We start from the raw sequence: 66,758 nt of genomic DNA on the forward strand, positions 1-66,758 counted from the left end.
ATTTATACGCGTACATGGTGGTGTACGCGGTGGAGCTTCAGGGCGGAAGAATATGCGCGCGTTTATAGCGGCCGAGGATCGGTGATCAGGAATGGCCGAGAATCAGAGCGTACGCTACGCGCGTTCGTAGCGGCCGAGGATCGGCGATCGGGAATGGAAGAATCTATGGAGTGTAATGGAATAGTCTATATGATTGATCGGGCGCAGCCCGCCACATCTTATAACTGAAGATTTTATTATTGCATAGTAGCATAGATTACTGTCTATCATAGCTTTCATATTATATATGTTATCAATCACAGTAGATATAAGAATTACATTCATTGTTATCTTCTCTTTAAATTATTGTCATCTGATCTCTTCAAGCTTTTGTTTGTAAATTTGAACAGAAGCTAATCTTTTCCCTGTTTCATCAAAGCATTCTTATAGTTATTTTCTGAATCTTTCTCTAATGTAATGTGATTAGTGTGAACAGGTGCTGATCTTTCTCTCAAGTATGAAGATATATAGATTAATCAGTAGTTGAAAGCAATGTGTTCTAATCAGTTACAGTTGATACACACTTCATATTGACATTGATCAATGACTTCTTCAGAAGTGATCTCTGAAACTCAGAAGCCTGTTCAAACAGTAGAAACTCTTGCTTATGTATAGATATTTAAATCTATTCAGTTCATAACATCTGTATCATTGTTATTCTTTAGTACAGATGTATAAGTGACTGAGATGTAATATCTTCTATCACTGTTCTGTATACTCTTGAGCTTGATAAGATAGTCATTCAATATCTGAAGCTGTGTTTAAAAGTCTTTATAAGTCTAGTCTTTATCTACACTTATAAAAGTCTGTAAGAGTTTGAAAGTTAATATCTTCTTAAGTAGACTGGCTTCTGAGATTATGAATTTCATGTTTGATCTCATTTGATCTGATCTCATACATTTCTTAGTGTGAATTCTGCTGAGACTAATCATTAAATAAATATACAAAGTGATTATATATCACATCTTAAAATGAAATCATGAGTTGAAAAAAATGAGAAAGTGATCTCATTTAATCTCATTTAGTTCCATTCTTGATATAAAGTTACTATTTTTAGATATTTTAAGGTTTTTTTTAGACTATTTTTAATTTTTTAAAAAGTAACACTTTTTGATAATACTCAAATAAGATTTAAAGTCATTTAAAGCAATAAAAATAATTTAAATTAAGAAGTAGAAATCATGATCTTATTTGAAAAATATAATAAGAGTAAACAGTAAGTCTCACTGAGACAGTATGAGACTACTATCTAATATTAAAACCATGTAATGAAATCTGTTGAATTGACAATAAGACTATCAAAAATTCTGATTCTGGTCTCAGACATGGTCACATAATCAGTCTATTCTTGAGTATGTTAATCTTCATTTAATTCTCTTAAGATTAATCACCTGCTTCTAGAATCTTGATGTTGAAGTCAGAGATAAATATTATAAGAGAAGTATTTCTCTGTCAGATACTCTGTAATTAATCTAATACTTTCTATTGTATAACAGTGTCTTAGAATAGAATATTAAGATATCTTATAATATTGTTAAGTATTTACAATACTGATTTACATGCTTTTATTCATGAATAAAACTTCTGTTTCATACAATCTTTCAATTATTTATTAATATATTAATCTTGATTAATTAATAAACTGATGAAATCTTCATCTACACTCAGTTTTATAAGCATTTTCATTCTTCATAATGAGTAGAGAGTGAGATCAGAAGTATTAAAATATATAGAAGTATCTAAGTATTCTTTCAATGCTTTTGTATTTAATTCTGTAGATGTTGAAATTATATGAGTTAATTATTAAATCTCTTTATATTGAAGTTGTTAAGTTATATGTATATCAGCTATTTATTATTATTATAATTTCAATATTGCTCAGAGTCACTGTAATATTATATTTATACTTACATTTAAGAGTTTTATATTATTATTAGACATGATTATATTGATTATCAGATATGTAATATCTGTAAAAGTATAATTATATTCTTATATATCTGAGTGTCAGAACTCTCAGATCTTTCACTAATATTCTTTTATAAGATTTTATTCTCTTTATAAGATCTTATTACAGAGTCAGAATAACTGATAAGTAAGCTTCTATTTAAGAACTCAGTATTCACTTAACTGTGTTTTCTCTTTCTTACAAATTATTACACATTCAGATATCTCTTGATAAATAATCATTTCTGATAAGAAAATAATACATGAATAATTATTTTCTAATAAGAAGATGATAAATATTTTTATAGTGTAAGAGATCTACACTGAACAGATCAGTATTATATTAATAAATCTTATTTAACAAAGATAAAAATATTAGAGAAGAAAAGAAAGAGAAAGTGTGAGAATTAATAATCAAGATAAATATTTATATGCATATGTAGTGATGTACACAGTGAAGCTTTGAGATGGAAGAATATACATGTGTTTGTAGTGACTGAGAATCAGCAATTGAGAATGACTGAGAATCAGAGTGTACGCGTTCGTGGCGGCTGAGAATTGGTGATTAAGAATGGCCGAGAATCGGAGCATACGCGTTCAAGGATGAAGTGGTTGAAATCTGTGAAGTGTAACGGAATAGTCTATATAATTGATCAGGCGCAGCCCGCCACAAATATCACAGATTTAAAACATTGTTAATACAATTTATATCTTCTCTAAATAATAATAATGATTTTATAATATTTAATAAATAAACAAATCAGTCACATCACTGAATATGATACAGAATATTAAAATATGATAAAGTTTAATATATAAGATAACTGTTTAAGCTCTTTAATTGTATCAGATAATTGATTATTAAGTATAATACTCTGATTGAGAAAAGATTCAGATATTGAAACTTTCTGATATAAAGTGAACTTAGTTGAAATATATAATTGATTTACTGTTTTAGTTTTATAAGATAATAAAGACAGTCTTAATCACTTGTATATTAATGCTGCAGTCAGTCTGATAAGTGTATAACAGTTTATTTACTTATCTTAAGAAGTGATTAAATCACTTAAAAAGAAATTCAGTCTGAGATAATATTATAGTACAGACTATTATTACTGTAAGAAATAAACTGATATATTACTACAGTAAAACTGAATAATCTTTTACAGAGTACTATACTATAGCAGCTCTACTAGATCTCTCTTATTAAGTTAATATTTATACTTCTCAAGATTAAATAGAGAAGAAATAAGACTTATATATTAAATTAATCTAAGACTACTGTAATATCAACTATCAGAGATTTGAATAAGTAGATATTTAAGATGTAAAAACAGTGAAATACAATTCTCTAATAAGTAATAATCTTTGATAATACTTCATATTATATAGAACTATAATACTAACTTTGAAACAGAACTTATATACATTGATTACAACTGAAAATCAGATAAAACTATATACTTATAAAACTGAATTTAACTGCTATTTTCAAGATAATCTGATAAATTTATATATTAAATCAATTCTAGAGTTATAAAAAATTGTTAAGAGTATATATTTAACTATTACACTGATAATATATAATATTCTGATATTTTCATTGACAGAGATAAGAATGAAGTGAAAGTTTAACTTAAGTTAAGATATTTATCACTATTACTGAAGACAATTATAAGAAGAAATAATCAAGAAACTTATAATTATAAAGTATGAAATTATCAGATAGTTTAATATCTCTGATTACAGTATATCAGAGAAATATAGTTTTTATAAAAAAGTAAAGAATAAACTTATATAAGAATGTATTCAGTTATTTCATAAGTATTATTAATAATTATTATCAAATTCTAATTATATAAGCAATCACTGAATAAATTAAATAAGACTGATTTTAATCTTCAATCTCAGTCTTATTCTGATTTTGAAAGAATAATTATCTTTCACAGTTTATTCTGAGAAATTACTTTTATTTCACTATTCTTGAATTAAATCTGATCATTTTTCATGTCATTTCTCTCAGAAATAATTCATTTTCAGATTTTTTTAAGACTTGATTCTAGTGAAACTCATGCTAAGAAATGTATGAAATCAGATTAAATGAGATTAAATATGAAATTTATAATCTCAGTAATCAGTCTAGTCTCTGATAACTGAATAGATGTTTTAATAGTAAGATTAAGATATTAAATGACTAGATATAATTATAATTGAAAAATTAGTAAATTATTTTCATATTTAAAATTATAGTAGCAGTTTTTAATATAATACTTCATACTTAGAATATATATATTTTTAGATAAAAATTACATTAATTAACAGAAAATTGAAAAATTAATTCTTTAAAATAATAGAGAAATAATCTATAAGTGATATTATATAGTAATTCTATCTTAAATATTATAATTAAAGTAAATTATTTATATGTTACTAATAAATAGAAATTATTTTTTCTCAGATACTTTGTAAAGAGTTTGCTGAGAATGTTCTATTTAAATTTAGTGTAAGCTCTGTGACAGTTGATTGACTCAGATGTTGGCAGGACTTGACAGAAAGTAGCAGTAGTTCAGATTGAGTTAGCTTGGAGTGGAGTGGCTGAGTTTACTGAGATAAAACGGAGTACGGAGTACTCCGTACAGGTGGTTACATGGGGTGTGTGCATTTTTTCAACCAATCATATCACAGAATGGGCCTGCAAGATCGCAACCTTCTATTCTAATCAGGTTTTGAGAGCACCTAACATATTGCTTCGCTTCGCTCCGCAAACAAACAAGAAAGCCCCTTAAAAAGCCCCCCCACAAAAACAAAAAAAAATAAAAAAATAAACAAAAAAAAAAAAAAAAAAAAAAAAAAAAAAAAAAAAAAAAAAAAAAAAGCTAACAAAATTGTAACTTGTATACTTCGAACTTATTGAATGAAGAGGCCCTGGCAGACTTCGCTGACTTAATCTCCGCGTCATTATTAAAAACGAAGATCTTCTAACAGATCAAACTTCCCCGTCGAACTATAAAGAGAGTTACATGTATATAATATAAAACTGGAAAGGGAGAGCCGAGAATCGTAAAAGTTCCCGAACCGAAAACAAACACAAAGTGGGTCGCTTTAAAAAAAACATATAAAAAAACAAAAACAAATAGATTAAGAGATGAAAAACAAACTACCGAAATCAATAGGTGAAGAGCCTGTGAATGTGAAGAGTAGTGGTTCAGAATTGAGAGGAGAGGAAAAAAGAGAAAGTTAATAGGAGCATGCTGAGGAGAAGATTCAAGGTCGAGAAAAACTTAAAGCAATTGGAGTGACTCGGTGAGTATACATTTGATGAAAATAAGAAAGAAGTAACTATAGTTAGATAAATAAAGATGGGAAGGAAAAATAAAAAAAAAATACAAAAAAATAAAAGGGGAAAAAAAAAAGAAAAATCGTGAAAAGACATGAAACTCGCCCCAGACAGCCCGCTCGAAGGAATCGTTGAACATCATAATAGAAAAGAAGGATAATGTAAGAAAGGGTGAGAGAGAGAGGAAGCGTAATGAACAGGGTGGAATCGATTTATAAAAGAATAAAGTAAGGAAAAACAACGAAGGAAAATCTGGGAAGAAAACAAGAAAAACAACTAATTTAAGACTCTTGAAAATCAAGACTCCTCAAAGTCCACCTTCAGAACCGGATACAGATTCCCCCCATTTTCCGCCTTCTCCCTACTGGGCTCTGTGCTCCCTTGCCGTTGCCGCTCCTGTCGCCGTTCAGCCCTATGTCTTCCCATATCCCTATCTGAGTCGATAGACGCAGATGGCGAAGACGATGCCCTCCCTCCAAGCTCAATCCCTTCCATCCTCTCACTAACATCATGACTGTCCCTATTATTGTCGATCTCATTCGTAGTGACATTACTAGAACCAGTAGGATCATCCTCATACTCACCACGACTAAGTCGTTCATATATATACAGCCGTAGTTTCTCTAGGAGACGCACGTTGGCTACCCACTGCTCTACCGAGTGGCCCTGCGTTTCACTGCCGGTCGTAGCGTTTGCAACCGTAGCGGCGGCAGCTACAGTTCGGGAAGCTTCGTCGGCGTCCGGAGACGTGCTAGACGTGCTTTCGCGCTTTTGGCTACCACGTTCGGAGCTAGAGTCGTGATCTGACGGTGTCCCAGTTTTCGTTGTTGGTTGAAGTGCTGGGTCGATGACATTTGTAGAAAATTTAGCAGGTGCGGTATTAGAAGATGGGGAGAGGTACATTTGGGAAGACTCAGATACACAGTGCGGTTGGGATCGTTGGAGCATGCCACCTGTATATCGGCGACGGTCATCGTTTTCAAATACGCTGCTGAGAGTCGACGGCGGGCTGCACTTGAAATACTTGGATAAGCCGTGGTGGAGTTTTCCTGGGCTGTCGTGGCTGGAAGTGTTGGATACATTCGCGGCGCTTGATTGAGGATGGTGGGAAGGGGGAACAGTATGATGCGTCGAGGAAACGGAAATAGGAGAACGGCCAGAAGTATAGGACTGGGCACTGGACGGAGGGGTAAGAGCGGGTGTGCTACTATGTGAGGAACGGGTGGCAGTCGAGGATATCATCATAGGAGTAGATGTTGCAGCCGTCGCGTGGCTAGATGGGATATGTGTGGCAGATGGGGGTGAGCCGGTATTCCGGTAGCTCATCCCGCCGTGGATGTAATGGGCACCTGGCTGTGCGACTCCAGCAGCGGCAACGTGATCATCACTCTCGTAAACGGTCGACTGCATCTGTTCCAGGAACTGGTCAATGTTCATCAAGTCAGCCTTGGTGCGAAGGTTCCCCATTGGAGGCAAATGGTACGACTGGGCTGGCATTGGGCCGGGCTGGTAGCCGCCACCATGGCCGCCGACATTAACCATGGCTGGCATCGGCTGGTACTCAGGAACAGCACCGCCGTTAACCAGTGGAAGGGGCAGGCCATGCAAGTTTAATAGCCGCTGCCCAACCGCGGCGTAGGAGCTGGGGTCGAACTGACGGCGTTTCAAGTCACCGAAGAACTCATTCAAAGCATCGTATCCTCGTTTCTTCGATTCATAGGAGGCCTGATGCGACGCATCGCTGCCAACAGCATAGTAAACGTTTCCATACGACTGATTGGAAGGGTGTTGTGGGTGGGGATTTGGATAATATTGTGCAGCTCCGTGCGGATACGCTTGTCCGGGGACAGGTCCTAATGACCCCTCGAAATAATGGGCTGTCGCCAAAGTCATATTAGCACGATAAAGCAAAAGATACGGTTGCAAATTTAAATACGGTGAAAAGGTAGAGGAAGCTAACTTACATTTTCCGTCTGCGCCAACACCGACACCAAACATTCCATTTGGTGGTCTTGCTCCAGGGCCGGGTTCTGGGGATCTTACTAGGACAGAATCGTCCGCGTGGGTCTTTACATGTTTTTTCAAATCCTGTGGACGCTTGAAAGCCTTGCCGCAGAAATCACACTTGTGAGGTTTCAGGGGAACATGAACTCGAATGTGCGAGGTAATATGGTCGCGTTTGACGGTAGTCGTCCGGCAATTAGCCCATCCACAGGTTAGATTCAAGTTATTGGTACTCTTGCGGCCAACATGACGTTCACAGACGTGTTCCTAAGTTTTATGCGATACGTTAGCATAGTAGAAGGGTTCTCTTACCCACAACACAACACCTAAGGCAAGCAAATGTCATGTTATCAAAATCCATAAGCGCAGGCTGGCGCCAGAATAATCCAAGCAACTTGGATATCACGTGGATTACTGTGCCGAGACACCAAGAGACAGCACTCACATAGAGGGCTTCAGCTGTGGGAAGCCTGTCTTGGCAACCATGCCATTGGCATACTAAGTTCTCAGCAGCACCTTGCGTTGGGCCACTACTCAAATTCTGTGAAAGTGATACTGGGGTAACAACGGAAGCCGCCGCTGCGGCGGCAGCAGCTTGCTGCACCGCCGAGGGCGAGTTTAGCGGGGGATGGGAGGCCTGGGCAGGCGAGTGCTGAGCCTGTCCTGGAGGCGGCTGTTGTTGCTGAGGCGGACCTTGCTGCTGCTGCTGCGGGGGTTGTTGTTGTTGCTGATGCTGCTGACGCTGTGGTGGTTGTTGAGGTTGCTGTTGAGGGGACGGCTGTGGTTGTTGTGGCTGCTGCTGCTGCTGCTGCTGTTGTTGTTGGGCCATCGGGGCGGAAGAGTCTTGGTTTTCACGGGAGGACATGACTGCCAAGAAATTTTTCTTGTCAAAGCAAGTCTTGGGAGCGGAAAATGGGAACAACAAAACGCGAACTGATGCCCAGGACTGAAATATCAAAACGCAAAAGGCGTTGAGAGAAATTATCAAATACAAGGCGGATGAAGAAGAGGGATGAAGCAGAGGGATGTTACAAAGGAAGAAGTGGTGGGTTGATGTTTGTCGCGCAAGGGCGCGAGTAAAATAATAATAAAAAGAAAGGCTTTGCAACAGAAAATCGGACTCGAGGCGGGGGCAACAAAGTAATAAATGGGCTCGACGAAGTTTAAAAACAGAGGTAGTAGCCTACACGTGCGAAATGATATTGACAACAGAGTTATTCTTCTCCTCGTTGAAGCTATTTTCCCCTCTCGTGCCACTCAGAATGGAGTTCCGCCGTCACTCTGTATGACCAAAGAAAGAAAATACGACTGAATATCGACGGCTTGGTATATCGACGCTGCGAGAGGGAGCAAGTATCACAAGCTCGATCCCAAAAGAGCTCAGTCACCTTGTCTTAATAATGCTGTCGCAGTAAAAGGTGGCCTGTTCAGCGAAACTTAGGCAGCCGTTATTCAGTTCTACAGCAAAAAAGAAGGGAGGACAAAGAGTCTAAGAATTGGGGAGTTGGGCCTTGGGAATGGGAGGGTAATAATAAGAATAAGAGGAAAGAGGAAGGAAATCAAATGAGAAGGGAGTGAAACAGAAAAAGCCGCAGACACCAAGAAATGGTGGGCGGACAGGGACGTCCCGGCCAAGAAGAGAGGAAAGAGGAGGGGGGTTAAGGGAAGGCTTGGACAGGGCAAGACTTGGCACCTAGACAAGGGTGTATTACGTTCGTATTACGGGATGTTCAACAGCCCGCCAAAATACAAGTGCCACAGCCACACAAACCTTGTTTTTCTTGGGCTCTCATACACTGTGTTACGTCGCATTTTCATGTATTATTATTCGGATGCCAGGCAGGATGATGGTCGGAATCGCTTGGCTCCTAACATGCGCCTGCGGTTCTGTATTGAGCGCCAGGTTGCGAGCTGCATGAATCACTCCAGAATAACCAGCCCTATTGTTACCCTCGCGAACCTCCAAATTAGGAATTACGCAGCAAATAACACGTGCTAGCCATTCAAGTGACACAGATTGATCAAAAATTACATCGCAAAACAAGCCAAAAAGGTGGGGAAGCGAGGAAAGGGCGTGTAAGGTAAAATCAATAATACGAAGCATAAATTAATACGCCATCTGCCCCAGGGTTAAGCGGACGCCAAGAAAGCCAAGCGAGCCAAGGATACCCCGACAGCCAAGTCTAGCCAAGCCAACGCCCCAGCGGCAATTCTTCGTCCTCAAGAATCCCCGCCTCTCTTGGCTTCTTGGCATTTTGGCATTTGACATTTTGGCTCCTTCCCCCCGGCCCCCCAAAGCAGCCGCTGTTAAAAATACCACTCCCTTCTTTCCGACTACTACCGTCCCTCTGACAATATCCCAGGAGAATTTTAATTGTCACATCGGGTCGAATCCCACAACCGCAACTACGCCGCACGGTGCATCGCAAAGCTTAACCAGAAAAGCCGCCAAAAACTTAATTAGCATTGTGTGGAACTAATTATAATCTCGAACACATGGCGCATCCATGCCACAGTTACCAGTAACCATGCGGCGGTTCCGGTCATTTCCATCACCCAGACTCACATTACCACTGGGTGTTGACCAACAGCTTGGTTGGGCTAAACGCCAGCATCGCAAATGCACGGACAACGGAGCGAGGCTTGCTCTACACAGTAAGCGCGGCCAACAGGGGCGAGGATTATGTCCGCTGAGGCCTTCGCTCTTTCCCATCGTCAGGAAAAATACTCTGTAGAATAATAATAATAATAATAATAAATAGAGGTTCACTTCCTTGAGATTTCACCTTCTCCCGTGCGAGGTGGAAAGCAGGACATACTGTTCAATTGAAGCAAACTCCATAACTACCTAACTCGGCCTAGTAATTGATAATGCATCTTGGTTAGCTCCTCGGAATGTGCTTACAGACAAAGTCTGGGGATACCTGAAATACAATGCCGCCGCTCAGTCTCGAAGACCTGAAAACAGTTGTTTCTGCGCTGGCGCAGAAGCTTGATTCATTAAATATCGACTATGCCATCATGGGGTTGCTGCCACCTGTCTGTTGACTGCAGACCCGAGTTGAAGGAATGAACTTGTCATTCTGTTAACCACCCTATGACCACCTCTGACTGTTCTTACAACTCAGCTCCTCACATGCTTCCCGAACCAACTCGGGCACACCATTCCTGCATACAAACTGCACCGACCAGAAGGTACGTCGTCCAGTTGGAGAAGCTCGAAGTATTTGACTCCCAAATCTGGCCTTAACGTCCCAGTACAGCATTCGGGTCGCTACATGGAAGACGTCCAGTATCAGCGGTCGAGGGGTCAAACTCTTTAGCCCATCCTGCGTGAAAAGATTCTGTCCTAGTATGAGCACTAAGGTGGTGCTATAGAAGCAACCGATATTCGTGATCTCATGAATATGATCCCCTTGGCTGTGCCGGGGAGACCAGAGCTCGACTTGAATCAGAGCCAAGAGTTGCGAAATGAAAAGAGGCCAGCTTTGGCTCAGGCTCTAAAGGCTTTGAAAGATCAAATGCAGCACTATTTTCCAAAACTAGAACGCTTTTCTGCCATTCTCTTAAACCCAGTTATTGACCGAGCGATAGAGTTTCACGAAGGTAGAAGTTTCCAAAACCCTCCTTCAGCCAGTTGTCAAGTTCATATGGAGCTTGCCATCTGTGGTGGTCTTCTGGGACGCTACGGTGTGCTACGGATGTTACTGCAACCTGTTACCTGGGAACGCCAATGGGGTATGTGGTTATGACCGGACTCTGGGGGTGTTAGGTAGCCTTACTACTCCGTATACGTCTCGCAATTGATATGAATCGCTTTGCTGAAATATTTTCTGGCAAGAATAAAAATGTAGTTATAGCCGAATGAAAATCACCATGAAACAACATTTCCTCGCATAATATCCATTGGCAGCTCTTTGCCGGAGCCGAGGCGCTTTGAAATGCGCCGTTCAATGGGGCCAAAATTGGCCTCATGGATCCAAAGTTGGTACTGTACCATTCCACTACCTACTTATCCGAACAATGATCGAGATCATCATTCTCGAACCTCTACATATCCTCATCAGGGATACGCAGCACCTCAGTGTCTCGCCCCACACAGAAAAACCAGCATCCCTCTCTTCATCAATCGCGGCCCTAACAAAGCTTTCAGCCAGTGTCTGCACCAACAGGTAGTGTAAATTGTTGTAGACATCAAATTGCTCTGTTATCACTGTATATCAGTATATCATGTGTTGTTTGAAGGGCAGGAAATGTCTTTCTTCTAGAGCATGGTGTGCAAATGAATTTGGAAATAGATACACCTGCAAGCCTTTTTCCACTGGATCACCATTGTGGATCATCAAATACTGCACAAGACTGATCCAAGCATTTGTAGTTGGTGTTTATTCCCTTCAACATCTGTTGTGGGTCTGGATGCTCCTCTATAATGTCAGGAGGAGGGGGTGCGATTTGAAACACTTCGAGCGAATCCCGCGTTCACAAACTTTTCAATGACAGCTGTGTAGTCGTCGTCTTGCACCACAACCATGGGGGCCCACAGGGACAGGAAGATGGTCAGCAGGCATAAAGACGGGTTCATGGCTTTACTGTTAAATGCTTACCCCGATGCCTACAGGGACGCCCAGACACCACATTGCGAGCGTTCCCCAAGGAGTCATGTTGAAGTATCGAACAAAACCTCACTGAAACCCTGTCGGGCTCAGTCTGTCTCGGGCGCCTATACATACTGCGTAGCTGTAGTGGGAAATCCAAGTGTGTCTGGTCTGTCTCAAGCCGGTGCGACGTTTCCACCATAACAACACAAAAAAGACATGATGACCAAGGAAGACTCTTGCGATCGTCTTTCTCGCTCTTGGGATGGCGCTACGGAATTAAAAGCGCGGTTGTCGGTTGGTGGGTGTCGACAGCGCAAGATCGCAACCGCCGACGGATGGTTTACTGCGTACGCTGCTGCTTTGTTGTTGGCATCACGTGGACTGGTCGGAACCGCATTTGAGGCAGAGCATAAGGAGGCAGATGAGACAACCACCTGCGATGCCCACGCTTCATCACTCAGAATTACCAGGACCATTAGGACGATTAATTCCCTGAGGTGGCCATAGTGTTGTTCTTGCTTTAATTCTGTGATATCTCTTCTTGCCCTTTCAGTGCCGCAATTAGCCCTCGAGGTTCCCGCGCTTACGTCGTCGACGATCGCATCCCCGCTGTTTCAGCTCCGGCTTTGCTTCTCTGGGGAAATGTATGTGTTCACGTTGAGCTCTCATGGTTGTTAATATTTTGCCTATATACCATTACCATACTGCGGATATTTTGCTAATTTTTGTGTAGCCGTTTTGCATCTTGATAGCTTGCCCCTCTGGAACATCACGATCAGTTTTTCCCCACCATTCGATACATTTTCCCAACTTCCTCATTTTTTCGTTAAGAGAAATTGTATTGGCCTGTGCTGCCGACATTCTTCATTCATTTTAAGCGATCGAGACTAGGAAAGTCACTCGTTAACCATTTCAACGCCCGGCCTGCGCGGATCCGCGCAACATTCGACAACCTGTCGGCGCTTCCCCTCGCCTTCCCTAGAGAAACCCCCTAAAAATTGGCTTCATCTTCGCTCATATAACACACCGCAACTCTCGGACCGTTTAATGCATGAGATACCAACAAAGTTTCCTACTGTTGCCAATCATGACTCCGTCGCGTCGAACCTTTTAGGTACATAATCAATTAAGTCAGAGAAGGCATTGTGGGCCGCATCATGGATGGTCAACGGCAACAGTACATACCAGCGCCGCCGCCTCACATCTCACAGTCTAGTGCAGCGACGCATATGATGCCATTCCCTCCACCCCCCCCTCGCATGCCCCACTCAGGACACGGTCTTGTCCCTCCACCTCCTCCCGGTCCCCCACCAGGTACAACCTATACAGTACAGCCGGGATGGCAACAAGGATGGGCGAGGCATCAAGCAATGGCTCAACAATTTCCCCCGCCCCCTCCCCCTTTACTTTCTTCCAACCAATCTCAAAACCCCTATTTAGCGTACAGTGCTACACGTTCTCGCCATCAGCCGGCCCCTTTATCCATTCCTTCTCGATCAATAGGTAGTGAGACACACCCTCTCACATCCGCGACGTATATTCCAGGGGGCGAATCGTTTGGCCCTGGAGTTGGGATTCCTCCGCTCTTCACCCACGATCCACAAGAGGCGTATGGGCGTCCAGAGCAATACGGATATCCTATTGAGACGGAAAGCGCAAGGCACGTTTCTAATCCAACATATCATGATGGAACTCTACAGAGTACTGCAGGGAATCGGTCACATCAATTAAACCTTCCGTTGCGCGACCACCAGGATCCCCTTTCTCCAGGGCCACCAACCGCCACTTTACATAACCCGCAACGCGACAATTCTGGCCAGACAAAAAATGAATATTCAGTCGGCGGCATGACGGTCCAGGAAGCCGATGAAAGATGGCCTCTCGATCGTGTACTACTGTGGCTTGCACAAAATGGATTTTCCAACGATTGGCAGGAGACCTTTCGGGCGTTAGACCTGTACGGCGCTAGTTTCGTGGAACTGGGCAATCGTTCAGATGGTAGAAGCCACCTAAGTAAGATGCACAAAGTGGTATATCCTCAGCTTGCCAAGGAATGCATAAAGAGCGGCACTGGGTGGGATAAGACAAGGGAACGAGAGGAGGGAAAGAGGATGCGGAATTTAATTAAGAAAATTGCTGATCAAGGAAGTTCGGAATCTGCGAGCCTGGGTACTAGATACTATGACAGTCAAATGCTACCCAGTGCATCCACGGACGATGGGTTAGAAAATTCGCCTAATTTAGGACGGGATTCATTCCCAAGCTACAGTTCTGGAACCGCTGAAAGCAGCCCAGGTCAGCAATATGCAGCTAGAGCAACACCCAATTCGGCTCAAAAACAGTACTCTGGCCAACGTCCTGAATTACCGATTCAGGACTCTCGTTCGGACTTTTCTCGAAGCGTTTTTGGAATGCTGGATGGGCGGCGAGGGCATAGCCCCTCTGCGTCAAGCGACAATGGCATACCGCTGACTTCAGAAGATAATCCTCAGAGCGGAAGTCCTGCACAACATTTTGTCACGATGGCGCACCAAGAATATGTCCCATTCTCCGGAGAAGCCAATGGAAGATGTGATAAGCGCCATAGTTCTGACTCCATGATGAGCCGAGGTTTCTCATCCCAAGGCTTCCTTGGTGGCCAAGGAGCTTGTAGACAAAATGATCCCAAGAAAAATGGGCAAGGACCATCACCACAAGAACAAGGAACACGCCAAGGACTGGGTGAATCATTGCCTAAGGAACACGGCAAAGGATTTTTTCATAAATTGAAATGGAAGAAGGGCACCGATTCGATGCATCCATCTCCAGAGGAAATATATGCAGATTCGCCTACGAGTCCAGTGGGCACACGTAACCCACCGCCAACTTCTGTGTTTATGAAACCAGGGTTCAATGGCAGCGATATGTCCTTGAGTGAACGACCGTGTTCTTCCGTTTCTGATTATGATAAGGTCCAATCACGGCCTCGAAAAGCCACAAACAACATGCCCCAGAGACGATTCGCCTTGGCTACTCCTGATGGATGGAATTACTGATTGATAGATCTAACGGATGTGGATGCTGCGGACACACTACGAGCTACCATTTGTAATAGCCTAGGGATCAAAGACCCTGGAAGTGCTTTGATCTATCTTACGGAACCTGGTCAAATCACCCACGAGGAGCCGCTTAGTGATACGATGTTGGTCGTGAATCGCAGGACAAAATCAGATGCCCAAGGCACTTTGAAATTTTTCGTTCACCTCGCTAATCTATCTGCGGCGTCTGCACCGGTGACCCAGCCAACTGGTTTGGGTCTTTCTTTGGCTGAGCGCATCCGTTTATCTCGGAATATGGCGGACGATGAGGCTCGGCACTATATGGGAGCTACATCGCCCTCTCATAGATCCCAGCCGGGGATGAAGCTTAATACTACCAAATCCTTCCCTTATGACCAGTTCCAATCTCAATCTCGACCTTCATTTGGTGATAAAGGCCAGGCTAGCGAGATAGATATGGAAGGTAGAGAAGCATCAATATTATCAGCGCATGAAGAATACCGACGAGAAGCCGAACGAAAGCAGAAAATTTATCTACAATCAAGACAAGAAAATCAGCAGTATAAAGATTCGCCTAAGGTGTCTATAAGGCGTGATGGTGTAATAGATTTTGATTCCCCTCGACTTTCTCCATATGAAGATAAAAAAACAGATAACCTAGTTCCATTACGAAAACCCCCATCGGCACCGTCGGAGTCGAGCACGCTTTCTAAGGTCAATTCTTTGAGCAGAAAACCTGGCGACCGCCCTATCAGAGGTCATGATAGCACTGATCGTGCGAAGCGCAGCTCTGCTGAACAGATATCTGAAGAACGTGGAGAAAAACCGTGGACATCAACTGCCAGTACAGCCTCACCTGGATTAAGTGATGGGCTTGGAGCAGCCTTGGCCGGAATTGGAAAAGTCTCTAGTGCTATTGGGAAACCTTTCGCCAGCCAAGCTGCCGCCTCTGGCCGCTCCCCACTCTCTGCATCTGAGCCTGTTTCCGGAAAGGGTCGTTCAATGCAGTCTGTCGATTTCAACAGTGGTGATGGGCGCCGAACCACTCCTTCATCTTCCCCCAAAGTACCCTTTTTCAGCCGTGGAAAGGGCAATACCACTTTTACAGTGCCTCAGTATGATGCGGAAGGGCGTACGAAACATCCTGAAGACATGAAGAAGCCTCTACCTGCCACAGGCCTTGATGGTTCTTCTTCCGTTAGTCCGGCGAAAGTCAACACTCATTCGGCAGAGAAGAGGAAGTCAATTGGTCCGGATTTCGATTTCCAGGAAACCGAAGTGTCTTTCGCGAAAGCCCAAGCGCCTGAAGATGATTCGGATGAGGATTCGGATGAGGGTCTATTTGCGATACCATTAGCTAGTGCGAAGGGCGGGGCGCAGTCAAAGACAGTTAAAGCACCGACGAACAACCGCGGAGGTAGCCAAGGTCGGTCTACAAAACCTGCTCTCACTGTCAATACCGGTTCGCGAGGAACCAAAGGGATGTCTGTAAGCTTCAAATCTCCGAGTCCTGGAGAAACATCCAATACGCCGTCCACTCGAAGCACAGTCAACGAACAAGGTGTGGAGAATGAAGGGTTCAACCCTGAGAATGGCTCGTCAGATTCACCAGAGGCCTCTTGGTTCAACCGTCGCGAATCATTTGTCCGAGATGACATCTGGGCAAGTAGGCCTCCTGTGGAGGGTATGATAGAACATTTAGATGACTACTTCCCCGATGTCGATCTTGATGAACCGTATGTGGAAGGCAGCGTGATGTCACCGCCGATGTCGCCGACTCGCCCTGGACCTACCATCGGCTCAGAGCCTGACAATCAGGCGTTGCGAAGCACAGCTACGCACAGCACCCTCGATTCTATAATGGCTCAGGATAGCACAGACACCCTGGGTTCAGATGAGTCCACCTTGAAGGCAAAGAGCACAATTAATAGCGTTGCACAACGGAATATTACTCGATCCCAAGGTGGTGGACTAACCCGCATGAAATCGATTCGTGAAGTTGCAAAGGGTGCCCACCAAATTCATAGAAACCAAAGCATAACTGCTTCCAATGCTAAATCAGGCGCACTTCTTCGACGCAAGAGTACCAAGATGTTTGGTGCGAAGATTCTGCAGGTCAAACCTGGAAGTCGACTGAGCGAGCATCCAGTTCCGCTCCCACCCCACTCGGGATCTCAAAATAAGCTGCCTCAGAGACAAGCCACTTTCCGTATCATTCGAGGTCAACTTATCGGCAAAGGAACGTATGGTAGGGTCTATCTTGGTATCAATGCAGATAACGGAGAGATCTTGGCAGTAAAACAAGTTGAAGTGAGCCAAAAAGCTGCCGGTTATGACAAAGATAAAATGAAAGAGATGGTTTCTGCACTCAATCAAGAAATAGATACTATGCAGCATCTCGAACACCCTAATATTGTTCAGTATCTTGGATGCGAGCGCGGCGAGTTGTCGATTTCCATCTATCTCGAATATATCCCGGGTGGATCTATCGGGAGTTGTCTTCGCAAGCACGGCAAGTTCGAAGAAAGTGTCGTCAAGTCTCTCACGCGCCAGGTCTTGAGCGGGCTGGCATACCTTCATGACCAAGGCATTCTTCATCGAGACCTTAAAGCCGACAATATCCTTCTCGACCTCGACGGCACCTGCAAAATTTCCGACTTCGGCATATCAAAGAAAACAGACAATATTTATGGGAATGACGTTACTAATTCGATGCAAGGCTCGGTATTCTGGATGGCGCCAGAAGTTGTACAATCACAAGGTCAAGGCTATAGTGCAAAGGTGGACATTTGGTCGCTTGGCTGTGTCGTCCTGGAGATGTTCGCGGGCCGGCGGCCTTGGAGTAAAGAAGAGGCGATCGGAGCTATTTTCAAGCTTGGAAGTTTGAACCAGGCCCCTCCAATCCCTGACGATGTGTCTATGGAAATCACACCGGAAGCACTTGCTTTCATGTATGATTGCTTCACTATGTAAGTCTCCTTTTGTCTTTTGCCTCCTTTCTCTTGTAAAGATTGTTTTTTTTTTTTTTTTTTTTTTTTTTTTTTTTTCCCTTTCGCCGGACGCCTCTCATTTCAGCGAGTACGGACACTGATGATGGCCACTTCACTTTATTAAATTTTTTTAGTGACACTTTCGAACGCCCGACTGCGGAAACTTTGCTCTTCCAACATCCTTTCTGCAAGGCTGACCCGCATTACAACTTCCTGGATACCGAGCTGCATGCGAAGATTCGACATGTTCTCTAGACAACTAACCGTTCACATATTTTACACACAAACACAAACATATATATATACCTATATATATTCAGTAAGCTATGTTTCGGTTATTCTCGTAATTATTATTCACTCTCTGCAGGCTGTTCTGACAATGTGATATTTACTTCTGCTCATCTTCGCCTCCATTTGTTCGTTGAGTTTTTGTTATGTCCTCTATGTTCTTTTCTACTACTATATTTTTGACTTTACTTTTTGGCTTTGAATTGAAGGACATGGATGATGGTGTGTTCGGTTAATTCTTGGGGAAGGGTTATATATGGTATCTGACGCCTGGAGCTCTTGGATACTGGTGTTATTTTTGGCTGAAAACAACGAACTGTTCTTGTGGCTAGTCTATGGTAGCGTTTCGCGATAGGGAGATTATTCGGAACCACAATATATATTATCAGACGTACTAATCTTAAGTAACATATTTACTTTACGGAAGGTTAGGCTTTCATCTACTAAATATATATAATCCCACAAGAAGTGAAAGCTAATACTGAATGATATGCAAATAGTTAGACCACTAGGTATATTAAACCCATTTTCCAATGGTAAGCAGGAAGCGGGCATGTAGAATTTCTTATCATCGATATACCACAGAGTGGCGACAATAATGAGTTATCATAAACTTCCATTCCTGCTGGCCCTTTGTCGTTCGCTGGGCGACACATCATCACTGCCCCGCCTCACATCACCATCCTCCACACTCAGCGCCGCGGCTGCGACCTCTGAGGAGTCGAGCCCAGCAACACCAACGCGGAAAACAGCCTCACTCCACCCCGCAAATGTATCCACATCCCACACACCGTCTTCCTGAGCCATTCGACCCTTCTCCATGGATGAAAGTTTACTGTGATGGACTCCCTGTTTCCCTCCTTCAAGCGTCAATGTATAGCCATCGAAGAAGTCCTCGTAGGCCTGAATGACAGAGTCTTGCACTGCGCCAACAAGCGTTTCTTTCGTCCTCGTGTCATCAAGATATTCACCGAGAATTTGTCGCAGGTTTGGAACTTCTTTCTCGATCGCTTTGCACGTAAGACGTAGGGCGTTACTATACGGTTCGCTTCGGTTTGTAGATTTCGCCAAAGAGGCCAGAGGTTGGGTCATTTTCGACTTGAAGGAATTAGTGAAGTCGTTAATTACTGTGCGCAATCTGCCGTCTAGTTCCACTTTTGCGTCGAGCATGTTTTCTACGACACGGGGAAGTAGGCCGCCGCCAAGTAGCCGCATGAGGTTTCGTGGGTTGAAGAGTCCGCCACGTTCCCGGAGTTCCCAGAACGTGTTCGTCACGCTGGAGAAGTCGATAGAGATGTCGGGGCTGACGAATTCGATGTCAAAGGCGACAATTTGTTGTTTGAGTAGGAGGAGATGTTTAATAAGGAATAACTGGGCGTCTGTAGGAGAAGTTTTTGTAGAAATTTGAGTGCTTGCTGCATGGAGGGAGAGGGTGGTTTGGTGAACGATTTGATGTGCTAGGTCGTCAAAAACGGTTGACTGGGATAAATAACTTGGTCAGGATGCAAGGTACAGCGTAGGGGAAACGGTTTATTTGAATTGTTCAACGTACGTTCACTAGTCGATAGATGCGACTAAGCAGCCAGACCGCCGTCCGCAAAGTTGGGTACCATCCTTCAAATACGGCTCCCGAATCAAAGTCCCATCGCGGATACTTTTCTTGGGGTGAATCGGTATCCTCGTCGACGACCATTGGCATCTTCGGGAGTGGGGTGGTCGGTTCAATAGACGATGATCTCCTGTGTGATACTGCGTGAGACTTGTTATTCTCTGACCCCGGTAATAGAACGTTTCGATTGCGAGCAGGGTAATCAAGATCTTCGGCGCGTGGTTTATATTTCTCAATCTCATCTCGCAATATTGCCTGCGCACGAAAGACGAGTCGGGTTTGCGCGTCCTCCAGCGCAGGTTGAATTAAGACGGAAAAGTCAAGTTGAGTCGGGTCAGCGAACTCTCCCTCATCCTCGGGATCGGACAAATAACGCGTTTGCAGGAGTGAGCAGAGCTGGCACAATTTGATAAGTTTGGTTTCACGAATAATCCTCGGTCTCAAATGATCGTAGAGGGGCTCGCAGACAGCCTCCAGGAAATCGTAAAGGCCTTGCTGACCATGAAACCATTGTCCCCATAGCTCAAACTCATCGAGACAAATGCCACGAATATAGCTGATGCTGGCCCGAGCAAATGCGACTAGGTCCTTTGAGCTGCTGGGGGCCTGGGAAATATCGTTCAACCTCTTCCGTAATACAGGTATAACAAGCTTGCCCCTCGTAGCTGAAAAGCTAGTATGGAGCTCGTTAAGTAAACTTTGGTATTCAGCTTCAGCTCCTTGTTCAGGGTCAACTGGCGGGACTGCTCGCTTTTGTATTTCTAATCCGATTGCCTTTAAGTCCGCCGCACCGACACGAAATTTTGCATAAAGAAGAGCCGACATAGTTGTGTCGTTGAGCTGTCGGTCGGCGATTCTTTTTGCAACCCCTGAAGATATCTCCCGTAGGGTGGACACGAAATGACCACGAATTAACGTGAGGGCACGGGTTAAAAGAAGACGGTAGCGAGACCTATAGGTATCTGATTCTTTTTGTTCGGGCTTCTAGGATTAGTACCATCGTAAAACGAAGAAGAAATTGGACAGACACCCACATGAGTCTGCATATAATCCAAGCACTCATCCAGCCTCTTCAACATGTCTGAGAAATCCTTTGTTCGCACGGAATTTCCTGCTCCCGGCGCATTGAGTCTCCGCGAAATGGGGTCCAAAAAGTCATAGTACTGTATATTCTCATGGATATCTTCCACCAATTTCGAACTGCGCATCTGTGCCGACAATAGGCCCTCGCATTGCTGCTGGAAGGCGGCCGTTTGGGCCTCCACGGACTGGAAGCATTCAGAGAGACTGGATAGGATATCCAGCGTAGAGGTAGTATCGGTTAAAAGAGAATCGAGATGCGATTTGGCAGTTTGCAGTTCATCAAGACATGATCTGTCCAAGAGAATAATTATTAACTCTGTCGTCATCACAAAACAGGAAAATAGGGAAGGCTGGTTTTCTATACTGATATTCTTCGTAGCTGGCCTCCAGCAGGTCATTCTCAATGGAGCTATACCAGCGGGCGAATTCAGCATCATTCTCAACCTCTTTCACGGAGGCCCCCAGCACATCGCCCGCTCCCATGGCAGCGGGTGAAGCTGGGGCGCCAGGATGCCGGTGTTGATTGTCAGGTTGAAACGTCATAGTGAAGCATAATTATTTGATTGCCGGCCGGGCTAGCACATTGCTGCTCCACTGCCGTAGTTTAGACAGCTTCTACAAGTTAAGAAGCCTGTAGGATCGTGGAGGAATGCGGAGTATATTAGCTGCCTGGTGAACTGAACACCAAGCTGCCAAGTTCCCATGAACTTGGTTTCCTCAATATGATGGTTCGTGATTCTGCCGGCGCGGGCCGCCAGCACTAAGTCAAATTAGGTAAGCTATGTCCCGCGTCGCAATCCCCGGACTCCACGATTTGCATCCGGTTATCGCAAAGCCCATAAAACCCCGGTCATCACTCGATGGATGGGGAAGCATCCGGAAAACACGCATAATGTCGTTTACTCGAGGGAGTAAGCGACTTGCCTCGCAGCGCTTTTCGGCCCTGTCTAAAAGATCGCCTCTTTTTGCCCCACGATTACGCCCTTACTCTACCGCCGGGCCTCTGCAGTCCCAGAAAGAGCCTCGGGTGCCACCACGTATTCGTTCTTACATTGCCGTGGCAGGGTTGACGGCTGTTATATCCTTTGGATATTACTACATCAGGGATAGACCGGGAAGTCTTGGAGAAAAATCGCGGTATCTACAACCAGAACTCATTGTGCAGGAGGCCAAGACCAGGCAGAATCTATCAGCGGAGGAAAACCGGGAGTCACTAAGCCCCCAGCATGTCCAGGTGAAGAGGAGTTGGGAGCGGCCAGGGCTGTATGCATGGGGTTCGAATACAGGGTTAGTCGCAAACCCGGACTCTAATGAATTCGTCGTGAAGACCCCAAGAAGAATACCATACTTCGATGGTATGGTTCTTCGTGATGTTAAGCTTGATCAGAATTTTGGTGCCGCCATTACGGAAAACGGAGATTTGATCCAATGGGGCAAAGGCTATTCGAAAACAGATTACAAACCAACGAAGACACTCAAGGGCAAAAATCTCGTGTCACTTTGTATTTCGTCAAACAGGATCATTGCGCTATCCTCCGGCGGAAACGTTTATTCACTCCCCGTATCAAAATCCGATCAAGAGAATGGGTTGAAACCTTCCGAAAACTCCTGGATTCCATTCTGGCGAACGCGCGCTGAATTGAGTTATCGCCCTCTGCAACCCCAGCTTGGGTTGGGCGAAAAGGTTACCGCGATCTGTGGCGGCCTCGAACATGTACTTTTATTAACGACTTCTGGACGTATATTTTCTGCTGCTATCGGCACGGAACATTTTCCTTCCCGCGGTCAACTCGGAATTCCTGGCCTGACGTGGAACAATCGGCCTAAGGGACCATATGACTTGTGTCATGAAGTTAGCGAGTTGCGCGGGGTCCGGATTACAAATATCGCAGCTGGAGATTACCATTCTCTGGCGCTTGATAAAGCTGGACAAGTCTTCGTGTTCGGCGACAATGCTTCGGGTCAGCTAGGGCTACAAACCAATGTCGCCTCTTCTTCCATTGATACCCCAACAATGCTTCCTCTCGGCAATCTCTACCCCGCCGATGGCTATGAAGTTAAAGCATCAAGTATTGCTGCCGGAGGCACAAACAGCTTTTTCACCGTCAGCGCCAAAAGGATACTTAGCCCGATGGAAGTTCGGACCACCGTTAGGGACCTTGGCCGAGTCACAACGGATGTCTGGAGCTGCGGGAAAGGGTTGTTTGGTGCCCTTGGGACTGGGAAGTGGACTCATGCCCAAGACAAACCTACAAAAATAAAGACTCTTAGTGGCTTGTTTGAGTACAGCGATACCGCGCAAAAGGTTGTCCCCATAGGGATAAGCCGTATTTCTGTCGGAGCAACCCATGCCGCTGCTGTACTGGGAAACTTAACCAATGTTTCTGCTTCGAAGGACGGCCCCCAAACAGACACCAATTGGGGCTCAGACGTTTTCTGGTGGGGTGGGAATGAATTCTATCAATTAGGCACGGGGAAGAGAAATAATGTTGCGTCCCCCACGCACATCCGCCCTCCTGCCGATGTTGTTCCCCGCGAACATCAGCGAGAGGACAGTAGACTCCAAATTACGCCTCGCCGCACTGTTCAATTGGATGGGAGAACAGTGAGCCTGGAGCAGCGAGTCGAGTGCGGGAGATATGTCACTGCAGTGTATTCTGGTGTTTGATCAACTTTAATTGCTGTTGTGCTATGAAGCGAAATTTATCCTGTAATATATTGTCTGTACAGACCCCGATATGAGATATGAGAGGTAGGTTAGCTAATTTAACTCTATTCAATCACTATGTTTTTGCGATAGTACATGTATTTACTCCGAGTTGATATTCTGAAGCCCTTTCATCACATAGGTCTGATCTTGTTGAGCTTACCCTTTTCCCGCTTGATTTGATCTCATGTTTGCATTGTTAGTGTAGGCTGCTGGGGCAAAAGAGCTCGATCACCACCAGCGCACTGCTGGTAGAAGGGCCGACCAACCGCGGGACCCCCAACAGTTAGTACAGGTTATGAGACCGTTAAGCGTGAGCCCCGCTGTGGTCAACATGCATGGGTTCGATCCCAGAATGGACTTAAAAATTCCTAACAAATACCCTGGACATTTTAACAGTGCCAAGAGACATCCCAGGAGTGTGCCCTAGAAGTCCCGTGAGCCCTAGGACTGACTGAGTCCATTATTAAAAAGGAGCCATTGTGGGGAGACCACTGAAGGGAGCCACTGAGGGGAAGTACTGTACTCTGTGGTAGCTGGTCCGAGGGGGGGTGTTGGGGGTCCCGCGGTTGGTCGGCCCTTCTACCAGCAGTGCGCTGGTGGTGATCGAGCTCTTTTGCCCCAGTAGCCTACAGTTAGTTCCTATGATAACGTAAGCTACTAAGGGGCGCTTGGACGAACCACCACTAGGGAAAAAATTACTCGTGGGTGAAATCCTGGAAAGGTACGCGGGATTTTTTTCTGTTTATCCGCACAGTTACTCTTGTTCTTTTTTTTTTTTATCTTTGTATTTGGTTAATTCGAATCCTACAAGAGCGTGGGCTTTACCATGCCTCGAGAAAGGCAAAAACGAGGCCGGAGAGCGGAGGCCAAACGAAAGCGCGATGATGAAGTAGGAGACCGCACAGCGCCAAAACGACAGAAAGCCTCGGAAGGCGACAATGACTTTAATCCTTTGCATAGCCAAGCAAAAATTGGAGATGACTATATTCCACTTGAGGAGGAGCCGGCGAGCTCCATGGACACGCCATTCTACGGCCTTCTCGACCCGGACGAACAGGAATACTTCTCCCACGCAAGTGGGCTCCTCGAACTTAACCAGTTTGAGACCGAGGAAGAAAAGAGCATTTTCATAGAAAGAGTTTATGAGGAGGCCGACGGGAAGGAATTAAAAATTGCCTGCAGCCAGTCATGTTCGAGGTTAATGGAAAAATTAATATCGGCCTCTACTGTTAGTCAGATAAAATCCTTGTTTAACAAATTTGTCGGCCAATTCCTCAATCTCGTCCAACATCGATTCGCGAGCCACTGTTGCGAGAGCTTGTTCCTTCGAGCTGCACCATATGTGACGCTGGAAATGAAGAAAAAATCTGCCGAGAAGAACGACAATGAGGGCGAAGATTCAAGCGCGAATTTACGACTCGAGGATTTATTCCTGGCTGTACTTTCTGAGCTGGAGGGAAACTGGGGCTATTTGTTAACCGAAAGGTTCGCATCGCATACAATAAGGGTACTTCTGTTGATACTAGCTGGCGAGCAACTAGACAACCCGTCTAAAGCAACCGTCATCGCGAGTCGCAAAAAGGAGAACTTGGATAAACCCAAAGTGACACAACGCGATAAGTCGGCGTCAGATAGGCGAGCTGTTCCGCCCTCATTCAACGCTGCCTTGGAGAAAATGATGAATGATTTGGTTACTGGACTTGATAATACCTATCTACGAGCACTGGCGACCCATCCTGTTGGAAATCCCGTTCTACAGGTCCTCCTCTCAGTCGAGCTCACCCATTTGGGGAAATCAAAAGCTAGGGATCCAGACTCGGTTTTTCGAAGACTTGTCCCGGATGAGAACCTGGAAGAGGGCAGTGAGAGTGCGGCATTCATAAAGGGCCTCTTTTATGACCCCGTTGGTTCGCGGTTATTGGAAACAATGGTACAATTAGCTCCGGGAAAGTTTTTCAAGACATTCTACAAGGCCCTTGTGCAGGAACGCATTGGATCGCTATCAAGGAACGAAATCGCAGGACATGTAGTAGCTCGGATTTTGGAAAGACTGAGCAAAGAAGATCTGAAGAGCTCCATGGACTTGATTTTGCCGGAAGTTCTGTCCTTGGTGAAACGCTCAAGGTTTACCGTTATTAAAACGTTGATTGAGCGAGGGGTCATCCGTGGTGTAGACCTAAGGCCGCTAGCAGATTCTCTTTTGTTGGCCTTTGGCACAGACCCTATCGCAAGGATTAATAACGTCCTAAAACTCCATCACCTCAACGAAGAAAACGACGATACAAAGCGGTCCTCTAAAAACTCGACTCCAGAACAGTTACATGGTTCTCTTCTTGCCCAGACCATGCTTAAGGCTCCCGGGCCCCTCAGCGAACTAATACAATCAAGTCTTCTCGCAGTTACGCTGGAGACTTTAATAGCAATTGCTAAGGACCCAGTTGCATCCCACGTCCTTCAGGACGCATTAACGCTCCCAACTTCTACTATTCAGTTCCGCCGTCAAATAACCTCGAGATTTTCAGGAAAGATGGCTGAACTCGCTCTGGATTCGAGCGGATCGCATGTTGTCGATGCTGTCTGGTCGGCGACGGAGAATTTAATTTTTATCAAACAGCGATTCGCCGAAGAGCTCCTGGCAAACGAACGACCCCTTCGTGACTCATTTGTCGGACGAGCTGTATGGAAGAATTGGTCAATGGATTTATACAAAAGGAGGAGAGGCCACTGGATTGCAGTAGCTAAAGGCCTAGAGAGCGTAAATCCGAGTAACTCCGAGAACCGACAGCCTCCGAAATCAAACCTTGATTTAGCGAGAGCTCGATTTGCTGAAAAGTCAAACACCAGCACACCGAAAAAGATAACTGCAACGTTCTAAAAAACCCGAGAAAAATGTTACTCCGGACTGCAGTCACGTGTCCAATATTCTAGATAAGTATGACATCACTTTGAGCCAATGGGTTCAACTTGAGTTCTGCCTAGAAGATATAGAAAATGAAAATCTCATTCGCTAACCATGGTAACCAGTTACAAATCATCTACGCAGTAGTTGCCCGGTTATACGCAGAAGGGCCTGTTCTGGTGCATTGCATGGTGCAGTACATGTATGTACAATACATGTATGTACAGTACAGAGTACATGTAGAGAGGATTAAAGTTTTGATTAGTGCTAAGAATTTAAGCTGTAATACTGTTGTTATCTTTTCATTCTCAAGCCCCTGGAATTTTACACTAGCTTTAGTTAAGCTGTAGCTGGTTATTCAGGTGCCAGAGACATTAATCTCTCTTAAAACTCTGATTAAAAGAGGGGATGAAAATACTTTATAGTAATAAAGTTACACCTTAAATTCTCTGTACACAGTCAGTGACAGTCACATATTTCAGTCAAAAATACACATATTCAGTAAAATATACATTAATTCAATAATTGTAAATAAAAATACAGATAATATAAAAATAATTAGATAATTAAAATTTGATTTTTCTAGTATTTTTAATATTAATTAAAGTGAAAAGTGAAACTTTTTAATTAAGTAAAATAAAAAATAACTTTATTATACTTTTAATATAAAACTTTATTAATAAGAATAAACTGTTTAAAGTTTATTTAATATACAGTGTAATATTTCTTTTATATACAGTTAATTTAATTTATATACTTATTCAGAAAATATATTTATTTTAATTAATTAATAAATAAATTAAAGAATATTTTTTATTTGATTTATTTTTTATAAGTACTGACTGTAACTACTGTTAAAACTTCATTTAAAGAAAAAAAGTAATATTTACTTATTTTATAAAATATATTAAATAGATTTAATAGTTAGTTTATTCTTTTTTAAATGAAGTTTTTAACTGTTTAAAAAGAATAAATAAAATAGAGCTACTTTTTATTTTATTTAATTTAAAGAGTGTTACTTTTCACTCTTAATTAATACTAAAAAAAATATGAGAAAAATCAAATCTTGATTATTCATTTATTTATAGTATTTTTTGCTGAATAAATCTGGGATCATAAAAATAATAAGTATCACAAGGTACGCTGCGTAAGTGTCAGCTATCTATTAAGCGCAATCTTTTTGAAGAATGTGTTCAATATCTAAGTTCATGAATGTAGTGATAGCTTATTTCTAATTGCAAATTTGAACATGCTTACAAGACAGGTTCGGAAAAACTTACACAAGAGGATATGAATCAACTCATGGCATGATTGAATAAATGATTTTTTTCTAACCATGTTCAACTCCCCGGTTCAACTTTAGTGCGGCAAAATTATCATGCCGGACTCGTTGTCCATCGATTTTTCATAGTCAAACCTTGTTATTGTTTTGCCGGCTATTTATTGTCCCAACTACCCCACAAGATGGAGGCTAGAATTGATAGATACGCCGTTTTGCAAAACTCACCTACAATATGTCTTCGAATAACCCTCCAGCGACTCCAGGGAATCAATGCCTAGAGCAAAGTGAGGAAGTACGAAATGTAAGTGAAGCAAGCCGCCTTATCATCAATAATAGACAAACCCGATCCTCCTCTCTGAGCCGAATCATATTCGGCGTTAAGTCATATTGTAAAGCAGTTAACTGATCGCTGTTAAATGCTTCTAATGTAGTTACTAAGTGCTGTCCAAGAGCGCCTCATAGCCTTTATCCGATCTGCAGATCAAGATGACTTTAGCTCTGCAAAAGTTGAGGACGCCCCAACACACAGGTCGGCATTGGTTCAGCCCATGAAACCAGACGAGCTGCAAGCCGCTCTGAATCTCGAAATTCCTTCTTCCGGCCAAGGTCAGGACGGCCTCCTTCGAATACTCGACCAGCTGCTACAGTACTCGGTAAACACATGGCACCAAGGGTTTATGGACAAACTGTATGCATCCACCAATGCTCCGGGTCTCGCAGCCGAATTGATTATCGCTTCGCTGAATACAAATGTTCATGTATATCCAGTGTCCCCTGCACTTACAGTTATTGAAAAGTATACTGCAAAGCAACTGGCAGCACTTTTTGGTTTGAATGGGCCTCGGGCCGGAGGCATATCGGCTCAGGGAGGCTCAGCTTCCAATACCACCTCCATAGTCATCGCTCGAAATGTCCTTTTCCCAGAGACCAAGAAGAACGGCAATTACGGATACAGATTTGTTTTATTTTCTAGTGCACACGGGCATTATTCTGTAGAAAAGGCAGCGCAGATGCTCGGGTTTGGAAGTAATGCTGTTTGGAACGTGCCAGTCGACCGAAAAGGCCAAATGATCCCCCAATCTCTAGAGGATCTGATTGTCAAAGCAAAGAGCGAGGGCATGACACCGTTCTACGTTAATGCCACTGCTGGGACGACAGTTCTCGGATCATTTGATCCCTTGGAGCAAATTGCGACCATTTGTCGGAACCACAACCTTTGGTTTCATGTTGACGCTTCCTGGGGAGGCTCATTTGCATTCTCTAGAAAGCAAAGAGCAAAACTTGCCGGCGCACATCTGGCAGACAGCATCACGGTTAACCCGCACAAAATGCTAGGTGTACCAGTGACTTGCTCATTCCTAGTGGGTGCAGATATGACCAAATTCCACCGTGCAAATACTCTACCAGCGGGTTATCTGTTCCATAACGATTATTCAGCCGCCGACGTGAATGGCAATGCAACTATACCCAAACTGGAGTGCGAGCCTCCCGAAGTCTGGGATCTGGCTGATTTGACATTGCAGTGTGGCCGCCGAGCCGACTCACTAAAGCTCTTTTTGAGTTGGACTTACTATGGCTCGGAGGGGTATGAACGTCAAATTGATTCCGCCTGTAATCTGGCCGCTTACCTTGCAGCTGCCGTGTCTGATTGCCCAAACTTGCTCCTCATCAGCGAGAACCCACCCCCCTGTCTCCAGGTTTGTTTCTACTATGCTCCTAACAAACAACCCGTCTTCCGCCGTGGCCAGGAAATTGAGGGTAAACAAATTGACGAGGAAGAACGAAGCAAGCGAAACAGCAAAATAACCGAAGAAGTAGTGCAAAAGCTAGTCCGTCGCGGGTTTATGGTTGACTTCGCGCCACCAGCTGGAGACCATCCGCTAGCTGGCGATGGGAAATTCCTCAGGTGTGTGCTAAATTTACAGACAAAGAAAGAAACAGTTCATGCCTTGTTGGATGCTGTTTTGGCCGTTGGGTCAGAGGTTGTTGGACAATGTGAGCGTGAGAATGCAATCAATGTCCCGGAAACCTTTGCAGGAGCGAAGCCATTCCGTATGGGAAATCAAGGAGAGCGTGGACATGGGCCGGTCGTTCATCATTGAAACCCCATTCACGCGGATATTTCCCCCCTATTCTACTCTGACATGGAAAATTGTGTGTTATGGATGGTGGATACAGAATAGACGTTTGTTGATTGGATGAAGGAGGCGCCGTCATGACTCGACTATCCTTTCATCTTGGAATTACACCTGGATTATGATGTACATACATGTACCATACATACCTATAGAGAAAAAAAAAGATAAAATCTATCTTATTTTATTGATATGATATCTGCCTCTGTGGGCTGAGCATGGAGCCTTGAGCTATTACAAGTCCTTTATATCAACATTGAATGACATCTCGTGCTAGGATGCTGCTATCAAATTCAATTTCGGGTATCGAGTACAGAAGTGTGAGCTAATACATTGGGTAGGAATTAATGTTTAGATCGAAGGAGCGAAGTAAATTTGGAGATGCACGAAAGCCGCTCATGAGATATGTTTCCCTTAAACAGGATATGGAGGCAACTTCAGGGGTGATCATCTCAACATCGTACTTCTACTCTCCGCTCCAACACTGCCCTCGCCTCCGCCTCCGTCAAAGTTTCAATGTTCAATTCGGCCAACAATGATCTCGCACTTTCGTTACTCGCAAAAATTCTCTTTTCAGCCTCCCACAGTGATAGATTAGGTGTTTTATCCCCAGCACCAGTAGAGGCACCGTGATCTTTCTGTGTAGGCTTAATTTTTAAATTGAGAAGTAGCAAACCGTCTTCGAGTTTCCGCATCACGTTTCTGGACCCCATTCCGTCCTCTGTCGCAACATCAACGACTTTGCAGATATTATCGACATCAGCAGCAAATTGGGATGCACCAGTTGTCGAAAAGGTATTTCTCATTAATACGTTGTCCCATATATATGACTGTATGGAGAGAAGGAGTTGGCGAGTGATTCGCTGTAGTGGAGCCATCGCTAGTAGCCGATGGAGGAACGAGATCTCGGTAGGGAGCTCTCTAAGTATTGTGGCCAATTCGATAGATGGATGTGAGAACTGGCCGCTGGGATTCGTTGGAGGTGAAAGTGAAGACCAAGTCGATATCCGAGTGTATCCTCGAAGCGCTGACTGGGCACTTGATATCAAAACCGAGATTATGATTGACTCTGATCTCGTTTTTAGCCCGCGATAAGCGGATGCCGTTTCGTCAAAAAGAGCCCCTTCAGTTGGGTTTCCCCCGTCTTCATTGTGGTTCGCCACAGCGGACGAAGTCCGGGCAGCAACATCAGAAACACTCATTGGTCCTGCCACGGGTCTTCCTGTACGACTGTTTTGCTTGATGCGCTCTTGAAGTTCGGACCAGAGTTCCAAGAAAAATACATCGTCGCTCCAATCCTGCATTTTCCGTTCCAGATATTCTGCGCTCCCATACACTCTACAAAGCCGCTCCAGACCAGCCACGCCTTCAAGGTTAGCATCCGCACCCGTGGAGCCTTGGACCGTGCGGCCAATTGTAGATGTCATCGCAAGATATGCCTCTAGTCCTGATCGTAGCCTCTCATGAAACTGATCAAAAATAGTGATTTGAATGTCAATGAGAAAGCGCAGCTTCTGGCTGAAAGACGATAAAGGACGGTACCGCTCCGTTATTGTTTCAAGAAGATCATTGACCCGAATCGCAGCTTTGGTCGGCTTTGTGGCCGATGGCTCAACGCAGTAATAATCTATTTCTCCGCTGTCTGCACTTTCGATGATATCCTGATAGCGTGACAATGCAAAATCTTTCTCCACTTTCAGCCAGTGGTTGAACCAGCCTTGTTTAACAAGAGCCTCCCAAGTTAATCCTTTCCAGGTCTCTGACGAATATCTGTCCTGGGAATAATCCCACACGTCTCGGATTTCGGTATCAAAACTCATTAATTCATGAATAAAATGGCTTAGAAGCTGGGGATGATCAGCAATTCTGGGAAGAATAGAGCTCATCTTTTGGCGTAACATCGGGAAAAGAGAGGTAATGAAGGATGACACTGCATCAGAATATGACCAACGGAGATTGTAGTCAACAAGTTCAGCTCGTCTGTCGAGTATCGGCTGTAGATATATTGCAAAAAAGTCGCTATGTGTGTTGATGAGGTCGATAACGTGGGACAAAAAGTATTCAGGCTGCCAAAGTTAGAGGATTCCCCACATAGGATAAATATTGCGTAATGAAGGGCGGATACCTTGTCTAATCTATTTGTCGACCTATCACCACTGAAGTGGTATTTAAACCGGAGCTCAAGCGGACGGGCCATCACCACGAGAGGGAGAAGAACAGGAGGTTCCCATCGACGGGCAGACTCAGGGCTAGTAACTAATGCGCTATTCTCTAGTTCCCTAAATCAAAGGTTAGAGTAAATATGTTCCATAGCGCAATAATGGGATTCCTTACGGCGCTTGTAGCTCCAGTAATAATTCAACCGCATCCGACCACTCATTGATCAGGTCATCCGAAGTATTGAGCTCGTTACCCGGCCATTTCATTTTCGTGAGGACAGTTTCCAGGTTGTCATCTAGTACTTTGGTCATTTGATCTCGTAGGTTTTTCGCTATTTGCGAAGTGTAGGCGACTATGTGAGGCGCTGCTCCTTCCGCTGCAGGCTGGGCCAACTTGAGGCCAGACGAGATGTTTCGTAATCGTGTATAAGGTCGCAGTGCTAGGCGAGGCGATGTTGCAAGTAAATTAAGAGTTTCCTTGCTGCGCTGCCTAAGTAAAAATGGCCAATAAAGATCGCAAAGATCCCGTTCACTAACCTGAGCCCGTCTACTTCACACAATGTGCCCATATACCCCTTCGCAATTTCTAACCTGCGAAGACGTTCCATACTCATTTCGAATGATTTAGCCGCTTGCTCACTAGTATCTGACTTGGTTACCATCATGAGTCGTTTATCCAAATCCTGCTGTTGCTGCTTGAAGGCAGTCGCCTGTTTGCGCACACTTTCGCTATGCTCCTTTGACGCTGCGGTGGCATGGGCAAGGATATTTTTCGCTTCACGAAGCTGCGACGTGTTAATACTTGTTGAATGAAAAAGCCATAAGGTTAAGAGGTCTATACTTGTTTTCTTTGAAGTTCCTGCTGGGTCTGTAAATTCTGAAGGATGGTATCTAAGTTGCGTAAGTCCTGTCCGGTTTGGATCATATCATTCAAATAATCCTCAACCCGGACTGACTCCAGAAAATTATGCCGTATCAGTTCTTCCGCCATGGCTGCAATCCGAATTAATAGCGAGATGTTAGGTAAATTGAAGTTGAACGGTTGTATCTGGAGAGCCAAAACAACCAAGCTCCAAGTGGCCGCAAGCAAGTTAAGACGCTCGGACCAAGCGAAGAATCCCACGTGCTTTCCCGTAGGTCCCCTGAACCTACAACATCCCCGATTCAAATATATCTCACTCTCAGCCTATGGAGACCAGTCATGCCTAGTCCCGCTAAGAAGCGCAAGACAAATGATGCTGGACCTGTGCCTCAACGAGTTCGGGGAATCAAATCATTCTTTCGACCTCAAAATTCCCCACCGACGACAGCGACCAATGCCGAAGCGCCCTCGTTGACTGACGAAGAACTCGCGCGTAAATTGCAAGCAGAATGGAATGAAGAAGCTAGTTCAGGCCTCCAGAACCCTAGTGTAGCTAGAGATTCTCTGGGTTCAGTTTCAAAGGAGGCCAAACTTGAAGATCGAGATCCTAAATTTGGCCTAGAACCACAACCGCAACCTCTGTCGCCCACCGATTTTACTATAGATAAGGCGAAAAGTGTACTGTCGCTACAAACCTCGTCTAATGATGAGGATATTATTTCCCAATCTATACCCTTTGACCAAAGCCCACTTACCTTTGATCCATCTGACTACCTTGATCAATTACGGACACACTGGGAGGTTGACGGGGGACAAGCGCCATATGCCATTCTGACCAGAACATTCGTCCTTGTCAATAACACCCAAAGCCGGAATCAGATCATTGACAGCTTGGTCAACTTCTTGAGAGTGATCATAGAAGCCGACCCTGACAGCCTTGCTCCCGCCGTATGGCTTGCAACAAATGCGATTGCGCCTCCCTACGTTCCTTTGGAGTTGGGGTTAGGCGGGTCTGCTATATCCAAGGCGCTTAAAAACGCATATGGATTAAACAACCAAGGATTGAAAATTCTATATGACAAGCATGGCGATGCTGGGGATGTCGCCTTCGAGGCTAAGAAGAGGCAAAAATTTACTTTGAGGAAGCCAAAACCATTATCGATAAGAGGGGTCTACGAATCGCTCTTGAAAATCTCCAAAAGCAAGGGCCCAGGAAGCCAGGAGACCAAGCAACGAATAATTGAGAAACTTCTCCAGGATACAAGAGGCGCAGAGGAAAGCAGATTTCTCGTGCGAACGCTTGTGCAACATCTTCGCATTGGAGCAGTAAGAACAACAATGCTTATTGCTCTTGCCAGAGCATTCCTGTACTCGAGACCTGCCACGAGCAGTTTCACTGTTCATCACCGAAGGGATCTCGCAAAACTCAAAAAGGAGGAACTCACAGGTATCTACAGTAGGGCAGAGGAAACTGTGAAAGCTTGTTTTGCTCGACACCCAAACTACGACGATTTAGTACCATGCCTTCTGGAGATTGGAATATCAGATGAACTTATTGTAAGATGTGGGCTCACTCTCCATATTCCACTATGCCCAATGTTGGGAAGCATAACGAGGGATCTTACCCAAATGCTCACCAAGCTCCAAGGGAGAGCATTCACTTGTGAGTACAAGTATGACGGCCAGCGGGCTCAGGTCCACTGCGATTCCTCAGGCACGGTGTCTATCTTTTCCCGCCATCTCGAGCTAATGACGGACAAATATCCTGACTTGGTTGCTCTAATCCCCAAAATCCGGGGTGAAGGTGTGTCGAGTTTTATTTTGGAAGGAGAAATCGTCGCGGTAAACCAGGAAACTGGAGAAATATTGGCGTTTCAAACTCTTACCAACCGTGCTAAAAAGAATGTGGGCATCGATAGTATTAAAATCAGCGTATGCTTGTTTGCGTTTGATCTCATGTTTTTGAATGGTGAACCGTTGCTGGAGAGACCACTTCGGGAGAGGCGAGAGCTACTACGAGGGCTATTCATCGAGGTTCCACATCATTTTACATGGGTGAAAAATATCGACGTGACTTCGTCTGATTCGGAAGCTGTGCTGAGCTTTTTCAAGGATGCCACTGATGCCAAATGCGAAGGTCTCATGGTTAAGCTGCTTGATGACGATGTTGTTAAACCCGACTTGTCCAAAGAAGAGTCAACTGCGGCACCGGCTTCCACTAGCAAGCTACCACCAACTCTTACCACTGTTGAGCCGAGTGGGAACGCCAAAAGCAGGGGTCGACGCTCACTTCTCTCTACTTATGAACCTGATAAACGACTTGAGTCGTGGCTCAAAGTGAAAAAAGACTACAGTGCAGCATCTGATACTCTGGACTTAATTCCCATAGCTGCTTGGCATGGGCAAGGTCGGAAAGCCAAATGGTGGTCTCCGATCCTTCTTGCAGTTCGAAACCCAGAAACTGGCTTGCTGGAGGCTGTTACAAAGTGCATATCTGGATTTACAGATAAGTTCTATCAAGCTAACAAGGAGAAATATGCCGAGGGGAGCGATAATATAATTACGAGACCAGCCTACGTGGAATATAGGAATGAGCCGGAAGTATGGTTTGAACCACAAGAGGTCTGGGAAGTGGCATTCGCTGATGTTACTCTCAGCCCTACCTACACAGCCGCGATTGGCTTGGTTAGTGAAGAGCGCGGACTGAGCCTTCGCTTTCCGAGATTTATTAGGGTCCGCGAGGATAAGGGAATCGAAGAAGCAAGTAGCTCCGAGTATCTTGCGAGTTTATGGAGGAAACAAACGAAACGACTTCAGGAAGAAGGAGCACTAACCAATCCGGAAGCAGAAAATGACGACTTCGGCTCGGAGGACGCGGAGGATGAAAGAACCAACATTTTGCAAGGTTTGGATTTTAGGGGTTGAATCTAGAATTGTATGTAGCCTCCCCCCAGAGATTTACGGGGGAAAATGTCAATATTTAATTGAGATAACTGGCTCACGCGACTTAAGTACCTAGGCATATATATATAATATGCCTCTCCTATGTCCCAAGTTGTCGTCATTGAGACGACCAACATCCCTGCCATTTAGAGTTGCATTTACAATTCTCGTGAGCTTGAGTCGCAAAGCACGACTAAATGCGTCATCCAAAATGAATATGCACCAATCCAATTCTCGCCTGGCTCATTTATCTCGAAGTAATGATATTGGACGACGAAGGATTGAGTTTGACCCCATCATCCGAAACAGGAAAAACAAACGTTTTTGTAATTAAGTTCCTCTTTGGCCAAAAGCTTCTACCTGTGACGACACGCCGAGCTTCTATTTGCCTCACCCCCCAAATATTGCTGATAAGAAGGCTGAGGCTCCCGTGCTCTCCCCACCCAGCTCCTGTTGATTGGCGTCGTCCACTTTGATCGATACATTTTGATTTATACAAGTGTCATTAACATCCCTGTTAAACAAGATGCATGATCTCCCACGAAAGGCTTTGATTGCTGTCAGCAGCGCCCATCCTCCATTCTACCTGGATGGGAAAAAAACTGGACTCTCATTCCCCGAGGCTTTGCACGCGTTCAACGAACTAGTGGAAGCGGGCTTCGATATCGATATTGCGTCAGAGACAGGCACGTTTGCCTACGATGACCATTCACTAAATTCGCACAATTTATCCCATGAAGATCAGCGGATCCTTCAAAGTTTCGATTACCCCTTTCATCACAAGATGAAAAACCAGGTATTCAGAGCTGGTGATTTATCCGCACACGAATATGGACTTTTCTTCGCAGCTGGGGGTCACGGCGTAATGTATGACTTCCCGCATGCTCGCCATTTGCAGGCCATCGCGGAAGATATTTACGATCGCGGCGGCGTGCTTGGTGCGGTAGACCAAGCGCCGGTTATTCTCGCAGGCATAAGCACTCGGGATGGCGAACCGATCCTTAAGGGTAAGGAGATTACGGGCTTTCCAACGAAGGGCGAGGTTGAGTTGAAAGTCATAGACAAAATCAGAGACGACAATCTCAAAACCGTAGAGGAGATGGCTCAAGCTGTCAATGCTCATTACTTACCGCCGGCGCACAACTTCGATGACTTTAGCCATATTGATTCGAGGATTGTTACTGGAGCGAATGCCACGAGCGCCACAAGCGCTGTGAGGAATGCTATTAAAGTGTTTGAGGGGGCTGTGGGTGAGTTTTAATATATATTTCATATATTTCATGGAATCTCTACCAAACAAAAATGTCAAAAAACTCGATTGCTACGTCGATTAATGGTATGGGGCTATCTTCACATAATTTGTACTGTACGTAATTCATTGGAAGCCATTCGCTTTGACTGGAAAAGTAGCTTCACCTGCTCCTTGACAATGGCGTTTCCCGTTGTCTTCCCTCTGGCATATCCGGTGGCAAAATTCTTTTATCCTACCATTTCACAATACCGCGATTTGAGAGGATGGGTATGTAGTTCCATTATACTAGTGCACTGATCAATCAATCGTTTCGAAAATAATCACACGATAGTTAAAGAGCCGTCTGCTTCGTGCTTTCCTGAAGGGTCACAGTCGAGCGCTTGCCGTATTCCAAGTCACCTGGAGTTTCAACTTCACTGCATTCACTTTTTCCCTGACAGTTTTCTCCGGCTACCGTACTGCCGTTTGAAATCGTAAAGGTATCGCCACCTTTCCCGGCTTCGAAACTACTACTGCTTCCATTGCCCATTCGTTTTGCCCAAAGCTCCAACTTCTCCACTACCAGCTCCCACCCGATAAACCTGGGCATGGTAAGGCTATAAAAGGGCACTTTCACTACTGGCGCTTGACCACGATGTACAAATGCGCCGAGATACGAATCGTCCTTCGATTCCTGACCGCCTCTAGCGCTATAGAAGGAGTCGAAAGCCCGAGGAAAGATTTTGGAAATAGGCGCTTTGAATGTCGGCATACAGGCGCATATGATTGCAATGTTCGTTTCGAAGATAGTCCACATTGAAGAGTCGATCGAGGACCCTACAATTCACGGAAAGCATTGCTCGGTCTGTGCATAAGTCTCCGTGCAGCAAACGGGTGGGGATAGGAGAGAAAATGAGCAGCTTTGCACGCACATGTTACGTCGAAATTTTTAGTTGCAACATCTAATTTCATGGATCTGAGCACGCTCGTGATACAAACGCTGAACGAATCAAACAGCGTTAGCCATTGCCTACACTTCCTAAATGCAGCAGGGAAAGGGGTTGGGTACCATACAAAATACCAACCGCAAATATTGACATCAACCCAATCTTTTCCTTTTTGGGTAATAGGAGAGATTTTATAACTGGCATGGGCAATATCAATATAGCCAGATCACTTAATATGCTGAAGGCCGCGTTTGAATACCAGCTGATTGTGAGATTGATGCAGGTTCCGGGGACTTGTCTTTGCCAGGCACGGTGAATCGGAGTACACTGAAAGACAGTGGCTGTTGACGACCCAATCGTATAACAGATAACAATCCAGATAAGAGACCAACACGTTCGACGGAAGATTTTACCAACGAATATACGTAGATACAGAAAAATGATCGATATTTTGGATAGAGCAATTGTCACCTTATATACGACTTGGGCTCCTACATAAAGCTATGTTTATGTTAATAGAGCGTTTTATCAGCATAAATTTGTTGACACGCACAACACTTCGAGGGTATGATGTCTAGAAAATGTGAAACGCACCTTCAATGACTTCTGAACAAGAAGAAGATCTTGCTGTTTCATATGTTTCCCAAATGCCCATTTGCAAACTGAAGTGGAGTTAACACAACTGGACAGCTGAAAAGATTCTTAGGCTCAAAGGAGCGTACCAATAATCATGGTTATCGAGAGTATCACCGAGAACAACTGTATGAATTGATATCCCATTTTTCAGCAATAACTCGGACCGGAAAAGGGAAACAGAGCGCATATCGCATTCTTCACATTGAGACAACTTACGCAGGAGATGAGAATGGTCCAGTCATCCCTTCCCAGTCGCTTTGTAAAATGCAGCCTGCTGGCTACTCTCAGCCCCACGAACAAGGGAGTTACAAAGCAGAACACAATCGAAGGGTTCATCAATCGACTAGATATGTCTGGTATCGGTTCTCCTGAAGGCGAAGACATATTGGAGGCGCCTGCCACTTACACGCAAACTTGTTATTGCAAAAATCAAAGAGTGACGGAGTGGTGTCTGCGGGCAGGAAACGCAGTAGACATATACACAAGAAGCATTCACGATGGGACTTGAGAGAACTTGATATACACCGAAGCGAAGAATCTTCTGGTTTGAATTGAGTAATATATCTGCAGCATGAACCAAACCAGATCGTATTTGAAAATGAGTCGCTTTTGCAAGGGGCGCGCTGTCAGCATGAGTACAGCAACCAACCATGGCAAAGCTTTTAACATGAGAACTTAAAAAATAAAAAATAAAGGCATTGGTTTTGTGAAGGCGTAGTCTGGGAATATGTGCATTCCTTTCATATGCATTGGTAAGCTTTATCTTGTGGTTCAGGGCGCCAAATTGCGCTGCGCGTTGCTGGGAATAGCGAGGCCTTTAGCGGAACAGCAAAGAGATCTTCTCCAGAGAGAATTGCAGACCCCAAAACGAGCAATTTGCAAATCATGGTATGCAAAGCAAGTTAAATAGCAGAGGCAGGCTGAGAGCATTGACTTGCTTCATCACCCTGCCTCTTGCAAGGGTCTGGTTCAGGAAGCAAACATCGAAACAAAGAATTTGGAAAATGGACATGTCCGGGAAGATGTTGATCCCAAGGACCCAAATCGTTGGAAGATGAGCCCAGCAACCAATCCCACGATATTATTCCAAATTCTAAGGCATTGCTGTCTGGACAAGCACATGCTAGAGTGTCCTGTTAGCGGGAGTCCACTGGCAACAAACGGTCTCCAATGACACAAGCGTATATGAGATCTAACATGACGTTAATCAAGTTTCGGTAGACAACAAAAAGTTTTGAATTTGGACATGACACAACATAGATAATCACTGTTCGATCGACGATGGTTCGTTGAATTCGACAATCCTCCCATCGGATAATGGGCTACCCCATAAACTCAGTGACGGATATCGCAAAGATTGACCGACACTCCGTTGGAAACATACAGTTGATGCTTCTGAGGCTGCATATTTATCTGGCAGCTGGTTCTTGGCACTCCATTGTGAGAACTTTGCTTGGGCGGAGAAAGCCCATGATCTGATACCACGGCTGCAATACCGTGGAATTAGAGACTTCGTTATTTTGGATGTTAATCTGATGAGTGAAGGAGAAGTCGGGGGATTTTCTCTCTTGATCAGTCAAAGAATCAATCAATTGATATGGAGGTTTATGCTGCCAGAATATCAGGGTTGAATTGACAGCACATTAATTTTCTCGTTGGCTGGTTCGTGGCGCCACAAAATGATAAGGAAAATTGGAAAAAGATTATCAGGCTCATCATGTCCATGGAGATGACCGACCGACAAATCAATAACAAAGAATGATGACAGACGCCCATACACGCAATCCAACATAATTTATGCACGCGGACGTAATCATTATTTTAATGGGAGACGAATGCTCCGTAGTTAGTGACCCATTCATTCATTTTGTGTACCGAAAATCTGGGTGGTCATCCCCGAGGTTCTCCAACTCGTCTCGACATATTTAAATTGAACCGATAATCTCGGCATCCAGAGTCCCGCTTCTTATTTTCTCGCTCCAGTCCAAGCATAAATACCGTAGACAAGAGAGCACACACAAATATCAAAGCCAGAGCGCTCCCATATCCTGCTTTGAAGAGAGGCGCAGCATTCGGGGCGAACATATTACTGGCCACGAGACCACCAATATTACCAACAGAAATTTGGAAAGCGATCCCGAATGCACGTTTGTAGTGACCGGCTAAGTTGTTAGAGACCCATACGACGACAACAGGTTGAGCGACGTATACACCAATATTGACGATGAAGAGTGCCATGTGTTTGACTCTTATGGATACGTCTTGTTGGCAGAGCAGCAGTATATATCCAATGCTAGCGAACAGACAGCCAAACAAAATGAAACCACAGCGATGGCGCATTCTGTCGCTGAGGTAGCCTACAAGAATGGTCGCGGCCGCGGATGCCACCCAAATAGGTATACTATGGACTTGTGATTGTGAGGCGTCATACCCAAACGGATTTAAAATAGTAGGGTTGAAGAGAGCTGTCGAATACCTAGAGGTATTGATGGTGAAGTATATGAACGCCCTAACCGGAGAATTCGTCAAGGATTTATATATGGCCGATTTGCGTTGAAAGAACGGTTTCCATACCCCATATATATTTTCCAGTCCTTGACAATGATTTGCAAAGATTCTCGGTTAAGCTTGTCCATTTTTGCGGAACCCATATCCTCCTTTAAGCGTGCTGCAACCATGACTCGCTCCTCTTCCGAGAGAAACGATGCTTTAGAAGGCCAATCCACGATGAGGAACTTCGTAAGAAAGCTCAGTGAAATCGTCATAAGGCCTTCAACAATGAATATGCTACCATGGTATTAATATTTTCCATCTCCCTGTTTGGGCCACGCGCAGAGAATCTTACCATCGCCATCCTGAGTATCCTCCCACACCATCGAATTTGGCGAATGAAAACGCTAGAAGCTGAGGAATAAGATAGTGTCAGACTTTGGCAAAGAAATAGACGTTGCTGGACAAAGGAAATCAAAATCATACTCCCCCGACAGCACCTGCAACCATTCCAGACGTAAAAAGAACAGCGAATCTTTTCTGGAATTCGTGCCTCTTGTAGTACGTACTCATAAGATAGCTGAATCCTAAACCATCCTCCCCAACGTCAGATGGAGCCGGATTAACATCCATGTGGTGGTATTTGTTACCTGGGAGAAGGCCAGCTTCAAAAACACCCAAGAGAAATCGGCAAACGGTGAGCCCCTTCGGGCATTTCACGAATCCTTGACACACAGTCACAAGACCTTCGCATCGCGTTAACATGGCAAGGGATATGAATTTCAAAGCTTAGGGCCAGCTTACCGAAGAAAAAAGTGAGAATAGTAATCCAAGTCGAGGGAGCAACTCGCTTAAGAAGAATGTTGCTAGGAACTTCCAAAATGATATATGGAACGAAGAAGATCAGCAGGGCAAGGCGAATATCACTAGTGATATTCATATTCAATTCCTCTATGAGGCCTTCGATCAAGGCTTTGCCGACATTGATTCTGTCCATGAAGGCACAGAAATACACAATAAATAGGATAGGGACAATGTGGAGGTCAAATTTCCATAGCAATCGCTGCTCAGCTTTAGGATCAAGCTGTTCACTAGCATTCGTATGTTTTTCAGCCGATTCTATGGAAGTAGCGGTTGAGTTTGGTGTTTTCTCCCCTTCCATATTTGCTTGTGGAAAGGGTTGCAAGTCTCAAGGGTGTGAATTTGCCTCAAAATCATGGATCAGGGTGAAAACTTAAGAAAGGCGAGAGAAGCGGGGGAGGGCAGATCATATATGATCTCTGAGGCTTTCTTATTGCTTCGAAGCAACCCATGAGAAACAGAAAATATCAAGGCAAATAGACCGTAATTGGAGTGCCATAGGCATGGTATGAGGGAGCCATGCATGCAGGAGCGGGAACTAGCACATGCATTAGTGGGGTTGTTAGGGATAGTTATGTGAAGAAGGAGCACAAAGAGCATCCCCCCACCGACTCGGACAGCCAGTTTTGTTCGATCTCGGACCCCTGAAATGCACCTTTGAAATACTGAGAACCTTCACCGGCAAGATGTCTTAAAAGTGCCGCTATCATTCCCTTAGGAAGAGGTAACAGCAACTCAATCAGCCAAATTTCTCAAGAAGATAGCTTTTCGTTCGGTCATAAAATGTGCCCGCCGTTAGCGGCACAAAGAGAAGGAAACACTCCCCATTATGAAAAGAAATGTCCCATGATAGTAAAATGGAAAATTTGGAAGAAAGCACGTATCGATTTTGTTTGGCCGACAGACTGCTATAGTAGCTATGGACGTGCATCATATAGATTAACAAAGAAGAACACCCGCATAGGATATATTGGTTTCGCGTTTGGATAAATAACTGACAACCGGTAGATTCAATCTTCCTGCATTGGGAGATTCTATTTGGGTTCCACAAATTCCCATCCCTCTGTGAAAGCCCCGTACTCAATATCTGAATATTCAGTTTTGAATATGTCTTCATACTTCGGTATGATCGTTTCGGGATCTTCAGCCTGGCGAAAGTAGTCTGAAATCAATGACTTGAGAGTAGGATCATTCCACATTTTCTTCTTCATCCAACCGACCGCTTCAGGGGTTGCGTATGTGAGAGGAAGGTTGTAAGTCCGGAATCGCTAATACAAACGGCAGTTATCGTTAATAATTAGTAATCCTGATCAATAGTTATGCACAGCTGACTTTCCATTGACGTTTCCAAGGTTCGCACAGCAGCTTGCTTGTCAAGAACATACGTCGACCGCTCTGGCGGACAATTCTAGAAAAGTTCCACAAAAGTAGAGAAAATGAAGAGAGAAAATAGTTAACATACCCATAGGACAGGCCAATAAAACGAATCCGCAATCCCAAATTTGCCAAACAGAAACCCATCATCCGCCTTCCCCAGTGCCTTCAACTGTACTGTCGTCTGCCGCCTCGCATTTGTCCATATCGCCAGGATTCGCTCTATCTCCTTCTTTGCATCCTGAGACACTGGGATATTTCCCGTATACTTTCCTATGAAGTTAGAATGGTAGGTGCTTCTAACGGCGGTGAAGCCGGAATGCATCTGTGCAACCGCGCTCCTCGCCAGGGCGCGGAGGTAGCGGTCTTTTGGCCATAGGGGGAGGTCCGGGTGAGACTCAGCTAGGAATTCACAGATAGAGAGGCTGTCGGTGATCTGTGTGTGAGCGGGCAAGGAGCGGGCGGTGAGGACGGGCACGAGGCCAGATTCAGAATGTTCTTTGACCTTCCGGGATTTTGTTCATTAGGGGTCAAGCTGGAAGATGGTAGAGAGGCTAACTTAGAAGTTGGGAATATTTCTCACTTCTGAAAGCTTGATAAATGTTTTCTTGTACGGAATCTGGTAATATTCCAAGAGTGTTTCCACGCGCGTTGTCCAACCTGTATGTATGCAACGAGTAGTCAAGTTAGGGATATACCTAGGAAGTTTAAGCATCAAATATTAGCAAATCGATTCGTCATACTGGAATACCGCGTGTGGGTTCCGATGAGTTGAAATTCGGGCTCTTCCTTCTGCGAAGCCATGTTTAATAACATTTGGCTTGAGAGTTATCAGTTTGCTTTTCGCTTTTCATCCGGCTTTTTGTTACTTTCGTAGACGGCCATTCAGAGACGTCTAAGGTTCCAATCAGTGGAGTTTTTATATCCTCCCTTCCTTCACTTCACATTTTCAATTATTAAGCAACGCCCTGCGACTCATACTGTAGGCTACTGGGGCAAAAGAGCTCAGTCACCACCAGCGCACTGCTGGTAGAAGGGCCGATCAACCCGGGACCCCCAACACATACTTACTCCCCGTATTGATTCTGAGTCACGTCCTAGCCGCTGGCGCTCGTTTTCAATTGCACATCACATGGATATTAATTTTTAGTAAGTTAGTGTGGTCAAGCGTCCCGGGATTTCTTACAAATAGATTACATAGATTACATCAAAACACCTCAATACAGGCAATCTCTTAGATTAGCCAGTTTACGCGTATTTAATACACTAATGTACACGCTAACAGCCCACGTTAATCGTGGTCTCACGGCCAGACGAGGAGATAACTTTAAATCTAAAAATAGAGCCAAAAATTGCGAGTCAATGAAAAGAAAACATGTAACTAGCCAATCATCACGCTACACCCTAATCCGCTAACACAAAGCTATACTAGTCTTGTTCATCATTTCCTAAAGTGGTAGGTACGAGGCCAAAAATCCAAGCAGCGCGTCACACGCGTCTTTTCGCGATTTTGTATAATTTTTGTTCGATTGTCATGGCACATACGATAACAAATGTCAATTCTCTACTGAGCATTTCATGATCATTCACCAAAATAGGCAGGATAGATAAATAGATGAGAATGTTGGTGGCTAATATTGTCTGCCAATCCTTTTCATATTATTTTCATGATGTCCTTTCTTAAGTGGGTCCAAAGTACCCATTCGAATGGGACTCACGTGCATTAGTATTAGACGGACGTGTAGTTGGGTCGAGTAAAGAAATGCAAACAGGCAAGTAGAAAAGAGCTTGCGGGCATATACATGACAAAGCAAGGAACATCAACTTTCAGCGTTGGAGCAAAAAGGGGAAAAAATAAGGAAAAATAAGCAAAAGTTGCATAATTTGCGTGGTGAAATCGTACATTTCTTCCTGTAATTGATGGGCAAAGGGGGGAAGGGGAAGGGAAAAAGCTCGTTTGGTTGTCGCTATCCATAACTCGTTGGAAAAGGGCAAATATCAGAAAGCTGAGCAAGTCATATGTGATCGTTTGGTGTACAAATATCCGTTGAAATATGGAAGCGAAATGACGAAGGAAGTTGACATAAGAGAAATTTTAGTCGTGTACATTCGAGACAATAAAAGAGAACGGAGAAAGCAAAAAACGTAGGTCGAGGAAGAAAGAATTTATGAAAAGGCCGGGGCCAGTGTGGGAATTGGTCTTGGGAAAGGGGACAAATGACCGGCGGATAGAAGAGAAAATCGATATGCCGTATCGTTGAACCTAGAAAAAGTTTATTGTCGGTGTCGTATGTGCCTTATGCAAGTATTGTTAAGTGCTATGTTCTTGCCAGGTGAATCTGAAAAAAAAAAATGGATGTACAGTAGTTTTATCACGGTCGTAGCTCCTCTCCTAGTTGTAAAGACAACGCTCCTCTTTTCTCACGTGTTGTCGAAGGGCTTCCGGCCAATGGAGGAGCGAGAGAATCGAAATTAAGGCGTTTTCTCAATTCCTTTGGAGGACGTGGGGTCCTCGACAAGGTGCCTGGCGTTCGTCCTCCCCATGGTAACTGTGCTGGGCTTGGGGTAACGTTTACGAAGTCTGCGAAATTGAACTGCTGGGTTGGGGTTCCAAAATTGGCGGTAACGCCTCCGCCAGGTGTGGTGGTCAATGAAGGGAGGACAGCTTGTTGGCTTGGGGGGGTTGAAGGGGGGAAATCCTGTGGGCTGGCTCTTCCTCGAAAAGTTGCTGGAGTAGGGGAATTGGCAAGGAACAACAAAAGATCTGCACCATCTTCCCCATTTTCAGCCTCTCTGTTATTCCGTGCAGTGTGATTTCGGTTCGGAGGTGGAGTGCGAGGTGGTGAGGAGCTGATCCTTGACGAGGTAATATTGTGTACTTTGACAGTTGGAAGTTCGGGTTCCTTGGCTTCGTGATAAACAGGTGAGTGTTTCCCGTCAGGGATCGTGTCCGACTCCGAAACAAATGAACTGGGATCGTCATGATATGTAGGATGTGGGCGATTGAAGACGGGAGACGATTGCGGAAGCCCATTCTCGGCGTTCCACGAGATTCGTGTCGCCTTGGAAGGTTGCTCTGTTGTAGGGCTGGAAAGGCCACGCTTGCGTGAACGGCCGATGGTGTCAATGGAACTGGGGAAGAAAATTGCCGCATGTTTGCTCCGTGACGACCTGGGGAGCTCGTTTGGAAGCATTGGCGTTGGAAGAGGGGACGAGGTAAAAGGGGTTTCGTAGCGGCTATCACACATTTCTGAAGAAGAATCTGATATAACTTCACCATCACTAGGACCTCTTCTCCCACCCTGTTGGATTTGTTGTAGCGGCTCGACACGGCGGCAACGAGTTCGTTCGTAGCGGACCTTTGCCAGGCCTAGACGATCCTGGAGGTTGAGGGATATCTGTAGGGAAACCCAAGTTAAAACCACTGATACCGTTGAGGCAGACATAATAAGAAACCGACGTACCTGGGCAACATCAAGCTTAGGAACTTTCCGCTTTACGGAACCAGTAGGCTGCGTGGCGGACATTTTGTATTGATAGCTAGTTATTTTCGCCAGTCATTTGCCAGACTTCGTGATAGGTCGGTTGGAGTGGTTGGCTCAAAGGACAAAAATTGCTCTGGCGGAGGAAATTGGTGACTATGGGTGTGGATTGCAAGATTTTGAGCAAAGTTCAATTATGTGTAAAGAATGATGAAAAGGGGAATACGAATGCAGGGACAAAGGGATAAAACTATTACAGGAGCTAGAGTTCAAATCCTGCCTGCACCCGGAGACCTGTTCGTGGGAGGGTGGGACGGAGGAGTGGGCGGTTGTGTGCTTGTACAAGCTTAGCTTGGGTCTGTGGAAGGTTTCGTTGTTTTGAGGTGTTTTTTGCAGGGAAGCAGGGCAGCCCCAGTTTGACTGCCACGCGACCAAAAAAATGACAGCGTCTTGTACTGGTTGAAAGCTTCCCACCCATGTTGCTAACCTCCATCTTTATTCTAAATACTATAGATGGATAGCTAGCTATCCAAGCACTTGGGTAGTTGGTTATGCTCGCGTTATTCACCAGACGATCCAAACCTGTCATTTTGAAGCTGGGTTATGAACGACGCGACCACCTATGTATGTACATGAAAACACTTGGATATCTCATATTGAGGACCGAGCGTCTCTTCTCTCTTAATGATCGTGAACCACATTTGAATCATATCACATCAATATTCTCTATCCCAAACCGCTTCACATATTGCTGTCATTCGAAGTTGCAAGATAGGGAAAGATACTGGCACCGGAAGCATGCAGAATGCAGATCCATATCTAATTCCTCACAAGTTTAACTCACATTGCAATATGCCCTTCTAAACTTGCTTCGACGGCTTGAATGGATTCAAGTTAGTCCTCCCTATCACTGTTTGCGACCGAGCCTGCCGGGATTCGAAACCTATTCGTTGGCAGTATCAGCATATGTCCCATCCGCCGTTGTTTCCATGAGAAAGAGCTTGGGCACTCCCAGGTCTCTAATCTTCCACGTCTTGCACCAGCATAATTAGCTGACTTTCGCGTACAAAACGCAAACCATAACCCAGTCATACCTTCCCATCGAAGGTATATCTGCAATGGATGACCGCGCGCAAGCCAACTTGTCTGTCCGATACAGTCTTGTGTATACATACGGCTGTGACCTCGATACGTGGTGATGAAGCCACCAGCGGTAGATTCACGAGACAATGACAGGAAACTTCTCAGTCATGGCAACATTGGTGTCGAGCTGCTCATGATAAATTCACGCCAGGATGCGGCGCCCTCGGTTTCTATCCTTTACTCAAAATATCCTGCATTACCAATTCTTCGCGTATCGCCCCCCTTCCAAAATCCCATCTCACTCTGAGGAGACTGGGACAATTCAGTCGATATGTATGTCCGGTAGTTCATTATAGTTTGATATGCGAGGTCGCATAAGGAACGACCCCTTTAATGGCCTTCTGGCCTTTGCCTAGGTCTCTTGATCCTAACATTAGCGAGACGTAATTCAGTGGATACTGCATTGAAGACTTTCCTGAAACTCAAATCGGATTTTATATACAGAGTAATTAGAATCCCTAAATAATTCCTATCGTCGCTGCACGGCGCACGTGTATATGTACTAACGTAGCGCACTTACACTTGATTAAGATATGGGAAACGTAGTTGAAGTATTTATTATAGTTATGTATGCTTTATGTCTATGACGGTGCAAAAAAAAAGGAGGGAAAAAAAGGGCGAGGAGCAAGATAGGCAACGATGTATGCTAGCTTTGCCAGGATTTGCTGTGGTTATGATTTCTTCCTTTGAGAAACTCCAGTCAATCTTTCGTACTGCGTAGGATCACCGCGGTACTTTCGTGGGATGTGTTCAAAAAGGCCATTTTTCAGCATCGGATTCGAGACGGGAACGGAGGTTATTCTATGTTTAAACAGGAGATCTTTGTGTGCTTTGTGTTCCAGGCTGTGTCTGTTGGGTGTGGGGTTGGTCGGTAGCAGCTTTGACCGCATGTTTGGGTTTTCAAAAGGTACACAGAGTATATTCTCCAAGCAAGTTTATAAACTCTTCTGGGTTAGTTAAAGGAGCCGTCAAATTCTATAACTTTCGAGCCAGGCTGTATCATAATATCTGGTGGCTGGGCGTTGGGCAAACTTGGTTTGGATGCGGGAGATCTACGGAGGATATAAACTAACTACCACCCCGCTGGTTGGTGGTTAACTACCAATGGTTTTGATTTGATTTGATTTTCTTTTTCTTTTTCTTTTTCTTTTTACTTTTTCTTTTTCCTTTGCGGGCATGATCGGTCGGTTTATTTTAGTTAACCTTTTTAATGGCAGAAAGAAACACAATATTTTCTGTTTGGGATTTTCCCTAGTAACTACGGAGTACAGAGAACTCAATCTGTATCCCGAGAAATTTCATCACTCCCCCCATATTAGTTATATCCCCGCAAGTTTCTTTTCTAGAAGAACAAGCAAGCCCTTGGCCGGTGAGGTTGACAACATTGCGAAAGGGAAAACCAAAAACAAGGAAAACCAAGCCAACCCTCCCGGCTGACATTCCGGGAGCCAGGATCTTCAGCCTTGTCTCAAAGACAGGGAGGGGCGTCATCAAGCATCAGTGACAGGCAGGATACAGGATGACCTCTTGACAAACTGCAAGCAATTGTAGCCTGGGCTGTTGCGTGTGTCTAATATGTGTCTAGTAATATGTGGGTCCCGTCATTGCTTGATGGCATTATCTCTTTTTCAAACCAGGGGGCACTGGCCAGCTTAATTGGGCGTGTTCGTCAGTGGCTACGCTGTTGGTTTGATTCACTCATGACTGACTACGCAATTCCCGTTCCAGGGCTATCATCCCCGTACAGTACAATGTACATGTACATGTACGTCCACAACACACGGCTATCTTCACCACATAGCTTAGGTACCTAGCCAGCTGGTGACCAAAAACTGGATCTTCCTCCGATTTTGCTTCCCTCTTTTCCATCTATAGCATATTCCATTCGTCTTTTCAGCCCGTATCTCCCATTCGTGTCAAGTCTCTCGCTTTCGGTTCGAATGGGATCTCTTTCGCACTCTGAAATTCTCGACATTCGTTAATTTCTCTTCTCTACCTCCCGAACTCCTGTCCACAATCTCGTTGCATACGCGATTTGAAATCTTCTGCTCTTTCCTTGTACCAGGGTGTGAGATCCTCGATCGTTCCTCCATTGATGTTGTGGATATTCCCTTAATGCCCGGCTGAGCTTACCAGTATAACCTATCCTTCTTCGCTCGCACAAGCTTTCTCGCATTCCCTACACGACAATTACTTGCTTCATTGTCTATTAACTTACCTTTCTCCGCTCCCCTTGCACACACAAAGCCACTTTCAATCGTCGATCTAGTTCGCGTCCAGTTGCAATGAGACTAGACGGCTTCAAAATCCTCTAGAATCACTCCATTTGAAGAAATAATGCCATTTTTCAAGGACCTCCGTCGCCGCTCCAGGGCTACTTTTAGCTTGACCCCGTCTTCCTCCTTCAATGCCAATGACGACGTACTCCCTGACAAATCCTCATCTACTCTCGACTCCCCGATTCCTAGCTTGCGTAGCTCCTCTGTATCTTTTCTCAAAAGCAACAGTCCCGACTTACCCTTTCCTCATTTATCTACCCTCTCGAAATTGAACGGAAACGGAGATGGCCCACAGGTGACGCCACCACAGAGACCTGTTCCAATTGGGTCCCAGTCAAGCCGGAGCAATGGTACTGTGAGTTTTATTTCCAAGGCCATCCCTTGATACAAGCGTACTACAAGCATACAAGCCGTTTGGATTCTATCGCTAATGTTTTGCGTTCATGTAGAATGGTAGTCATCACTGTCTGACAAATTCCGGAAGAGGTTCTGCACCGGTGCCTCTGTATGCCCCGAGAGTTTTTTCTGTTTCCGATAACTCTTGGGTATGCGTATAACCCTTTCTATCCTGCTCCTGAATATATTGTTTGCTATCTAAAAGTGTGCTAATGTTAACCCTTTTGATCAGGTACATCAAAAAATCCTCCTAATTTATGGTCAGACTGGAGACGCACGACAGCACTCCGTTGATGGAAACATAACTATCCACCATTCCCAAGATTCGTTCCCTCCCATCACCTGGCCTGTTTATGAGTCACACTTCAAGGCTTTGGTCCATCTTATCCCAGGTCCTAACAAGCTACGACTTGAATTCACCTCCTCAAAAATTCAGAACCCAATTGCCCATTCGTCATGGGTGAGCATTAACTACCTGCCTTTAGTAAACTCTCCTCCCCTCCAGCTCGCAATTGTGCTGGGGAGCGATTCCGATGGCCGTTTTGATGCGGTTCCCGAGAGAATATCACGGGAGGGAAACGGTTTGGAGACCGCAATACGGAAATTTCGAATGGCTGCGTATATGTGGCAGTCGTTTACTGGGGAACAGATGTACCGAAATAAGTTCGGAAGGCGCTGTTTCCGATTTGAAGAGGAGTGGCAGGTTGGAACGCTGAGCCTACGGGACGCGAAGTCACATCAGATGAGAAACGAGGCCAAGATACACATTATACGCTGCGACAGAACGGTTAACGATCTGAGAAATCTTAGTGTTGTGGGACAGGGTGGCACTAAATCGGATGCGAGTGAGCTCTTCAACGTTGTACTTGAGGCTATCAAACGTTATTTTGGGACTGGAGATGGCCAAATGCAGTATGTCTCGGCACTAATGCTTGATACCCACTGGGACATAGGATCCCAGAAAATCACATGTCATGCCGCAGCGGGCTCTGATGGAGATAATATCAAGCTGGCTCTTTTTGGATCCTATGCGTTGCAAAGCTACCCAACCGCCATGGAAGAAGTAGTCACAGCTTTCACTGACTGCACACGGACGGATACTAATTTCGTTGCCAATTACAGAAATGAGTGTGGGAGCAACTGGGAAGCTGTTAACTCCGGGATTGGCGGCCATCTCCGTTCAATTGGCCGTTTATTTGGCTGTCGCAATCAAGAGAGTGGTATCATGTGTGGAGATTGCATTCTATTGAATCGAAGCTTCACAATTCGAGAACCATATTCTACTCGAACGAAGGCACAGGGACTGCGACTCTGCCTTAATGAGGACGAATGTAACTGGCATAGACTTGATACCCTTCGTTTTAGATTTCATGCATGCTTCCGGCTGCCACGAGATTCACCTCCTCGCTCTGATGACTCAGTTCAAGTATGGCCCGTTGACAATGGCAAGATATTAATCACTTCGTCAGCTGGCATTGCTTTCATCGAAATTTACGTGGACAATGATGAGATCTGCAGGTCGTATCTCGAATACGTGGATGGTGATTCCGGCAATAATGGCATCCCGAAGCAGATCGCTCTCACCGAAGCTGAGATTCGCCGGCAAACTCCTGGGAGCACTAACAAGAAGAGAAAGATCAAGTTGGTGATATATTCCGGCATCCTTAGCACTTATACGATTGACGACATTAGCAAACTCAAATCCAAACATTCGACTGCTAAATTACCTACTGGGCAAGTTGGATACAGGGGCAACAAATTGGGGCAAGCTCTATCCTTAGATAGTATCCCAGAACAACTGTTCCTGGAATGTGCCTTCATCCAGACGAAGCTTCTGGTCTCCGTGAAAGTCTATCATAATGGCTTTATATACGGATTAGAGTTTTGTTACGAAGACTCCACGAGCCAGGTATTTGGGCACAAAAATTCCAACTCTACCCGTAGCGAATTTGTGTTTGGTAACTCTACCACCCCTAATTCCGATTACCCTTCTTCTACTTCGTACAATGCTAATATGTATCTCTTGGATCAACCAGACACTCGTCGTGGTGAAATCCTAATGGGATTTTACGTGAAGATGGGCAGGCAAATCGATGGCATTGGACTTATCACGAATCTCAGCAGGAAATCTGCGGTTTTCGGAAACGGCAACGGTAGAGCTGGGTAAGTGAGGACATGACATTCTTGCTTCTTTTTATCATATTCTATATTTACATCCTTTGTTACATGGGACTTTAATTGGCTAAGCTTCCTCTCTTGAGTGGGTAATAGCGAATTTGATAATTGTGGCTAACTTTTTGTCCTATTAGCCATACATTGATACCACCAAGGGGCTACAGTATTGCTGGAATATCCGGATCCGTAGCGTCCTGCATTGAGGAACTCTCCCTAATTATAACTCGATGACGGATGTTCTCCTCTACTTCTGGGACTTTCATAAGCTTGCTATATTCCTATCAAGCTGGGTGCACCAATTTCACCCTCTTGTTACGCAATTGCGTAGCGCGATATTAACATCTTTTGTGGCTCCCATCGTGTCGTTCACACACTACCCGAAAATTCGCCGCCACCCTGACAAAGATCTCACTGAACACTCGAGTTCTCTATACCAAAAACTTCACATAAATTCAAAGCAACGCCTCTGAAAGGTTTACTTCTGCGCCCTACTATCTGTTATATACGTTCGACACCTCTTATTTGAATTCCGCGGGATCGTCTACGCTCGAAGCGATTTTCATGGTGGCAGGTTGGGCGGGTTTTGTATTCAAACCCCAAATCAAACATGGAGTCACGATCACGAACTACGCAAATATATATTTCTCTAGTTATCTTTTATCTTCGCTTCATCTGACTTGCATCGGGTTGTATGTTCTTCTTTACACGACGATGGCCCTTGAAATATTTTCTGCACATTTCATTTGTGAAAATAGGGCGGAAATGCGTTTACCGTATATGACCACCGATATTCTTCTCTTTTATTCTCGTTTCTGTTGCATTTTTCATTTTTATACCTTCAATTTCTCTTCCGAGTTCATCTGGTTGTTATATCTCTTCAAAAGGAGCTCTGTTAACTCAAATGTTATTCATTTTCCGTATCAAGGTTTCATTTGAAAGTTATTGACCCTTTTTCTCTCTTAACTGTTACCTGCCACTCCCACAGGGTTTCTAGTAACCCTTTTTTATCTTTGTTTTTTATGACTGCATATATCCTGTTCATAATATGGGTGCAGGAGTATAAGGGGACTGAGGAATGAATAATGCTACTACTTTGCTAGAACATGCGGGGGTTTAAGATTCACTTTTTCTTTCCCTGTCTGGGTGGGTTTCTCCTTGTCCTTCAGCAGGTTTTAGTTTTCACTTACTTCTTTTTTCATTCGGTCCTGCGGCTGGGCATGGCGGTGCATTTATGTTGGGTGAGGCATGTGGCATGCGTATGATGTACTTTTTTTCCTTTTAGATTTTTTTCCGCAGGGTTAAAATAAATAAATAATCAGCCTCTGTGTTTTATAAAGAGTACTATCTGTTCCTGTTTCCTTCGATTCGGCCGAGGTTTTTCATCACAGTTCTGTAAATAGAAAATCAATTATGCAATCAAATCAACAGCTGACCTGTGCAACTAATTATACTAGACAAAACTATCTCTCTATATATTATAGAAAAACCAACTTTTCCGAGCCTTACCGGAAAAACGTAGGCTTATTATACAACCGGGTTATGGTTGTTCTGCCATGCCAGTCAGCGACACTGTCACTGAACTGTAAAACTTAATATAATAGTGAATTAGCTGTGAAATCACTATAAATGAGTTATGAATAGAACAAAATCATTATTATATTAATAATATCACTGATTTCTATCTATATAATCATTATGTAAGGGGCCTACACCGAATAGATCGGTATGATATTGATAGATCTTATATAACAAAGAGAAAAATGTTAGAGAATATTTATATGTGTATATGATGATGTACATAATGAAGTTTCAGAGTGGAAGAATCTATATATGTTTATAACAGCTGAGAATTGATGATTGAGAATGACTGAGAGTCAGAGTGTACACATTTGAGAATGAAGTAGCAGCTGAGAATCAGTGATTGAGAATGACTGAGAATCAGAGTATATATATTTAAGAATAAAGTGATTGAAATCTGTGAAGTGTAACAGAATAGTCTATATAATTAATCAGACACTGTTCATCATATTAGTCTCTTCTTTTCAGAAGCAGTTTTCATCAGTCAAGAGTCACTGATGTCAGATAATATAAAACTCAGAGTTCAGATCAGTTGATTATAACTGACTTATTTCACAAGATATTATCAGCTACAGTTATAAGATCTCTTATTAAGAATATTCTCAATCTCTTACTGAAGCTTATTATCTTCTTCTATAATATCTGATAACTGTCAGTTAGAAGTCAGTTGAGAAGAGAACAGATCAGTGATAATATAATAAAACAAGCTTGTATAAAATATATCATGAATTTCTGATAATATATTAAGATAGTAGTTATAACTATCTAGAACTTCTATCACTTTATATTTAATATGATAATAATCTAGTATATAAGATAAATATGTGATTTATATATTCTTAAGATTTAATTATATCAGATCTTCTATCTTATATTATTCAGTGAGATCTCAGTGAATATTAATTTAATTCTCTTAATCTTATTTTACAGTTGTTATAAAGATCTCTGCTTAATCACACATATCTTGAAACTTTATTACTATATTATCAGTAATCTGAATCAGACTGCATAGATTTAATATAAACTGTATAATCTCTAAAAGATTCAACATCTTCATATAATAACTATATATAAGAAAGAACAGACTTATATCTGTTAAAATAGTATCTTATTCATTAATAATGATCTCTGTATATAGAAGTAGATTATATCAATTATCTTATAAATAATTATAGAACTTATAGAGATAGTTCTTTACAGTCTGAATTATTCATTCTAATATATTATCAGTGTCAGAGTAATAGACAGTTAACAGACAGTGTATAATCTTATGAACTTAACAGATTCTTATTCAGAGAGTACTTATAAATTAATAACTCTGATCTGATACTATTAATCTCAGTAACTTATATATTTAATAAAATGAACTCTATAAGAAGACTTCAGTAACTTGTTCAGTATTTATCTTATTACAAGATTTTAATATTATATCTTTACTTAGTTAGTTAATAATGATTAGAATATTTCTATAACTCTTACTCTTAGATAGATTAATAGTGAAGTTAATCACTACATCTTATCAGATTTTATTAGAAATATTAAGTAATTTCAGTAGATCTTTTCTACAGTTCTTTTATAAGATAATAGAAGAATAGTAATTACAGTTTCAGATAAAGTATCTGATACTATTTAATATCTCAGACTAATAGAACTCTTAAAAGATTATTCTATACAGTTATTCACAGTCTGAATAATCAGTTATACATGAATTATATATCTCTTACATTATTCAGATATATAAGAATTCAGAGTAAGAGACTCAGCATTATTTATAAAATTATAGAGTGTTATTATCATTGATTAAATATTCTGAGATGTCAATTCTTATATATAATTCTGAAAGAAATCAGAGTACTTCTTATTATACTGCTTCAGTAAGTGCTTAAAGAAGTTTATCAGTTTGAGCTACTATATATCATAGCTTATCTAATGTAGATTCAGAAGAAGTTAAGATATCAGTAACAGTTTTAATCAGAGAAGTATATATAGTGCTATAAGCTGTTTTATCTTGATTAACTAGTATCTTCAGATTTAAGAGTCAGTGCTCTCAGTTCATTCAGTAAGTATCTGTTATATCAGATAATATATCTCACTCTCATTATAAGAGAGTATCTATCATTGAGTTCTGACTGTCAGAATAATAGTGTATTATAAAATGAAAGTGACTTAAGAACTCAGATTATTGTATCTGTTATTCAGTGAGTTTACAGATAATTATGAAGTATTTGAGATTCTTATAATCTATAACTATCATAAATTCAGAGATACTTCAGAGTTCAGAGTCTCATTCAGTCATTCTTCTAAATAGTATATAATCATGAGAAGTTTCTTATTATAAATCTCATAATTGCATTCAGCAAAACTCAGTTTCTTAGACATGAAGATATATAATTGTAAAATATCTTTATTATCATATTACAATATCACTTCTTCTATTAGATAGTCAGAGAAATCAGCTTCAATAACTATCTTATAATCAGAATTAAATATTATCAGTAGAGAGATATTAATGAATATCTTCTTTATCTGTATAAATACAGCTTCAGTATCTGCTGATCATTGAAATACTGAGTCTTTCTTAGTGAGTTCTGTAAGTTATTATTATTATTATTATTCTTCAATTATAGATGTATGTAGTCAGAGACTATGACATCTACCTGAGAACTTTTAGTTCTCAGAGTTTTTCCTATATCTGTAAAGTTAACTATTATACATTCATCAATTTCAGATATGCAAAATAAGAAAATTTCAGCTCAGAATATAAAAACTGTTTACAAATTGCAGTGTTTTAACATCTTCTGATACTTTGAAATCATTTGACAATATCATGATAAAGGAAAAGAGAAAGAGAACACAGTCTTAAAGATAGACACATTAAATAGATAGATAGAAAGAAATTGAAAGGAAAAGATAAAGTAAAGAGAGACTGTAACAAAACAAATTATTAAAAGATAGTATATAGCTGTTTTAACAGATTATATCTGATTGATTTCCTTCTCTTCATATTCAGATACTTCTGAATTTAGTCATTTTCTTATAGCTGCTTGAGTTTCTGATAGAAAGTCTATTAAGTATTTAATTTCTGTCTCAGTTGAGAATAAGAATCTCATATTTAATTGATTTAGATCATACTTCTCTTTCAATCTGGCTCTGAGACTATTGTATAATGCACAGTGTATTACAATATACTCAGAATTCTCATTTGCATTACAGAATAAGCATTCTATTAAGTCAAATCTATCATCAAATCTTTGTATATAAGATTTGAAATAGTCATATCTCAGTTTCAGCTGTATTATAGATGAGAATATTTTCTTTTTATATTTAATTAAACAAGATTTTCACTTGAGTTTTGTTTCAAATCTTGAATAATGTATACTCTTCTTTTGTTTCTGTCAGCTTTCATTTCACTTATCAAAACAAGATTCTTTTATTTTTCTCTTTATAAAAGATCAGAATATAATTTTTTGAATAGATCTGCTTAATTCTGCACTCTTTTTTGCAGCTGAATCAGTCAATTCATTATCATAAATATTCATATAAGCAGAAACTCAGTGTAGATGAATTATCAGCTTTGATATTCTTCTCTTTTGAATTTTCAAAACAGAGTTTAAGATAAGTTCAAGATTCATTTGATTATTATAAATCTGACTATTTCTAAGTCTTTTTAAAGCAGCTTAACTATCAGAGAATATTCATGCCTCTTTCAAACTATTTCCTCTTTTATAAGATTTTATTTCTATGAGTTTGAAAGCTTTCACTATTGCAAATAGTTCAGCATCAAAGACCTCAGATTCACAGCCTATATTTCTGTAAGAATAAGTGCTCGCAGGCGATTATTCGGGTGTTTGCAGCTTGGCGTGATATGTACTGTTAACTACTAGAAGTATTCATGATAGGAAGATAGAATGTAGAGATCAAATGTATAATAGTATTCAAGCTGAGTTATAAATAGTATTCATGAACTCCAGTCTATATAGTTGTGTGTAGCCAAGAGTCACTAGCTCTATTGATTATGTGAGAGATAGAAATAGAGATAAAGAATTCACAAGAAGCAGGATTTCTTACATACTCTTCTCTCTCTAAGACTTTATTCACAAAGCCTTTCACTGAGTGACTTCATAGTCAGCTCAGCACTGCAGTGATACTCACTAAAAACTCTTTACATCTATAAAAAATCTCAGTGAGGAAAAATCCCTTATCACTGTGAAGAGAAAAGAGTCTGTTACTCAGTTTCTTATTCTGTGAGATTCTTTATAATCTACAGATTCTTCTCTAACTATTACACAGATTCATCTCACATCTTTTATACAGAAGAGTTTCAGTTGACTTTCAATCATTTTCATGAGATTCTTGTATAATTATTATACAGATTCATCTTATAGATGAATCACTCTTTGTAAGATCACTCTCATTAAAGAGAAATATTCATAAGTTAATCTTTCACTCATTCTTATAAATTATTGTTCTTTGATACTGTAGAATTGTGAGAAATTTTTCATTCTTTCATTAACTCTGTAGAATTATAGAATCAAGATATTCACAGCCTGCAATCACTCTTTATAATTATATAGAAAGATTCAGATCTGTAATTTATAATCATTCTTATTTACTAGAGTGATCTGACTGTTCTATAAGATTATTCACAGTGTAAGTAAATCTCTCTAGAGTAGTATAAATATCTCAGATCTGTCTATAGAATCTCATCTTCTTTTCTCTTTTTTTATAACAGCTTTCATTCTCATAAACTGTGAGTATCTTTATTCATTCATGAAGTGTTTTCACTCAGATAACAGAGAGAGAGTGTTTCTGACAATGTTCATATATTAATTCAAGAACTTCTCAAGAATAAAAATTTTCAATTTCAATATCTTCACAAATGATGTCTGACTACTGCTGAGCTTCTTATGAGTGTCTCTACAACTTCTCTGATTGCTTTTTACTGGCTGATGAAGCAGAGACACTGCTGCTCACAACTATGTCTTCATTCTTCTCAGCTCTGTCACTGCATCTGATCTTTAGGTCAGTGACTCATCTCATCTCTTTCTCAGATCAGTTCCTGACTTTAAGCAGTGTAGTTCTTCTCTCTGCTGTAAGTCTTCTTATAAGTAATTTCTTACAGATTCTAGCTGATAGTTCTTATAAAGCTTTCAGTGTTGTCAGTGTCTCCTGCAGTCTCATGAGTCTATGATCATCTCTTCTCTGCCTGTATAATCTCTGATCAGGCATATGCAAATATGTCTAGGTTCTCTATCAATGGTTCTCATGCCGCGGCGCATTTCTGCAATCTCATTATCAATGAGAGATGAGTTCTCAGATACCTGCAAAATTCAGGTAATCAAGGCAATATAAATGTCATGAATTTGTGACAGAAGTTGATCTGAGCAGATAAGCTCTCTCTCTATGTCTTAATTATTTCTGAGCTGAATACTTCAGCATAACTGAGGAAGTGAACTCAGCTTTATAAGAAGTATCTGATCACATATGCAGACAGTCAGCTCTCAAGACTCTGTCACAACTGTATATACTCTGATGTTCAGCTTCTCTGAAGTCTGTGCATTTCTGATAATCTTTACATCAAATGTAACAATTATCTGTATCATAGATATGATACTGTCTGCTTTGTTAAAGAGAGAAATTGATAGTTATAAGAGATTTAAGTGTTACAGATATTGATAATGTAAGTGTAAGTTTTTTTTATTTTTTCTTTATTAATCTCTAAATTGTATTCACAGCCCTGTTTATTTTCTTATTTTTTAGCTTTAATAAGAACATGATTTCTTCTTCTCTTATATATATTATAAACTGTTCATCTCAGTAGAAACTCATCATCTTATAGACTAGAATTTGTAAATAACAGTGTTAATATCTTTATCACAATCAGATTCTTAGCAAAGATCACATTATTCTGACTTATCAGAATTCACAGTATAAAAGTCATGTCTCAGCTTCTGCAGATATCTTATCTGCTCAGATGATTCTCAAGTGAACTTATTTATCTTATCAGAATACTCTTATCACTGAATCTTGAATCAGAGCTCATGATCTTACTTCTCTGAGTTAATAATCTCTTTGATCTAATATTCTCTTTCACTCTCTAGTGCTTTGTGAATAGAGTGATGAGTTACAGAATTCTCTTCTGAGAATTTCTTATATTTATGAAGTAAAGAGACATGAAAAACATTATACATCTGTAACTCAGATAACAGTTTCAATCTATAGAACTGTGAGCTAACTTTCTTCATAATCTTACAAGACTCTGTCTACAAGAGATTCAGCTTCTTACTAGATCTTCATATAATAATGTTTTCTAGACTTAGTTAGACTCTATCATCTTTCTTGAAACTCTTTGTAATATGCTTAAAGTTATAGTATTTCTTCTGATACTCTTGAGTCTTTCTCAAGAATTCACAGACTTTCTTCTAGATCTTCTGAATTCTCTCAGTCTGTTCACAGACATCATCACACTCTATAGTATACTCTCATGAGTTCATCAAGATTATCTGCAGATAAGTCTCAGTGAGTATCTCAAAGAGAGTTTTATCTGTGCTGACATGCTTTGAGTTATTATATATGAACTTCATAAGTAGTAATTAATGCACTCAGTCATTCTGATTATAATTGACAAAACACTGCAGATACTGTTTTAATATACTTATCAGATATTCTGTCTAATCATCTGTCTGTTGATAAAAAGCTGTGCTTAGATCTTATGAGATCTTCAGTATAGTTATCAGATCAGATCAGAACTCTTCTGTGAAGATTAATTCTCTGTCTGAGACAATGTTCACAGATAATTCATGCAATCAGATCACATTACAGATGAAGATATGAGTCAAATTCTTTGACTTCAAGTTCTTGTGAGTGAGTATAAAGTGTGTTATCTTGATAAAGTGATTCACTATCATCAGTACACTGTCAAAGCAGGCATTATATATATTCTTACTTTCAGAGAGGCTCATAAGAGCATTCATTTCTAGCTATTTCCAAGGTTTTCATGAGATGAGTAGAGGAGTAAGTTCTTTATATGATCTGAATCATACTATTCATGAATTCTGATAAACAGTATAAGAATTCACTATCTTCTTCACAAGTTCTTATATCTTCAGTCAGAAGTATTTTCTTATGAGCAACTCATGAGTTCTAGTGTCTGTAAAATGACTCACTAGAGAAGAGTCATGATATCTTTTAATAAGTTCTATATATAGAAACTCATTCACAGGCACATAAATTCAGCTCTCTCTTTACAAGAGATTATTTAAGTCTCTTCAATTCTTTATTTCTGCAGAATTGATCTCTGTTATAAGCAGTTTTCAAATATACTGAGTATATTCATTCTTCAGTTGCAGTTCAGATAATCTGAATAGAAGATCTTACAAAGACTTATACTCTGTTTCTTCTTACATCAGGTCTTCTGCAGTGCTTCTCAAAGCCTGTAAATCTTTCAGATTATAGATACTCTCTTCAAGAATTCTCATGAAGATTCTCAGAGTGTTGACTCTCAGTGTCATAGAAAGTAATTGTACAGGCTTCTTTTCTCTCTCTTTCTTCTTCTCTTATGAGGAATTGAGAGACTCTTCAGTCAATCTCTTTGTAACACTCAGTCTGAGTATTCTGTGAAGCTTTTCTGTCTTCTCTAGTCTCTCTGTGTCTGTCACTCTGATCTTCTTAACATAGTCTGATCTGTGAGAGAGTCTGTTCACTGAGTTCTTAGTTTTCTTAATATGTTCTATCTTGAACCAGAACTCACTCAGTCTCTGAGCTCAGTGAATCTGCTGCTGTAAGAGTTTCTTGATTGAAGCAAACTATTATAAGCTGTTATGATCAGTTTTAACAGTAATCACTGTTACAAGGCTCTTGAAGTAGTGATATTAGTGATGAAAGAATTTCACTATCATGAGAAGCTTCTGATTATGAATATCATAGTTGATCTTCACAGATTACATCTTTCATGAGAAAAAGGCCACTGAAACTCAGTTCTCATTTGACTGTAGTTATAAGACTATTTCTGAAATTACAAAGAAGAAGACATCTGTCTTCAATCTGATTAAAAGCAAGAAATCAAAGTGAAACAGCATCACTGTGTCTGTGAATATCTGTTTCAATCTTGTAAAGACCTTACAAGCTTCTGAAATAAGAAAGTTCTCACAGTTCTTTCTTCTTAATAATCTTTTCATTCTCTGTTTATGAAATGACTTCTTCTTATTTTCACTCTTCAGCATGTCTGTAAGAGTTAAGAAGATTCTTATAAATGCAAAGATAAATCATCTATAGAAATTCACAAAGCTCAGAAAGATCTGAATCTCATAAATACTAGTTAACTTCAGTCATGATAGAATAGTCTCAACTTATGAAGGTTTTATCTGAATATTATCTGCAGTGATTATATATTCTAGGAAATTAATTCAGTGAGTACTGAAGTTGCACTTTATAAGCTTAATATACAGTTCTGTCTCATCTAAGATCTTCAACATACTTCACATATACTCAGTGTGTTCTTTCTTCTTCATGAAGTACATCATCACATCATTCAGATATATTATTATAAAGATATTCAGATATACATAAAGTGTTTTATTGATGAAAGACTGAAATACTGTGAGAATATTAATCAGATTAAAAGACATCACTAGATATTTAAACAATCTCAGTGCAGTTCTAAAGACAGTCTTTCATTCATTCTCAGACTGTATTCACAGTTATGTATATACATTGATCACATTCAGTTGTATGAATATGACAGCTTCTGTGAGACAGTTGATTACATTCTCAATCAGAGACAGAGAATAGCAGCTCTTTATTATCTTGAAGTTCAGATCACAGTAATCTACACATAATCTGAGATCTTCATTCTTCTTCTTCACAAACATCACAGAGACTTCTGTGAAGACTTGTGAAGATTGAATGAAGTCATTCTTCAGATTCTTCTTCACATAGGTCTGTAAGATCTCTGTCTCATAATGAGAGAGCTTATAGATTGATTCTCAGAAGAGTTTCTACTCTTCTATTAAATCTATTATCAGATTCTTCTTATGATGAGAAGAAAGCCCAGCTGTCTTAGCTGAGCTGCACATCTCTGTAAGATCTCAGTATTTCTCTAATATCTGAAGCTCAGTTTTCATGATCACAAGATTCTCAGACACTTGCAAAGTCATTACATAGATGAGCTTATCTTCTTTAATCAACTCTGCAGCATCAACTGCTTCTACCTCTGTAAGTGAGTCTGTCAACACTGATCAGAAGTATAAACCTGACTTGTGAACAGCTATGTATGAATTGTGTCTTTGAAGTTATACAAGTCTCAAATACATGTTATCTGTGATATTCATGATAATCACAGTTTCTGTAAATCTTCTCCAGATTTCAGAGAGATCTTGTAATTCAAAGATGACTCTTATAAGTCTCTCAGTTCTCAGATCTGAGTTCTTACATCCTGGTTATTATAAGAGCAGATTCTCAGTCTTCATCTTTCAGCTTATTCACTCTGCAAGCTTTAGAAACATTATAGTGATCTGAGATTCTGAGTTCATCAATGCTTTTCATGCTTGTGAGGCAGCAGTATCACAGCACAGTCTCTTCTCATAAGTAAGCATTTTCATTGAGAGAGTAACAGATTCAGATGTCAGCTTCAAGATTCTTAAGAAGGCTGTTGCTGACTCTGTTCATAACTTCTCAAATTTCTATTTTGATTTATTCAGACAGTTTGTGCAGAGATGTTCTGATTTAGAATAGATGAAGCAGAGTTTCTTTTTCTTAGTCTCTCTGTTGTGCACTCTATTCACAGAAGCTTATGAAGCTCTCTCTCTCTACTCAGCAGTCAGATACAAATCTCTCTATATCTTATTATCTTTTCTCAGCAAATCTGTTCTCTGTTGTTCTGACTCTTATGAGACTGATCAGTGATCTGCTCTTCACAGGTCTGTGACTCTCACAGTGATCTGTAAGTGATGAATAAGAGTCATCAGTTTCTTCAGAGTCAAGAACTTAGAGTCTTACTCAATGAGCTTGTTCTGCATATCTTTATTCAGTCTCTTTATAAATATCATTATTCAGGTCTTGTTTCAGAACTCTGTTTTCACAGATCTCAATTCACATCATAATTTCATGAAGTGCTGTGAGTAGTCTTCATCAGATTTCTCACCTCTTTTTCTAATATTGATAATTACAGCTCAGGTGTTCTCTGTTCAGCTTGCAGAGTCTCTTAACTTATTCTCTAGATAGGTCTTGAGAACAGATCATCAGAATCTCTTATAATCATTCTCTAGATAATTCAGTCAGTTCTTGACTTCAGTGTAATAAAGGTCTGTTATTATATAGATGATAGCTTCTTCATCTTTCATGTCACACAGCTGAGCTTGTAAGTCAATTTCAAATACAAACTTGCAAAAGCTTTTATAGATTGTGATTTAATAAGTGATCTTAAGTGATTGTGACTTAAGGAAGTTTCTTTTCAGTTCACAGGTGTCTCTGAAGATCATGTCTAGAGACTCAGTTTGAGAGTGTTTGCAGACAGTAAGCATTTCTTGTAGAAAAATAGCTTAGTCTCATGAGAGATGCTCAAGAATGTTCTTCACTGAGATTGATTCATTCATGAATTCAGAGGATTTCTCTGTCTGAGATGCAGAGAATGATGTCTCATGAGTGATTGATAAGTTCTCTGAGACTTCTTTCACAGAGATTATTCATGATTCAGATGACTGCTTCTGAGTGCCTGTAGTAGAGTTCACAGAGGTTAAAGCACATGAGTTTCTAGTTCTTTCAGTCATAATAAGTGATTGCTGACTAACTGAGCTTGAAATGTAAGAATAAGTGCTTGCAGGTGATTATTCAGGTGTTTGCAGCTTGGTGTGATATGTACTGTTAACTACTAGAAGTATTTGCAGTAGGAAGATAGAATGTAGAGATTAAATGTATAATAGTATTCAAGCTGAGTTATGAATAGTATTCATGAACTCCAGTCTATATAGTTGTGTGTAGCCAAGAGCCGCTAGCTCTATTGATTATGTGAGAGATAGAAATAGAGGTAAAGAATCCGCGAGGAGCGGGATTTCTTACAATTTCAGAAATCTGAGATAAAATTAATATTATCTTCAGTATAAGCAATGCCTGCGCCTAATCTATTCAAATTCTCATTTTTTGAGTCATCTAAATAAATCAGAATAGAGTCTTTTATATTAATTGTAGAAATTCTCTTTAAATGCTGTTCATATTCTTTCTCTTTTGATAGTTCACTTATTTATAAGTCTATAAGAGATTCAAGCTTTTCTCTCCAGAGAGATAACTTCTCATAATCAACTTTTTCAACATTTAAAGAAGAAAATTGATTTTGAATCAGAGAGCATAGTCTGTACAGTTGAGAAGGCATTTTCTTTAAAGAATTATTTTCATTCTAATCAAGAAATCTATTTCAATTCAGTTCATTTTCAGAGTTAATTGATGAAAATGAAGAAGAGACTCTTTCTCTGATTATATGATTTGAACTCATCTTTATAACTCTCAGAGTATAGTTCATACAGGCCTTTTCAAATCTAATAGCAGGAGAAGGAATTGAAGCATCAATTTTCATTACTTTAATAGAAGATGATTTGAATGCTTCTAGAATTCTTCTCAAGGCTCTGTTTTACAGACTTTGAAAGAGTTCAGTGAAATTCTCTTGATTATTTCATCAAACTTGAACTTTATAATCAGCTACTGATATAATACAGGCTATATATAACTGTCTCATAGCCTGGAAGAATAGACCTCTCTCTGTATTTGATAGTTTGATTATGTTGTTTAATAGTCTTTCTGCCTTGACAGTTCTTTGTTGAATGTTATTATTATTATTATTGTTCAATTATAGATGTATACAGTCAGAGACTATGACATCTACCTGAGAACTTTTAGTTCTCAGGGTTTTTTCTATATCTGTAAAGTTAACTATTATACATTCATCAATTTCAGATATGCAAAATCAGAAAATTTCAGTTCAGAATATAAAAACTGTTTACAAATTGCAGTGTTTTAACATCTTCTGATACTTTGAAATCATTTGACAACATCACGACAAAGGAAAAGAGAAAAAGAACACAGTCTTAAAGATAGACACATTAAAAAGATAGATAGAAAGAAATTGAAAGAAAAAGATAAAGTAAAGAGAGACTGTAACAAAACAAATTATTAAAAGATAGTATATAGCTGTTTTAACAGATTATATCTGATTGATTTCCTTCTTTTCATATTCAGATAATTCTGAATTTAGTC

General features: G+C 41.9%; 17 protein-coding genes across 21 annotated transcripts; 10 read left to right on the top strand and 7 right to left on the bottom strand.

The window, feature by feature from the left end:
• Positions 1 to 4,813: 4,813 nt before the first annotated feature.
• BDCG_01145 lies at positions 4,814 to 9,383 on the bottom strand. 2 transcript variants are annotated; one of them, XM_045416649.1, is made up of 4 exons: positions 8,515 to 9,383; positions 7,773 to 8,194; positions 7,288 to 7,594; positions 4,814 to 7,200 (listed from the first exon to the last, which is right to left on the bottom strand). In XM_045416649.1, the coding sequence occupies exons 2-4, from the start codon at positions 8,190 to 8,192 to the stop codon at positions 5,621 to 5,623; spliced, it is 2,307 nt and encodes a 768-aa protein (XP_045279463.1). In that variant the 5' UTR covers positions 8,193 to 8,194; positions 8,515 to 9,383; the 3' UTR covers positions 4,814 to 5,620. The 2 variants fall into 2 exon arrangements, with proteins under 2 accessions (XP_045279463.1, XP_045272326.1); XM_045416648.1 differs by having other exon boundaries at positions 7,773 to 9,150.
• Positions 9,384 to 10,063: 680 nt separating this feature from the next.
• Positions 10,064 to 11,732, top strand: BDCG_16290 (uncharacterized protein). The gene is made up of 4 exons (XM_045425540.1): positions 10,064 to 10,366; positions 10,456 to 10,636; positions 10,706 to 11,065; positions 11,241 to 11,732. Exons 1-4 carry the CDS (start codon positions 10,262 to 10,264, stop codon positions 11,501 to 11,503), a joined length of 909 nt encoding a protein of 302 aa, XP_045279464.1. The 5' UTR covers positions 10,064 to 10,261; the 3' UTR covers positions 11,504 to 11,732.
• A 124-nt stretch (positions 11,733 to 11,856) lies between these two features.
• BDCG_16291 (uncharacterized protein) lies at positions 11,857 to 12,432 on the top strand (the record flags this gene model as incomplete). The annotated part of the gene is made up of 2 exons (XM_045425541.1): positions 11,857 to 12,091; positions 12,140 to 12,432. The coding sequence occupies 2 exons, from the start codon at positions 11,857 to 11,859 to the stop codon at positions 12,430 to 12,432; spliced, it is 528 nt and encodes a 175-aa protein (XP_045279465.1).
• Positions 12,433 to 13,082: 650 nt separating this feature from the next.
• BDCG_01148 (STE/STE11/BCK1 protein kinase) lies at positions 13,083 to 18,208 on the top strand (the record flags this gene model as incomplete). Its single annotated transcript, XM_045416650.1, has 3 exons — positions 13,083 to 14,838; positions 14,968 to 17,932; positions 18,088 to 18,208. The coding sequence occupies 3 exons, from the start codon at positions 13,083 to 13,085 to the stop codon at positions 18,206 to 18,208; spliced, it is 4,842 nt and encodes a 1,613-aa protein (XP_045272327.1).
• A 76-nt stretch (positions 18,209 to 18,284) lies between these two features.
• BDCG_01149 (golgi complex component Cog3) lies at positions 18,285 to 23,866 on the bottom strand. Its single transcript, XM_045416651.1, has 4 exons — positions 21,298 to 23,866; positions 20,885 to 21,224; positions 19,794 to 20,831; positions 18,285 to 19,720 (listed from the first exon to the last, which is right to left on the bottom strand). The coding sequence occupies exons 1-4, from the start codon at positions 21,474 to 21,476 to the stop codon at positions 18,848 to 18,850; spliced, it is 2,430 nt and encodes an 809-aa protein (XP_045272328.1). The 5' UTR covers positions 21,477 to 23,866; the 3' UTR covers positions 18,285 to 18,847.
• Positions 21,187 to 24,198, top strand: BDCG_01150 (mitochondrial protein Fmp25). The gene has a single exon (XM_045416652.1). It carries the CDS (start codon positions 21,715 to 21,717, stop codon positions 23,599 to 23,601), a length of 1,887 nt encoding a protein of 628 aa, XP_045272329.1. The 5' UTR covers positions 21,187 to 21,714; the 3' UTR covers positions 23,602 to 24,198.
• Positions 24,199 to 24,222: 24 nt separating this feature from the next.
• BDCG_01151 (rRNA processing protein Nop9) lies at positions 24,223 to 27,070 on the top strand. The gene is made up of 2 exons (XM_045416653.1): positions 24,223 to 26,575; positions 26,668 to 27,070. Exon 1 carries the CDS (start codon positions 24,470 to 24,472, stop codon positions 26,516 to 26,518), a length of 2,049 nt encoding a protein of 682 aa, XP_045272330.1. The 5' UTR covers positions 24,223 to 24,469; the 3' UTR covers positions 26,519 to 26,575; positions 26,668 to 27,070.
• Positions 27,071 to 27,736: 666 nt separating this feature from the next.
• BDCG_01152 (glutamate decarboxylase) lies at positions 27,737 to 32,570 on the top strand. Its single transcript, XM_045416654.1, has 2 exons — positions 27,737 to 28,125; positions 28,256 to 32,570. The coding sequence occupies exons 1-2, from the start codon at positions 28,057 to 28,059 to the stop codon at positions 29,924 to 29,926; spliced, it is 1,740 nt and encodes a 579-aa protein (XP_045272331.1). The 5' UTR covers positions 27,737 to 28,056; the 3' UTR covers positions 29,927 to 32,570.
• Positions 29,983 to 33,214, bottom strand: BDCG_01153. 2 transcript variants are annotated; one of them, XM_045416655.1, is made up of 5 exons: positions 32,960 to 33,214; positions 32,656 to 32,903; positions 32,294 to 32,599; positions 32,085 to 32,238; positions 29,983 to 32,025 (listed from the first exon to the last, which is right to left on the bottom strand). In XM_045416655.1, exons 1-5 carry the CDS (start codon positions 33,107 to 33,109, stop codon positions 30,412 to 30,414), a joined length of 2,472 nt encoding a protein of 823 aa, XP_045279466.1. In that variant the 5' UTR covers positions 33,110 to 33,214; the 3' UTR covers positions 29,983 to 30,411. The 2 variants fall into 2 exon arrangements, with proteins under 2 accessions (XP_045279466.1, XP_045279467.1); XM_045416656.1 differs by having other exon boundaries at positions 30,054 to 32,025; positions 32,085 to 32,230; positions 32,960 to 33,157.
• A 105-nt stretch (positions 33,215 to 33,319) lies between these two features.
• BDCG_01154 (DNA ligase 1) lies at positions 33,320 to 35,905 on the top strand (the record flags this gene model as incomplete). The annotated part of the gene is made up of 1 exon (XM_045416657.1): positions 33,320 to 35,905. One exon carries the CDS (start codon positions 33,320 to 33,322, stop codon positions 35,903 to 35,905), a length of 2,586 nt encoding a protein of 861 aa, XP_045272332.1.
• A 544-nt stretch (positions 35,906 to 36,449) lies between these two features.
• On the top strand, positions 36,450 to 37,184 carry BDCG_01155 (macrophage binding protein; the record flags this gene model as incomplete). The annotated part of the gene is made up of 1 exon (XM_045416658.1): positions 36,450 to 37,184. One exon carries the CDS (start codon positions 36,450 to 36,452, stop codon positions 37,182 to 37,184), a length of 735 nt encoding a protein of 244 aa, XP_045272333.1.
• A 52-nt stretch (positions 37,185 to 37,236) lies between these two features.
• BDCG_01156 (uncharacterized protein) lies at positions 37,237 to 39,121 on the bottom strand (the record flags this gene model as incomplete). Its single annotated transcript, XM_045416659.1, has 6 exons — positions 37,237 to 37,991; positions 38,087 to 38,154; positions 38,229 to 38,602; positions 38,696 to 38,763; positions 38,824 to 38,860; positions 38,954 to 39,121. 6 exons carry the CDS (start codon positions 39,119 to 39,121, stop codon positions 37,507 to 37,509), a joined length of 1,200 nt encoding a protein of 399 aa, XP_045272334.1. The 3' UTR covers positions 37,237 to 37,506.
• Positions 39,122 to 39,464: 343 nt separating this feature from the next.
• On the top strand, positions 39,465 to 39,911 carry BDCG_01157 (uncharacterized protein; the record flags this gene model as incomplete). Its single annotated transcript, XM_045416660.1, has 3 exons — positions 39,465 to 39,489; positions 39,513 to 39,625; positions 39,648 to 39,911. 3 exons carry the CDS (start codon positions 39,465 to 39,467, stop codon positions 39,909 to 39,911), a joined length of 402 nt encoding a protein of 133 aa, XP_045272335.1.
• Positions 39,912 to 40,627: 716 nt separating this feature from the next.
• Positions 40,628 to 42,389, bottom strand: BDCG_01158 (transmembrane transporter; the record flags this gene model as incomplete). Its single annotated transcript, XM_045416661.1, has 6 exons — positions 40,628 to 41,246; positions 41,312 to 41,524; positions 41,583 to 41,641; positions 41,714 to 41,814; positions 41,878 to 41,973; positions 42,032 to 42,389. The coding sequence occupies 6 exons, from the start codon at positions 42,387 to 42,389 to the stop codon at positions 40,628 to 40,630; spliced, it is 1,446 nt and encodes a 481-aa protein (XP_045272336.1).
• Positions 42,390 to 43,122: 733 nt separating this feature from the next.
• On the bottom strand, positions 43,123 to 44,266 carry BDCG_01159 (glutamine amidotransferase subunit pdxT; the record flags this gene model as incomplete). The annotated part of the gene is made up of 4 exons (XM_045416662.1): positions 43,123 to 43,356; positions 43,551 to 43,967; positions 44,046 to 44,122; positions 44,206 to 44,266. 4 exons carry the CDS (start codon positions 44,264 to 44,266, stop codon positions 43,123 to 43,125), a joined length of 789 nt encoding a protein of 262 aa, XP_045272337.1.
• Positions 44,267 to 44,670: 404 nt separating this feature from the next.
• Positions 44,671 to 49,446, bottom strand: BDCG_01160. 2 transcript variants are annotated; one of them, XM_045416663.1, is made up of 3 exons: positions 48,608 to 49,446; positions 46,927 to 48,447; positions 44,671 to 46,860 (listed from the first exon to the last, which is right to left on the bottom strand). In XM_045416663.1, exons 2-3 carry the CDS (start codon positions 46,987 to 46,989, stop codon positions 45,835 to 45,837), a joined length of 1,089 nt encoding a protein of 362 aa, XP_045279468.1. In that variant the 5' UTR covers positions 46,990 to 48,447; positions 48,608 to 49,446; the 3' UTR covers positions 44,671 to 45,834. The 2 variants fall into 2 exon arrangements, with proteins under 2 accessions (XP_045279468.1, XP_045272338.1); XM_045416664.1 differs by having other exon boundaries at positions 44,905 to 46,860; positions 46,927 to 47,100; positions 47,202 to 49,446.
• BDCG_01161 lies at positions 47,394 to 54,412 on the top strand. 2 transcript variants are annotated; one of them, XM_045416665.1, is made up of 6 exons: positions 47,394 to 49,678; positions 49,816 to 50,721; positions 50,816 to 50,911; positions 50,995 to 52,720; positions 52,799 to 52,925; positions 53,072 to 54,412. In XM_045416665.1, exons 2-6 carry the CDS (start codon positions 50,425 to 50,427, stop codon positions 53,166 to 53,168), a joined length of 2,343 nt encoding a protein of 780 aa, XP_045279469.1. In that variant the 5' UTR covers positions 47,394 to 49,678; positions 49,816 to 50,424; the 3' UTR covers positions 53,169 to 54,412. The 2 variants fall into 2 exon arrangements, with proteins under 2 accessions (XP_045279469.1, XP_045279470.1); XM_045416666.1 differs by lacking the exon at positions 50,816 to 50,911 and having other exon boundaries at positions 48,557 to 50,721; positions 53,072 to 54,375.
• The last annotated feature ends 12,346 nt before the right edge of the window (positions 54,413 to 66,758 follow it).

This window comes from Blastomyces dermatitidis, assembly GCF_000003525.1.
Source record: "Blastomyces dermatitidis ER-3 genomic scaffold supercont1.1, whole genome shotgun sequence".
NCBI lineage: Eukaryota > Fungi > Ascomycota > Eurotiomycetes > Onygenales > Ajellomycetaceae > Blastomyces > Blastomyces dermatitidis.

Bases quoted from the DNA above. Each gene is read 5' to 3' on its own strand.
- BDCG_01145 (XM_045416649.1), bottom strand. From the start codon at position 8,192: ATGTCCTCCCGTGAAAACCAAGACTCTTCCGCCCCGATGGCCCAACAA. The intron at 7,595-7,772 runs GTGAGTGCTGTC...CATAAAACTTAG, and splicing joins CCACAGCTGAAGCCCTCTAT to GAACACGTCTGTGAACGTCA. The intron at 7,201-7,287 runs GTAAGTTAGCTT...CTTTGGCGACAG, and splicing joins TGTTGGCGCAGACGGAAAAT to CCCATTATTTCGAGGGGTCA.
- BDCG_16290 (XM_045425540.1), top strand. From the start codon at position 10,262: ATGCCGCCGCTCAGTCTCGAAGACCTGAAAACAGTTGTTTCTGCGCTG. The intron at 10,367-10,455 runs GTCTGTTGACTG...CTTACAACTCAG, and splicing joins TCATGGGGTTGCTGCCACCT to CTCCTCACATGCTTCCCGAA. The intron at 11,066-11,240 runs GTATGTGGTTAT...ATCCATTGGCAG, and splicing joins TACCTGGGAACGCCAATGGG to CTCTTTGCCGGAGCCGAGGC.
- BDCG_01149 (XM_045416651.1), bottom strand. From the start codon at position 21,476: ATGACGTTTCAACCTGACAATCAACACCGGCATCCTGGCGCCCCAGCT. The intron at 21,225-21,297 runs GTATAGAAAACC...TCTCTTGGACAG, and splicing joins GCCAGCTACGAAGAATATCA to ATCATGTCTTGATGAACTGC. The intron at 20,832-20,884 runs GTGGGTGTCTGT...TAATCCTAGAAG, and splicing joins TGGATTATATGCAGACTCAT to CCCGAACAAAAAGAATCAGA.
- BDCG_01150 (XM_045416652.1), top strand. From the start codon at position 21,715: ATGTCCCGCGTCGCAATCCCCGGACTCCACGATTTGCATCCGGTTATC.
- BDCG_01151 (XM_045416653.1), top strand. From the start codon at position 24,470: ATGCCTCGAGAAAGGCAAAAACGAGGCCGGAGAGCGGAGGCCAAACGA.
- BDCG_01152 (XM_045416654.1), top strand. From the start codon at position 28,057: ATGTCTTCGAATAACCCTCCAGCGACTCCAGGGAATCAATGCCTAGAG. The intron at 28,126-28,255 runs GTAAGTGAAGCA...CTTCTAATGTAG, and splicing joins AAAGTGAGGAAGTACGAAAT to TTACTAAGTGCTGTCCAAGA.
- BDCG_01153 (XM_045416655.1), bottom strand. From the start codon at position 33,109: ATGGCGGAAGAACTGATACGGCATAATTTTCTGGAGTCAGTCCGGGTT. The intron at 32,600-32,655 runs GTTAGTGAACGG...TAGGCAGCGCAG, and splicing joins TGTGAAGTAGACGGGCTCAG to CAAGGAAACTCTTAATTTAC. The intron at 32,026-32,084 runs GTATCCGCCCTT...TAACTTTGGCAG, and splicing joins CGACAAATAGATTAGACAAG to CCTGAATACTTTTTGTCCCA.
- BDCG_01160 (XM_045416663.1), bottom strand. From the start codon at position 46,989: ATGTCCGCCACGCAGCCTACTGGTTCCGTAAAGCGGAAAGTTCCTAAG. The intron at 46,861-46,926 runs GTACGTCGGTTT...GTTTCCCTACAG, and splicing joins CTAAGCTTGATGTTGCCCAG to ATATCCCTCAACCTCCAGGA.
- BDCG_01161 (XM_045416665.1), top strand. From the start codon at position 50,425: ATGCCATTTTTCAAGGACCTCCGTCGCCGCTCCAGGGCTACTTTTAGC. The intron at 52,721-52,798 runs GTAACTCTACCA...TGGATCAACCAG, and splicing joins CCGTAGCGAATTTGTGTTTG to ACACTCGTCGTGGTGAAATC. The intron at 52,926-53,071 runs GTAAGTGAGGAC...TTGTCCTATTAG, and splicing joins AACGGCAACGGTAGAGCTGG to CCATACATTGATACCACCAA.